General features: G+C 38.5%; 1 protein-coding gene across 1 annotated transcript; it reads left to right on the top strand.

The window, feature by feature from the left end:
- Positions 1–22,911: 22,911 nt before the first annotated feature.
- Positions 22,912–64,579, top strand: Pasd1 (PAS domain containing repressor 1). The gene is given in 20 exon segments (XM_076562292.1): positions 22,912–22,936; positions 23,609–23,653; positions 23,656–23,784; positions 25,230–25,315; positions 36,817–36,906; positions 44,225–44,273; positions 44,276–44,335; positions 45,533–45,682; positions 46,761–46,843; positions 46,845–46,892; positions 48,382–48,533; positions 52,398–52,485; positions 53,187–53,192; positions 55,487–55,538; positions 58,392–58,825; positions 59,846–59,995; positions 60,744–60,881; positions 60,969–61,057; positions 62,023–62,191; positions 63,981–64,579. Coding segments are annotated over 20 exon segments (2,151 nt in total). The 3' UTR covers positions 64,089–64,579.
- The last annotated feature ends 7,510 nt before the right edge of the window (positions 64,580–72,089 follow it).

Here is a 72,089-nt window from a genome sequence, read left to right as displayed (position 1 = left end):
AGGCCCCAAAGAGTCTTTTACAGATTTTTTACAAAGACTGGCTTCAGCAGTAAAGAGAATGGTCTCGGATTCAGAAGCTGGTAAGGCAATAATTGAATCTTTGGCCTTTGAGAATGCGAATGCAGCATGCAAAAGAATAATCAGGCCATTAAGGGCAAGATCTGCACCTATGGAAGATTGGATTAGAGAAACAATTAATGTTGAAGCTGATGAGCATGATGATACATGGGTAGGATAAGTAATTTCAAAAGGTTTGAGGAGTGTTAGATGTTTTGGATGTGGAAAGCAAGGACATTTGAAAAGGGACTGTAGACAGGTCATTTCCAGAAACAATGTTTCTTCAAGGAACAATGGCAACAGAATGCCCCTTCCTTCTGGAGTATGCAGAAGGTGTGGTAAGGGAAAACACTGGACCAACGAATGTAGATCAACAAAGGACAGACAGGGTAATCCTTTGCCTCAGTCTTCGGGAAACTCCCAGAGGGGCCTCAGGCAGGCCCCCAGTGCAAATCCAGTTCAAACCGTTCCGGCAGCCATAGAGGAAATGCCTGCTCTGGAGAGCGATTAAATAACCAAATGCCTATTGGAATAAATCATGCTGGTCAGAATGATGAAACAGAGAGAATAGAAAATTCAGGAGAAAACATAAAGAAAATTTTTTGGCAAACTTCTATTAATGAACAAAGACCAAAATTAACGATAAAAATAAATGGTGTTTTGTTGTCTGGTCTGGTAGACACAGGTGCGGACGTTACCATAATTGCACCAGAATTTTGGCATCCAACTTGGCCTCTTCAGGAGGTAAACGTTCAACTGTTAGGAATTGGGACATTATCTCAGGTGAAACAGAGTGCAAGATGGCTCGAATGTATAGGTCCAGAAGGACAGAGAGGAAAATTAAAACCATATGTGGCTAACATAAATATGAACCTGTGGGGTCGAGACTTGTTGCAACAATGGAATACTCAGATTAACATCCCTCCAATCTCAGAAACAAATCATAAACTAGCACATGTTACTGAGAGAAATATTAGAAGATATTGTTCTAATGAGTGGTCACCAGCCATCCATATTATACAAGAACAGGGCACAATAACTGATGATCTTCCAAAGACACCAACAGCTCTACCTTTAAAATGGTTAACAGACAAGCCTGTATGGGTCCAGCAATGGCCTTTAACAACAGAGAAACTCCAGGCTTTAGAAGAGCTGGTAGAAGAACAGTTAAATGCTCAGCATATTGAAGAATCAACCAGCCCTTGGAATTCTCCTGTATTTGTTATTAAAATGAAATCCGGTAAATGGAGAATGGTAACAGACCTTAGAGCAATTAACAAAGTAATTCAGCCAATGGGTTCTCTACAATCTGGGATGCCTTTGCCTACTCTGTTACCAAAAGGATGGCCTCTCATAGTTATTGATTTAAAAGACTGTTTCTTTTCAATACCCTTACAAGAAAAAGACAGAGAAAGATTTGCTTTTACAGTGCCTACTTATAATAATTCTCAACCGGTTAAAAGATTTCAATGGAGGGTCCTCCCACAGGGAATGTTGAATAGCCCAACTCTGTGCCAATATTTTGTACAACAGCCATTGGAAGTGATACGTAAAAAATTTCCTAAATCTATAATTTATCATTATATGGACGATATTTTACTAGCTGACTCAAATGCAGATACTTTAGAAATAATGTTTGAAGAAGTAAAGAAAATTTTGCCTCGCTGGGGATTACAAATTGCTCCTGAAAAGATACAAAGAGGAGATTCTATTAATTATTTAGGATATAAAATAGAGCTACAAAAAATTAGACCCCAAAAGGTGCAAATTCAGAGAGATAGACTACAGACTCTTAATGACTTTCAAAGATTATTTGGAGATATTTCTCATCTACGAACTATTGTTGGGGTAAAAAATGATGAACTGACTAATTTGTTCAAAACCTTAGAAGGTGACAAGGACTTAAATAGTCCAAGAGAATTATCACCTGAAGCTGAGAAAGAATTAGCCTTGGTAGAAAAGAAAGTGCATGAAGGACACGTGAATCGTATTGATCCAAAGCTGGATTGCATTTTGGTTATCTTACCTTCTAGGCGTTCTCCTACTGGAATATTAATGCAGAGGGAAGATATTATATTGGAATGGATATTTTTACCAAATAAACCAAATAAAAAATTAAAAACTTATGTGGAAAAAATCTCTGACTTGATTTACAAAGGAAAAATGAGACTTCGTCAATTAGCAGGCATAGACCCAGCAGAAATTGTCGTACCATTAACTAAGGAGGACATTGAAAAATTATGGACAGAAAGTGAACCTTGGCAAAGAGCTTGCAGTAATTTTTTTGGGAGAAATTAACAGCAAATATCCCAAAAGCAATAGAATTGATCTTATAAAGAGAGCTGATTGGATCTTGCCTCGAATTGTACGGCAAAAACCCATATCTGGAGTTCGTACATTTTATACAGATGCCAACAAAGAAGGAAAGGCAGGTTACAAATCAGAAAATTTAAGTAAAGTGGTTCAAAGTCTGTATAATTCAGTTCAAAAATCAGAATTGTATGCTATTCTGTTGGTATTAATGGATTTTTCAGAACCTCTCAACATAGTAACTGACTCTCAGTATGCTGAAAGAGTGGTGTTACATATTGAGACTGCAGAATTTATCCCTGATGCTTCAGAATTAACTTCACTATTTATTCAATTACAAGATACAATCAGGAAAAGGAATCATCCTTTATATATAACTCACATTCGATCCCATACTGGTCTGCCAGGCCCTCTAGCACAAGGCAATGATGAAATTGATAAATTATTGATAGGAAATGTGCTGGAGGCCTCAGAATTTCATAAAAAACATCACGTCAATAGTAAAGGTTTAAAAAAGGATTTTTCCATAACCTGGCAACAAGCCAAAGAAATAGTAAAGAAATGTCCTACTTGTTCCTTCTACAATCAGACGCCATTACCAGCAGGATGTAACCCAAAGGGTACTCAGAGAAATGAAATCTGGCAGATGGACGTGTTTCACTTTGCAGAATTTGGAAAATTGAAATATGTACACCACACTATCGATACTTATTCAGGATTTCAATGGGCAACTGCTTTGAGTTCTGAAAAAGCTGATTCTGTAATCACTCATTTGCTAGAAGTTATGGCCATCATGGGTATACCTGCACAAATCAAAACTGACAATGCTCCATCATATGTCTCTGTTAAAATGAAACAGTTTTTTGCTTATTACAATATAAAGCATATTACAGGCATACCACATAATCCTACAGGTCAAGCAGTTATAGAAAGATCAAACAGAACTCTAAAGGATATGCTAAATAAACAGAAATGGGTAACAAAAACCCCCAGAAATAGACTGCATAATGCTCTTCTAACTTTGAATTTTCTGAATGCCAATGAGAAAGGAACAACAGCTGCAGAGAGACATTGGATAATAGAAAAAACTACAGAATTAAATCAGCCTATATACTTTAAGGATGTGCTGACCTCAGAATGGAAACCAGGGTATGTATTACATTGGGGACGTGGTTTTGCTTTTGTTTCTACAGGAGAAGATAAGCTGTGGGTACCTTCAAAATTGATAAAGTTTCGATTTGAACAAGAGAGACCTCTTAATTAGAGGAGGTGATAGTTCATCAACCAGCATGAACATCCAATTTAAACTAACTTGTATCAATAAAACATGCCTTTTCATTTCATCAGATAATAACTTGCCAAAAAGGAACATCCCCAAAATTAGTCTTGGGGAAAGGTTTTTGTTTTTGTCTTTTAGGAGAATGAAGGTTAAGGAATCTGAAGAACACTGGACAAATGAGACAACTGAAGAAAAGGGACAAATCATCTATCCCAAGAAACAGAGTGAAACGGTGTATGGGTATATATTATCTAAAAAAATTTTATGTCTTCCTAAATGTTTGTTTCTGCTTTTCTCTAAAGATTTAACACTCTTGGTTTTCTAATAGTCCCAGTTCAATTAAAATTTAAAGCTGACTTTGGAGTTGGAGAATGGCTCTCTCCTTCTTTAAAATCAAGCATGTTGTTAAAAGGAAAATGCAAACTCTCTGTATCATGCCAGAATAAGAGCCATCTTCTGCTATGGTACAGGACAAAAGCAAAATTAATTAAGGGACTATTCTATTACTAATCTCAACTCTTTGATTCTATTCTGATTCTTTAAACTTTTCTCAAAGTATAAATTTTATATCAAAATTTACAAGATTAATATATATATATACATTTTAAACTTTGTTAAGATATGAATGGTCACATAGAGTACTAACTAATTCTAGAAAAAAGGCTAGCTGCATATATATGTTTTTGTGTTCGAGTCTCTTATCAGTTTTCTGCAGGAAATCATGGCCAGGCCTAACATCAACTGAAGTCTCCAGAAAGAAGATGGGGCCCCACAACAACAACAATTCCACGTGGACAATAATAATATCATTAAGCTGACAAACATCATCCATAGATCAGCTTTGAACTACAAGGTGCTCAGAGCAAATTTGAGATGACTAGCTGAGATGATCCAGTCTCAAAGACTACTTGAATAAGGACTTGAGATAAACCCTCAACTTTGGCATTATACACAGACTGGATAATGAAGGATATAGTTACCTCTCCTAGAATTTGACAATTAACCTAAAATTTTTCTTTCAGGATAAAGAAAACTTCGCCCATACCCAACAGGAAGCAATTTTAAGAATACGACGCCCACATTCCCAAAGAGGTGGTGTGGGGCAGGTGGTTTTTTGGTCTTTTAATGGGTTTTGGGTCTGGGATAATTTTCAGTATTTAGGGGGGTTGGTTACAAGTTATTGTCAAGGGTTAGGAAAAAGGCTAAGCAAAGGAGATTAGATTTAAGGTTCTTGTTTAAAAAAAAAAGAGAAAGAAAGAAAAGAAAAAGACAATTACTAGTTTTAAATACTTTACATTGGATTGAATTGTTTTATATTGTACACAAATTTGAAACTGATATTGTTAGAAAATGCTATATGTATATTTCTAATTGTATTTATTCCATCCATTTAACAATGTAATGCAAATTTCTGATCCTTGAATGTTATTATTATCAACTATTAGGATATAAAGAAATGAAAGCTAGTAGTTAGACATTATCATAGAACTTGTAGTCATATTAGATATGTTTTAAAAATTGAGCAGAGATGTTTTAGACAGGTCATCTTCAAACCCTTCAGAGATCTACAGAATATGGCATTTAAAATGTTTTAATAACTTAGAAAATTTTTCTTTTTTGAGACATGTCGGCTCCTGGCAGTACCAATCTACTTTAGAGAAAATATGGGCATTGAAGAAACTGCATATGGAGTCAACTTTCATTCTGGCAAAAGTTAGCCACTAGACAACAAAGTATCCTCGAATCAACAGGACAAAATGGACAGACAGATCACGAAACAAGGGACTACTGATTCTTGCCAAAACAAGTGTGGTTATGGCTTTATCAAAAGGCATCTTCTGAGGCCAGGACAATATGGCCCCATCCCTGAAGTGGCCTTCGCATCCGGAAAAGGTACGGTGCCCTTTTCTTCGAAGGCAGCTTAACAGGCAGAGGGCCGATGGATTCTGTTGTACAATGGAACAGCAGCTGAAAGCTCATGCCTCTCAAAAGTAGACTGGCATTTAATAGAGGGATGTGGAGAAGAAGGGGATGCTGAGATGAAGCCATATATACACAGCCAAGAAGAATGGACAGCTGAATTAAAAAACTGTCAACAATTTCCAGAATTTAAAATCCTGAATCATGACAGGACACTAGTGGAATTCAGGTGTTTCTGGTACGTGGACTGCTCTCACCCAATGTGAGGTTGAACTGTTGACCTTGTATACATCCTACATCACAAATGAGTCTGTCAGATACACTAAGCCTATAGGCTGAAGATGATGCCCCAACACTGCGGAGAAACCTCAGGTGACTGCCCAGGCAGCTGGCTGTTTCTGTCAACTCACAAAATTTTTTGGAAGTTGCTTGCATGCACTTCCTGTTTTTATTTTTGTTAGCTACTATTATTCCCTTCTTGGGTCTCTGAGGGAGTTGAAGATTAGTTAGTTATGGTTGAAGATTAGTTAGTTATAGTTGAAAATTAATTAGGATAGAAAGTGCATTAGATACATCTTGGATTTACCAAAATAGGATAGATAATGGAATTATTTTCTCTGATTTGTCAAATACCTGTTTAGGTATTTATTACTTGTATATATTGTATATAGTTATTGTACTTTTGTATATAGTTTTTCTTTTGTTAGTTATAACCTTTTGCTTTCTTTTTCTTTTTATTAAAATAGAAAAGGGGAAATGTGGTGATAATCTAATTGTACTGAATTATTATTTTGATTGTATGTTAATAAATAAAGTTGTCTGGGAGTCAGAGCTATTAGAGCCATAGCAAGAGTGTGGCGGTGGTGGCACACGCCTTTAATCCCATAGATATCTGTGTGTTCAGGGTCAGAGCTATTAGAGCCATAGCAAGAGTGTGGCGGTGGCGGCACACGCCTTTAATCCCATAAGATCTCTGTGTGTTCAGGGATACAGCCAGCATTGGAGACATATGCCTTTAAGACCTAGGGGGCTGTACATTCAGACAGTGACGAGGCAGTCATGTGTTTGGGTTTACAACCAATGAGAAGGCAGAACAACATACTTTAAAAAAACGAACCGACAGGAAGTAGGTCTCTTTTCGCGAAGCTGGGACAGCAGGAGGAAGGGTGAGATTTTAGCTCTGAGCTCTGACTTCTCGGCTTTCTCTTTTACATTGTTTCTGTGTTTCTTATTTAATAAGATGGTTGGTTACATCTACATTCTTATATTATATAATTTTCTTGACTGTTTTATATAACTTTGATTTAATCTAACTACCAAATCCTGCAAGTAATCTTTACTATTTCTCTTCTCATACCACAAATAAATAGTTTCTGTTTCATGTAAATGCATAGATTTTTATCTGTTGCTAACTGCATTCCATCACTACAGAAAGAAGCTAGTCTCTACAATAATTACAAAAAGCAATGACAGGGTATTTATAAAGGTAATGAAATTATATTATCTCCGCATTATTTCTTCAGTAACTTTGGACTACATTTAGAATGGTACAGAAAAATTGCAGCCTGCAAAGTCGAATTGAAGCTGGCCTGGATTCCTATGACTTCATATCTCTCTCATACTTACTAGTCACCTAGGCCGTCTTGCTCATGCCCCCTCCTAATCTAGCTCTTTCTTGCTCCATGCCACTTGCAAACACTTCCTTTCTTTGTATATTTACTCCTGTCTCTCACTAGTCAACTTTCAAAAGGATGCCAGCGACTAACTCTGTTTACTTCAGTAATCTGTACTTTGTTGTCCTCATTGCACGGATCTCAGTTTGTCTTATGATTGGTAAGCAGAATTTTATGTTGAATAAATAATAAACATTTTGCTAAATTCTGACATACAAAAAAAAAAAAGAAAATGGTGGCACTCATGTCTTTAATCCTAGCATTCCAAAAGCAGAGATTCATCTGGATCTCTGTGAGTTCAAAGCCATACTGAAAACAGCCAGGCATGGTGACACACACCTTTAATCCCAGGGAGTGATGGCAGGAAGCAGAAAGGAATATAAGGCGCGAGGACCAGGAACTAGGCCTTTTTAAGCTTTTAGCTTTTAGCAGCAGTTCAGCTGAGATCCATTTGGATGAGGACTCAGAGGCTTCCAGTTTAAGGAAACAAGATGAGCTGAGGAATTGGTGAGGTGAGGTTGGATGTGGCTTGTTTTGTTTCTCTGATATTTCAGTGTTCACCCCAATACCTGGCCCTCAAGTATTATATTAATAAGACTATTTAAGATTCATGCTACAGGTAGGGGGTCAATCTAAAACACTGAAAAATAGGGAACTGTAATCCTATAACCATAATACTGAGAGATTGGAAACAACAGAGGGGTGGCTATGTTCCATGTGACACTGGAAGAACCTGGGAAATAAGATGATTATGTTACCAAAAGAGATGCAGAAAATAAGTGTACCATTAGAAGGAGGGGCCCAACAGAGACTCCCTTCCCACCCTGAGGGGAAAAACCCAACCTTGACTGTCTTAGAATTTCTATTATTGTGAAAAGACACTATGACAATGGCAACTCTTTTAAATCATTTAATTGGGGCTGGCTTACAGTTCAGAGATTTAGTCCATTATTGTCAAGGTGGGAAGCATGGCAGCACGTAGGCAGAGATCATATGCCTGTGTAGTTTAGAGTCAACATCCAGACTGGCAGGCAGCAGGAAGAGAGTGATACACTGAGCCTGGCTTAAGCATCTGAAGCTTCAAAGCCTACCTCCAGGGGCATACTTCCTCAAAAAAAGCCACCCCTACTCCAACAAGGCCACACCTCCTAATAGTGCCACTCCCTATAGGTCTATTGGGGCCATTTTAATTTAAACTACCACACTGACAATTGCTCTTTCCCAATGAGATTGGCCATAAATAGTATCAGAAGTGTTACTGCCCTAGACCACATTGGTGCTAGGGCCAGGAATCCTTCTGCATTCTGTACCCTTGATAAGGTTCACCGTTTGCTTAATCATTTCCAATCAAGAATTGGTCAGCATTGCTGGTTGTTCCTGACTCCCTGACCCCCTTACTACATAGAGGTATGGATCAATCAGACCATTGGTCCACCAGCAAGTAAAAGCAACTGTAACTGGGAAGAGCCTAAGCTAATACTGGGGGATCTACAGGAAGTTGGATGTGGAAAGCAAGGGCATTTGAAAAGGGACTGTAAACAGGTCCTTCCTAGAAACAATGTTTCTTCAAGGAACAATGGCAACAGAATGCCCCATCCTTCTGGAGTATGTAGAAGGTGTGGTAAGGGAAAACACTGGACCAACGAATGTAGACCAACAAGGGACAGGCAAGGTAATACTTTGCCTTGGTCTTTGGGAAACTTCCAGAGGGACCTCAGGCAGGCCCCCACAGCAAATCCAGTTCAGACCTTTCCTGCAGTCATAGAGGAATCCCCTACTCAAAGCAATTAAATAACCAAATGCCTATTGAAATAAATTATGTTGCTCAGGGTGATGAAACAGAGAGAATAGAAAATTCAGGAGAAAACATAAAGAAATTTTTTTGGCAAACTTCTATAAATGACCAAAGACCAAAATTAACAATAAAAATTAATGATGTTTTGTTGTCTGGTCTGCTAGACACAGGTATGGATGTTACCATAATTGCACCAGAATTTTGGTATCCAACTTGGCCTCTTCAGGAGGTAAAGGTTCAACTGTTAGGAATTGGGACATTATCTCAAGAGAAACAGAGTGCAAGATGGCTCGAATGTATAGGTCCAGAAGGACAGAGAGGAAAATTAAAACCATATGTGGCTAATATAGCTATGAACCTGTAGGGTTGATACCTGTTGCAACAATGGAATACACAGATTAACATCCCTCCAACCTCAGAAACAAATCATAAACTAGCACATGTTTCTGAGAGAAATATTAGAAGATATTATTCTAATGAGTGGTCACCAGCAATCCATATTATACAAGAACAGGGCACAATAACTGATGATCTTCCAAAGACACCAACAGCTCTACCTTTAAAATGGTTAACAGACAAGCCTGTATGGGTTCAGCAATGGCCTTTAACAACAGAGAAACTCCAGGTTTTAGAAGAGATGGTAGAAGAACAGTTAAATGCTCAGCATATTGAAGAATCAAGCAGCCCTTGGAATTCTCCTGTATTTGTTATTAAAAAGAAATCTGGTAAAGGGAGAATGGTAACGGACCTTAGAGCAATTAACAAAGTAATTCAGCCAATGGGCTCTCTACAATCTGGAATTCTTTTGCCTACTCTGTTACCAAAAGGATGGCCTCTCATAGTTATTGATTTAAAAGACTGTTTCTTTTCAATACCCTTACAAGAAAAAGACAGAGAAAGATTTTGTTTCACAATGCCTACTTAAAGTAATTCTCAGCCAGTTAAAGATTTCAATGGAAGGTCCTCCCACAGGGAATGTTGAGTAGCCCAACTCTGTGCCAATATCTTGTACAACAGTCATTGGAAGTGATATGTAAAAAATTTCCTAAATCTATAATTTATCATTATATGGTTGATATTTTACTAGCTGACTCAAATGCAGATACTTTAGAAAGAATGTTTGAAGAAATAAAGAAAATTTGGCCTTGCTGGGCATTACAAATTGCTCCTGAAAAGACACAAAGAGGAGATTCTATTAATTATGTAGGATATAAAATAGAGCTAAAAAACATTAGACCCCAAAACATGCAAATTAGGAGAGATAGACTACAGACTCTTAATGACTTTCAAAGATTATTGGAGACATTTCTTATCTATGAACTATTGTTGGGGTAAAAAATGATGAACTGAAGAATATGTTCAAAACCTTAGAAGGTGACAAGGACTTAAATAGTCCAAGAGAATTATCACCTGAAGCTGAGAAAGAATTGGCCTTGGTAGAAAAGAAAGTACATGAAGGGCATGTGGATCGTATTGATCCAAAGCTGGATTGCATTTTGGTTATTTTACCTTCTAGAAATTCTCCTACTGCAATATTAATGCAGACGGAAGATATTATATTGGAATGGATATTTTTACCAAATAAACCAAATAAAAAATTGAAAACTTATGTGGAAAAAATCTCTGACTTGATTTAGAAAGGAAAATTGAGACTTTGTCAATTAGCAGGAATAGACTCAGCAGAAATTTTCGAACCTTTAACTAAGGAGGACATTGAAAAATTATGGACAGAAAGTGAACCTTGGCAAAGAGCTTGCAGTAATTTTTTGGGAGAAATTAACAGCAAATATCCCCAAAGCGATAGAATTGGTCTTATAAAAAGAGCTGATTGGATTTTGCCTCGAATTGTATGGGAAAAATCCATATCTGGAGTTCATACCTTTTATACAGATGCCAATAAACAAGGAAAGGCAGGATACAAATCAGAAAATTTAATTAAGTGATTCAAAGTCCTTATAATTCAGTTCAAAAATCAGAATTGTATGCTATTCTGTTGGTATTAATGGATTTTTCAGAACTTCTCAACATAGAAACTGACTCTCAGTATGCTGAAAGAGTGGTATACATATTGAACTGCAGAATTTAATCCCTGATGAGTCAGAATTAACTTCACTATTTATTCTATTATAAGATACAATCTAGCACAAGGCAATGATGAGATTGATAAATTATTGATAGGAAATGTGCTGGAGGCCTCAGAATTTCATAAAAAAAATTATGTCAATAGTAAAGGTTTAAAAAAGGATTTTTCCATAACCTGGCAACAAGCCAAAGAAATAGTAAAGAAATGTCCTACTTGTTCCTTCTACAAGCAAATGCCATTACCAGCAGGATGTAACCCAAACGGTACTCAGAGGAATGAAATCTGGCAGATGGACGTGTTTCACTTTGCAGAATTTGAAAAATTGAAATGTGTACACCATACCATCGATACTTATTCAGGATTTCAGTGGGAATCTGCTTTGAGTTCTGAAAAAGCTGATTCTGTAATCACTCATTTGCTAGAAGTTATGGTCATCATGGGTATACCTGCACAAATCAAAACTGACAATGCTCTATCATATGTCTCTGTTAAAATGGAACAGTTTTTTTTTTTTTTGCTTAATACAATATAAAGCATATTACAGGTATACCACATAATCCTGCAGGTCAAGCAGTTATAGAAAGATCAAACATAATTCTAAAGGATATGCTAAATAAACAGAAAGGGGTAACAAAACCCCCAGAAATAGACTGCATAATGCTCTATTAACTTTGAATCTTCTCAATGCCAATGAGAAAGGATGTGGTTGAAAACTAGATAGTTGTAATTTCCTCAGTTATGATAAAAAATAATTTAGATATAAAACCTTAAACTCACAAATATAAGATAGATAGGACATCTTCTTTAGTATTGTAACTGTAATTCTTGCTCAATAATTGTTTTGTTATATGTAATTTTACCATGTTAAAGTTAAAACCTTACTTTTTAAAAAAAAAGAAAAGGGGAAGTGCTGTGGATATCACTCTATATAAATAAAACACTGATGAAATGTTTCAAATAAGAGTAGAAATATATGTACATTATAACAAATATAGTTCTGTATTTGTATCAATATACAAATTATCTTAAACAGGAGTATAAAAATAGTTTACATTTGTATCAACATATAAGATTCTATAACAGTACAAATTACAGTGCAAATTATCTAAGGTTGCTATTTTACTAAGTTTGTTTACTAGTATATACAATGATTTACCATCATATCTTATACCTATCCGTTCTATTTCTTCTCCTCCCACCCCTATTTTTTTTACAATCCTGAGTTAATATTTTCTTCCACCCCCAACCCTATAACCGTCATCCATAACCCTGAGAATTATGAAACCTAAGGGAGAAGGGGCGTCGTTTTCTTTTTTTTTTTTTTTTTTTTTTGGTTTTTTCGAGACAGGGTTTCTCTGTGTAGCTTTGCGCCTTTCCTGGAGCTCACTTGGTAGCCCAGGCTGGCCTCGAACTCACAAAGATCCACCTGGCTCTGCCTCCCGAGTGCTGGGATTAAAGGCGTGCGCCACCACGCCTGGCTAGGGGCGTCGTTTTCTTAGAATTGCTTCCTTCCGTTTAGGGGGTGATGTTATCTCTGTTGGGTACTGTGAGAAACATGTATCCTGGTTTCTATTCTGAGGTCAGCACATCCTTAAAGTATATAGGCTGATTTAATTCTGTAGTTTTTTCTATTATCCAATGTCTTTCTGCAGCTGTTGTTCCTTTCCCCAAGACTAATTTTGGGGATGTTCCTTTTTGGCAAGTTATTATCTGATTAAATGAAAAGGAAGGTGTTACTGGTATAAGTTAGTTTAAATTGGATGTTCATGCTGGTTGATGAACTATCACCTCCTCGAATTAAAAGGTCTCTCTTGTTAAAATCAAACCTTTATCAATTTTGATGGTACCACAGCTTATCTTCTCCTGTAGAAACAAAAGCAAAACCTCGTCCTGTTGCTGGAGGGCTTCTCTCCAGGTTCCCCAAGCCCCGCAGTCCCACAATCCATTTATAAAATAATCACTCAGATGCTTATATCACTTATAAACTGTATGGCCGTGGCAGGCTTCTTGCTAACTGTTCTTTTATCTTAAATTAACCCATTTTTATAAATCTATACCTTGCCACGTGGCTGGTGGCTTACCAGAGTCTTCACATGCTGTTTGTCCTGGCGGTGGCTGCAGTGTCTCTCCCCTCAGCCTTCTGCTTCCCAGAATTTTCCTCTCTCCTTGTCCCACCTACTTCCTGCCTGGCAACCTATTTCTTGCCTGGTCACTGGCCATCAGTGTTTTGTCTTTTAGGAGAATGAAGGTTCAGGAATCTGAAGAACACAGGAAAAATGAGACAACTGAAGAAAAGGGACAAATCATCTATCCCAGGAAACAGAGTGAAATGGAATATGGGTATATATTATCTAAAAAATTTTATGTCTTCCTAAATGTTTGTTTCTGCTTTTCTCTAAAGATTTAACACTATTGGTCTTCTAATAGTCCCAGTTCAATTAAAATTTAAAGCTTACTTTGGAGTTGGAGAATGGCTCTCTCCTTCTTTAAACTCAACCATGTTGTTAAAAGGAAAATTCAAACTCCCTGTGTCATGCCATAAGAAAAGAGCCATCTTCTGCTATGGGACAGGACAAAAGCCAAATTAATTAAGGGACTATTCTATTACTAATCTCACCTCTTTGATTCTATTCTGATTCTTTAAACTTTTCTTAAAGTATGAATTTTATATCAAAATTTACAAAAATTAATATATATATATATATATATATATATATATAGAGAGAGAGAGAGAGAGAGAGAGAGTAGTAACTAATTCTAGAAAAAAGGCTTCAATTAGCTGCATATATATGTCTTTGTGTTCGAGTCTCTTATCAGTTTTCTGTAGGAAATCACGGCCAGGCCTAACATCAACTGAAGTCTCAAGGAAGAAGATGGGGCCCCACAACAACAATTCTATGTGGACAATAATAATATCACTAAGCTGACAAACATCATCTACAGATCAACTTTGAACTACAAAGTGCTCAGAGCAATTTTGAGAGGGCTAGCTGAGATGATCCAGTTTCAAAGACTACTTGAATAAAGACTTGAGATAAACCCTGAACTTTGGCATTATACACAGACTAGATAATGAAGGATATAGTTACCTTTCCTAGAATTTGATAATTAACTTAAAATTTTTCTTTTCAGGATAAAGACACTTTCACCCATACCCAGCAGGAAGCAATTTTAAGAATACGACACCTACATTCCCAAAGAGGTGGTGTGGGTAGGGTGGTTTTTTGGTCTTTTAATGGGTTTTGGGTCTGGGATAATTTTCATTGTTTAGGGGGGTTGGTTATAAGTTGTTGTCAAGGGTTAGGAAAAGGGCTAAGCAAAGGAGATTAGAATTAAGGTTCTTTTTTTTTTTTTAAAAAAAGAAAAATACAATTACTAGCTTTAAATACTTTACATTTAATTGGATTGTTTTATATTATATACAAATTATATATATTGAAATTGATATTGTTATAAAATGCTATATGTATATTTCTAATTGTACTTATACCATTCATTTAACAATGTAATGCAGTTTTCTGATCCTTTAATGTTATTATTACCAACGATTAGGATATAAAGAAATGAAAGTTAGTAGTTCAACACTATAATAGAACTTGAAGTAATATTAGCATGTTTTCAAAATTGAACATGTATATTTTAGATAGACAGGTCATCTTCAAACCCTTCAGAGATCTACAGAATATGGCATTTCAAATGTTTTAATAACTTAGAAAATTTTTCTTTTTGTTATGACTATGAGACATTCTGGCTCCTGGCAGTACCAATCTACTTCAGAGAGAATATGGGCATTGAAGAAACTGCATATGGTGTTAACTTTCATTGTGGCAAAAGTTAGCCACTGGACAATAAAGTATCCTTGAATCAACTGCTGACAACAGGACAAAATGGACAGACAGGACACAAAACAAAGGACTACTGATTCTTGCCAAAAAAGTGTGGTTATGGCTTTATCAAAAGGCATCTTCTGAGGCCAGGACAATATGGCACCATCCCTGAAGTGGCCTTTGCAATCCAGAAAAGGTACAGTGCCCTTCAAAGGCAGCTGAACAGGCAGTGGGCCGATGGCTTCTCATGTACAGTGGAACGACAGCTGAAACAGTTATTCTTTAAGAGTAAACTCACACCTCTCAATAGTAGACTGGCATTTAATAGAGGGATATGGAGAAAAACGGGATGCTGAGATGAAGCCCCCCCTCCACACACATAGCCAAGAAGAATGGACAGCCGAATTAAAAAAAAGTCAACAATTTCCAGAATTTAAAATCCTGGATCATGACAGGACACTAGTGGAATTCAGGTGTTTCTGGTACATGGACTGCCCTCACCCAATGTGAGGTCGAATTATTGACCTTGTGTACATCCTACTTCACAAATGAGTCTGTCAGATACGCTAAGCCTATAGGCTGAAGATGATGCCCCAACACTGTGGAGAAACCTCAGGTGACTGTTCAGGCACCTGGCTGTTTCTGTCAACTCACAGTTTTTTTTTTTTTTTTGGAAGCTGCTTGCACGCACTTCCTGTTTTTATTTTTTATTAGGTAATATTATTTCCTTCTTGGTTCTCTGAGGGATTTGAAGATTAGTTAGTTATAGTTGAAGATTAGTTAGTTATAGTTGAAGATTAGTTAGGATAGAAAGTGAATTAGGTACATTTTGGACTTACCAAAATAGGATAGATAGTGGAATTATTTTCTCTGAATTTGTCAAATACAAATAGACAAGACATTGTTTAGGTATTTATTACTTGTATATATGGTATATAGTTATTTTACTTTTGTATATAGTTTTTCTTATGTTAGTTATAATCTTTTCCCTTTTTCTTTTTATTAAAATAGAAAAGGGGAAATATGGTGATATTTTATTTGTACTGAAATGTGATTTTATTTGTATGTTAATAAATAAAGTTGCCTGGGGGTCAGAGCTATTAGCAAACCATAGCAGAAACTGGGTGGTGGTGCACACCTTTAATCACAGCCCGTGGTAGGCAGAGTTAGGTAGATCTCTGTGTGTTCAAGGATACAGCCAGCATGGAGACACATGCCTTTAATGTCAATACCAACCATAGAAGACCTGGAGGTCTGAACAGACAGGCAGTTACTAGGAGGTCATGTGGTTGGGTTTACAGAATCAATGAGCAGCTACAATAGGGTAGAATTAGGAATTGAAAGATTAGAGAGTGAACTTTTTTATGTAAACATTTGACTATAGAAACTATTCAAGGACAATATTCTGGTCATTGTGTCCTTGGTTGCCATGGCTTATTCTGATGATGGCAACAGCAAATGACTACAGGCACTCTTGGAGAGCTCTAGTTGGATAGAGGAGCAGGACGTTCTTGGAATCCAGCCAACAGAATGGGGATGAGAAGGGAGGCAAGGGTAGAATCAAAATCAGGATGGAATGTACTTTCAGATTCTTGCCTCCTACAAAGCCCACAGTGCAGCTGTACTTTAACCTTGACTCTGTCTAGAATCTTGAACTTCAAGGGAGTGTCACTCCTTGCTAGAGCTCAGAGATTCTCAGATATTCAAGTTCTATGTTTCTGCTGTCACTGTCAAGGGACTAGACTGTCATCATGATGGAAACTACCCCTTCATTTTTCCAACGAAAGACATTCATGTGTTTACAGACATGCTGTCAGCACATTTATGATTTTTGATGAGTTTCAAGAACATAGTCAGTTGCAGAAAGGCTATTGGACATGAATGTAACTGCTACAGGGCATCAGAATGATTTGTTGATAGGTAAGAGAACCAGAAACAAAAGAAACATGGGGTTTTTCTGCTTATTCTCAGTCTACTATAAAGGTTACAGATGGGAATTGAGGGGATGTAATGAATGTGGGTGGGAGACAGTGTAAGCGGCGCCCAGCTGGTTGCAATATCTTCCTTAGGAAGAGGGCCAATGCTAAGAGGTGAAATGATAGCCTTTGCCTTGATTAAAAGCACATGAAATGTTCTGGGGTGAATCTCAGTAGTAGAGCACTTGCCCAGCACACATGAGTGTCTAAATCTCACCCATTGCCCTCCAGAATATACCAGAGTGTCATTGATGCTGACCTTCTCCCTGAAATGAATGTAATCTGGAGGGGAAGAACAAAAGGGAGTGTTTGGATTTCTAGTCCTGAGAAAATGTTACTCTATTGAAAACTGTAGATTGCCACAAGGGTGGACATTTCCCACAGAACACTCAATTTCATAAATCATTAGAATAAGCCAAGGGAGAGGAGTGCAAGGATTGATTTGAGTTTGCAGAGGCATTAGAGATCATGAGCCATGAGCAATGTAAGTAAAATCCTTGAATTTATATTCTTCTCAATACTGAGATTGTTTCCTACTTGCATAGATTTGAATTCAGTGGTCATAGCCTTGTGTCTCTGTCACTACTCACCCATTTTCTCCCACTTGCAGCTGCCTGGAGTGGGACCCATTTTGTACTGAGCTGTAGTCCAGAGAAAGTGGAAGACTTATATTGTGTCTCATTTCAAGCTAAGTGAAGCTAGCGATTATTCTCAAGATGTGCCCACTTGAACTCTAATTAGGATCACACTTTTGGTGTCATGTAGTCCTAAAACATTTGCATTGGCAGGTGTTGACACAAGTTCTGTCTTCCACATACCCCAGATATAGCCCCTGCTGTGTGTGTCAGGAACATTAGTGATAGAAGCCCAGATGTAATCAGCAAATTGCATGTTTTAGAGGTTGATATTGTTATGGAGTCCAAGCAAAGAGACAAACTGGAGGTTAGAAACAGATTAATTTTGATGATTCTTTTGACTTTGGCCCTTATCTCAACTAAACACTCATATGCCTATGTCATTGGCATAATGGAAAGTACACAAATGTATTGCAGAAAGCCAGTAATTAATTTAAGTATATCTAGTCACCATACTGTCTAATAGTATGTCATACTATTTCTATACGCAAATATGATTAAATACAGTTTTTTTTCATTTTTTTTGTAAATATGTGTGTGTATGTTTATGTGTGTACATATGTGTGCTCATGTGGGTGGAGTCCAAAGATTACTTGTCCTAAATCATTCTTCACTTTATTTTTTTAGAAAGAATCTTTCACTTAACCTATAGCTCACTAATTGGCTAGGCTGGCCAATAAGCTTCAGGTATCTACTGGTCTGCAACACTGTCCCCAGTGCAGTGTTAGGATTAGAGCTGTAGATACTCAAACCTGGCTTTTATATATGGATGTTGGATCTTAAGTCTTCATGTTCACAGATGGCAGACACTTTACCAACTGAGCCATCTTTCCAGCTCCTATAATAAATTTTCTTTCAAAAGAGATTTTAAAGTAGGTGGGAACAAAGAGTTGAAGGTGAAATTCTGGTAGAACACTTGCCAACTATATGTAAAGCCCTGGGTTCAATTCCTAGCATTACAAAAAAAATAAATAAAGTAAATGGGAACAAACCAAACCATCTTTAAAGAGAAATATTTTCACTGTTGACCATCTTGGTGCTGGCATGTAACTTCATTGATAAGTTTGAGACCATAGATTATTGCTCAATGTTTTGGGAAAGGAGTATGCTACAGTACTATGATCTCACAGTAAATTATTTTTTATAGGAAGGCTGCTTACTCCAGGGTATAGAACAACAGTAACTATAAATTTTGTCTCTTTTTTTATGGTATAAACCTCAGAATTATGATTCTTTTTATTATAAATAAAAATTTATTTTATGTATAGATCTATTTCTGTTTTCACTTCTGTTCCCATTATATTTTACATGTCTTCATTGTTTCCCACCAGCTTGAGTACTGGAGCTTTATAATAACCCTTGATTGCTAGTAAGTAAAGACCCATTCTATTTTACACTCTTGTTCTTAAATTACTATGGGAATTAAGGGCTCTTTATTTTCCACAGCTACATGAACAGCAGAATCTTCACAAATTATTCATAAAATACTGAACTGGTGATATGACTCATTTGAGTTCCATCTCAGCCATGCAGAAATTGTATGTGGTGGCAGAGACCTCTAATCCTTGTACTTGGGAGCTGGAGATGGGAGGATCAAGAGTTTAAGGTCCTATAGTGAGTTTGGGGTTCAGCTAGCTTACACGGCATCCTTTATCAAAGCAAACAAATAAAACAAAAAATTAAAATTATCCACAGTAATATGAAGAGCAGGAAGTGACACCCTCTAGTATTAATTTCTTGTGAAAGCCTCTGATATTGAGACCCTTAGCCCTGTAGGTGTTTCAGTTCTTGTGTGGGCCTAGGAAGTAGAGAATGTTCAGTGTTCCTCTGTGGTTAGACTTGCAGCTCCAAGGCAGGCTTGGATAATGAAAGGTCTCATCCCTTAGCAGCAGCCATTTATATGTCTTATGTAGGCCTAGGAAGTAGGGGAATTTCTTAGCTATTAACACAAGCCAGCTTTAGAGCTCTTAGCCCAAGACTGGAAATACCTCTGACCTAAAGACTTGACTGCTCTATGGAACTTTTCTGGTGTCCAGGGACATTTGTTTCTTCTGTATGACACTTTAAAATATCTATCCTTATTCAGCCTCAGGTTTATTCCCTCTCCTGTTGCCTCTCTTATTCTGCCCTTCTTTCTTCCCTAGCCACTCTTGAACTATTCAGCTATTTTTTTTTCTGTAGCTGTGTAGACAGCTGCCTTGCTGTATTCATAATTCAATCTCTTGATACCTTGGCTGCCACTGCTGTTCTGCTGCCTCTTCTGGAACTATCCTGCCTCTTAGGATTTATCCCTGTGTTACTATCTTATCTCATATTATGAAGAGGAGGGAAGAAATATCACTTGAGGAGGATAAAGAAATGGTTGTGTGGTTAAGAACACTTGTTGCCCTAGCAAAGGATCCAGATTTGATTCCCAGTACCCACATAGTGGCTCTCTACTATTTGTAACTCAAGTTCTAGGAGATCCAACACATTCTTCTGACCTCTGCATATACCAGGCATGCACATGGTACACATACATACATGCAGGCAAAAAAATTACATAAAATAAAAATTTTTTATATATATATATATATATATATATATATATATATGTATACACACACAGAGAGACACACAGACACACACACACACACAGACACACACACATACACACACACATACACACACACACACACACACACACACACACACACACACACACACACATATCACTTAAGAGATATCTTTTATTTGGCCTGGTGTTACAAACCAGGAAAGGCAGTATCTTGTGAATGTCTCCTTAATTATTTGTTAAGCCCAACTGCTTTGCCTTGTAGAACCAGTCACAAGCATTGAGCCTTATATTTTAGACCAATCACAACCTTGCCACTTACCACCAATCATTTATCAAAGATTATGTTTTGAACAAATCACAATGAGACACTTAGGACCAATCATAGTCATTAAAGTTTGTATTCTTAGACCAATCACAGTCTTGTTAATAAAAACCAGAGTCATTTTAACTTGTGTTTTGTCTAATCACAGCCTTGGACCATTCACAATCAATGGGTCTTAGGTTTTCAACCAATCTCATAGGTAGTGTGTATTTGGTGGTTGCCTGGATACAGTAAACATAAAAGCGCTTGACTTCAAGTGAGTGGTGAGGTAAGGTTAAGTCAATTGGTGCTGTGCTGTAAGGGAAAAATTTTGAGTTATTTTATGTTTAATCTTGTACCTATCATCAAAACAGGGAACCTTGTACCAATCATTGAGACAGGGATGGTGAACTCACCAAGTGTAAACTGTGGATTTGATAATTTCATGTTTCAGTTATATCAGTTTTTAGTTTAGTCTGAAGTTATATAGTCAAGTATATACCTATCTGTGCTCTTTAAGCTTAGTTGTCTTACTTGCTCTTGATGAATGCCTCGCATTTTCTCAAGTAATTCTACTTATAGCACAGTTTACTATCTCTGATACCCTTATGACATACATTAGCAAATAAGACCAGACTGGCTGTATTTTTAAATACTGACAAATTTTTATCAAGAGGGTTATATGGTACAAAAACACTTAAAGGATGGTGAATGATTGATAGGTGATAAATTATTGGTCATTGATACAAAAATGATGGTAGATTATAGACAATAGATGATAAAGTATAAATAATAGAAGATGAAGAAGTAAGATAAAGAATAGATGATAAATTGAAGAGTGGGGATATAGAAGAAAGAAGATGAAAGTTGGTTAGATATATGATAGAAGATAGATAAGGGATAGATGATAGATAGATGGAAGATAAACACAGGATAGTTAGAGGATAAATACCAGATGAAAGATAGAAATAGTATAGCTAGAAGACATGATGAATGATAGTTACAGGATAGCTAGAGTAAAGGTGACAACATGGAAAACAGACAGAGGATAGCTAGAGGATATATAATATATAGATGTAAAAAAAAGTAGATGGAAGATGGGCATAGATATGCTAGAGGATTAATTACAGGTGGAAAATAGATACAGGAGAGGTTGATAAAGGAAGATTGGCACAGGATATCTTGAGGATGAATGATTGATAGATGAAAGAAAGACAAGGGAAAGCTAGAGGCTAGATAGATGGAAGACAGACACAGGATAGCTGGGGGATAGATGATCATAGATGGAAAATGATAAATGGAAAATACACAAATAACAGCTAAAAGATAGATGAAAATGCATGGAAGGAAGATGTATGGTAGGTAGAGGATACATGATTGATGTTAGACAGAATAGCTAGAGGACAGATAATCCATATATGGAAGATAGACAGGATAACTACAGGTGTACCATCAATGGAAGATAGACACAGGATAACTACGGGATAGATGAAAAGATAGACACAGGATAGTTAGAGGGTATATAGGTAGATATAGAAGAACTACAGAATAGAGATAGATGGAATATAGACACAGGATGTATGTTTGTATGATAGATTGTAGAAATTTGGGAGATAGACACAGGGTAGCTAGATGACAGATGATAGATGGATGATAGATATAGGATAGCTAGATAATAGACAGTAGTTTAAATGGAAGATAATAGATGGAACAAAGAATAGGTAGAAGATTGATGATAGATGAATGATAATAGATCTGAGGGGGATATAGTATATATAAGTAGTTCATCAATGATAGATGAAAATTAGACACTGGATAGCAAGAATATAAATGATACATTGAATGTAAGCACAGGATAGGTAGATGATAGATTAAAGATAGAGGATAATAGCTGGAAGATAGATACAGGTTAGTAAGAGGATAGATTGCTGACATAAAATAAGAGAAAACACAGGATGGTTTAAATATGGTAGATAGCCAGATGATAAGTATAAATCCATAACAGATGTTATATATAACATAAAATACAGGCAATAGAAGATAAGTAATACATACTATATAGAAGGTAGGTATCATATAGATAAATGAGAGGTACATATATGATAAATACATAGAAAATAGATGGTGGATTTATATACATATATAGACAGATGATAGAGTTTAGACAGATTTGATAGCAAGTAGATGATAGGAGATATATGATAGAAATACAGTACATGATAGAAGATAAATAATAGGTTGATAGATAATAGAAGATAGATAATGATATGTAAAAAATAAATGGTAGACAATAGATGATGGAAAGATAAATGGTAGATAGTTGAGCGAGGGCATATAGAAGATAGATTGTAGATGAGAAAAGATGGGATAAATAGAGGATAGAAAGTGGATAGATGATACATATAGCACAGGTAGATGCTATAGATTGTAGAAAGATGATTACTTGGTAAAATATAGGTCTGATTTGGTTTTAGAATCTACCTGTACCTGACTGAAAAATGGAGCGAAATCAGCAACAAAAAAATGAAGAGGTAGAAATTCATAACTGATATATATGGCAAATCTTCTGCCCTGCCCCCTGTTTGTATTTCACATCTAACCACATAGGCTTTCTCAGGGAAAGGAAGCTTGGCTCTCTCAGGAGAAATTTGGTCTCTTTCTTATGTTTTCCATTGGAACACCTAGTCAGAATTACTGTTATTAAAGCAGGTGAAAACAGATGTAAGGCAAAAACCATTACACTCATGCTAATTCAGATTTACTTTAAGTAATTGTTAAACTACAGCTCCAGGCATGGTGTTGGGTTATGCTGAGGAGACATAGAAGTAGATTGGTCTCTACTTTTAAGAGCGTCACAGTCAAGGACGATAACATTGACTTTCTTCCATTGTTTTAAATAGAAATTTGATTTATTTGTTTGCTTGTTCATTTATTATTTATTTCAAGACTAGCTCATGCTACTTATCCCAAAACTTACCTCAAATCTTCAATCCTCCTGCTTTTCCATTTGAGTATTGGGATTAAGGCCATTTGCTGACATATTCTGCTACAGTAGTTATTTTGTGTAGTGAAGACACTGGATGCTTAATTAATGCAAAGGTCTATCTTTCTGTCATCTTAGTCCTCCTATTGAGGTACCATATAATCATTTGCCTTAGCCTTACCCTTCATAAAGCTCACTCTTTACTTTTCTGTTGATTAGGGTGGCCTTTAATTGTTGTCAGAGGCAAAGACATGAGGATCTTTGCTGAAGAAACTTCAGAAAATGAATGATAAGCTTGAATATGGACACTCTATACAGAGATTCAGAGCACGACCTGCAAGATGTCAGGCAATTGTTGCCTCTGCCTCTTCGCCTTCTGATCCAAGAGGTATGATTTAGGCCCATTTCTTCCATGTGCCATTGCTGACTTGAGAGCATTACAACCCTGACCATGCTTCAAGTGTCTTAGGGAACAGAATATTGGTTGGAGGAGACCTTGAAGTACTTTTGACTACACAGTTTGTTTCTCTCCATTCACAAGATTTCGTTTTGGTTTTTTTGTTTGTTTTATGTTCAATGCATAAAATATTCCTGAGGCATAGAAACATATATGGAAAATATATGTCCATTTAGGTGGACCTGTAAGATGATACTTATATCATTGGGCATATTTAGTTAAGAACATGAGAAGATGTTATGTCCATAAGCATATTATCTAACTCTCCTAATCTTAAGTGAAACAACTATTTTCCTGATACCATTATTACTCTAGGAGTTTATCTATTTCTATGCCCTCTATGTGGCTAAACTTCCCAAAATATTTGTTAGGCCTTGTGTCCACTCCCTCACATTGCATTTCTTCTTCAACCCTCTTCAACAAGGCTATAGCTGCTACCACTCTTTAATCTACTGCACTGATGCTACACACACTATTCTCATTGCCTCTTTAGCGAGGACTTGAGGTCCTCTGCCCACCAGTATATTCTCCAAGGGCATGCTGTGAGACTCCTGCCCTAAAGTCAGAATCATCCAGCACAAGGGTTGTATATCCTGAGTCTTTCTCTTTTCCTTGTGTGTAGAGAAGCTAATTCTTATTGATGTAAAGCATTGAGATAGGAGGTTGTGTTGCTGAATTCCTTTACTGATTCAGGTCAAGGAGGAGGGGTGGTAGGGCTGTGAGGAGGAAAAGCAGAGGACAAGATCAAGTGTGCTGCTCACTGAGCAGACATGGAGATTGGGAAGCAAAATGGTGACAATTGTTGTGGCTTGAAGATTCTCCAGTGAAAGGCCTTTGTCCAGAAATGAAAAGAATTCCAGTTTTTAGCTAGGGACTTGTATTAGGGGTCTATATAGAGTTCTTTTTTAAATATTTTTATTTTATAATTAATTTAATTTTACATATCAGCCACAGATTCCCCTGCCCTCCCTTGACTTGGCATTTTATGAATCCTGAGTTTTGACAGAACCAAAAGCAAACCTATAGGTTGAGTGATTTTCAGTTCCATCATTTCTTTGTTTATGAGAATTGGTACTCCACAGTTGGAGTCTTTTCTATAATATTAATTATAACTTTGGTCTGGCAAGATGACTCAGTGGTTAAATGCACAAGGCATGCAAGCCTGATGACTTGAGTTCAATCCTCAGAACCCACATAAAAGTGGAAGGACAGAACCGACTCCTAAAAGTTTTCTTGGACCTCTGAACATGAGCTATGGAAGCCCCCCCAATACATTCACAAAATAATAAAATATTTTCCTTAATTATAAGTTTGAGAAATATAATATTGACTGCTAATTATCTTAATATAACACCTCTCCTTTCTTTTCTGAAAAGGAGTGTTAAATGTGAGAACCAACTTTGACCAAAATGAAGTTCCTGTCTTCAATACCTATGAAGAATTTCATAAGACAATTCTTTGGGTCAGGATGCTTTTGTTCATTGCTTACTTTACATCTGAATCACATACAATGCAAAATGTACTACATCAATTTCAAGGCATAGGGGAAGAGCATATGCTTTCAAAAATACAACAAGTGTTATAACATTATATGTTCTTAGATGAAAACCTAAGCCACATGGCAACATCTTATGCCCTTTCAAGTACTTTTATTAAAAAGAAATTTTGGTTTATATACTGAAATTTGTGTTGTTAAGAAGCCTCAAAATATATCATTTGAAATCTGTCAATAGTTTTTTTTTTTTTTTTGGTTTTTTTATTATTATTATTATTATTATTTTACAACACCATTCAATTCAACATAATAGCCACAGAATCCCCTGTTCTCCCCCTCTCGCCCACCCCTCCCCCCAGCCCACCCCCCATTCCCACCTCCTCCAGATCAAGGTCTCCCCCGAGGACCGGGGTTGACCTGGTAGACTCAGTCCAGGCAGGTCCATTCCCCCCTCCCAGACCGAGCCAAGTGTCCCTGCATAAGTCCCAGGATTCAAACAGCCAACTCATGCAACGAGCCCAGGACCTGGCACCAATGCACAGCTGCCTCCCAAACAGATCAAGCCAACTGACTGTCTCACCCGTTCAGGTGGCCTGATCCAGTTGGGGGCCCCTCAGCCTTTGGTTCATAGATCCTGTGCTTCCATTCATTTGGTTATTTATCCCGGTGCTTTATCCAACCTTGGCTTCAACAATTCTCGCTCATATAAATCCTCTTCATACTCACTAATTAGACTCCCAGTGCTCCACCAGGGGCCCAGCCGTGGATGTCTGCCTTCAGATTCCTCAGTCCTTGGATGGGGTTTATGGCATCACTATTTGGGTGTCTGGCCATTCCATCACCAGAGTAGGTCAGTTCCTGCCGTCTCGCGACCATTGCCAGCAGTCTTTTGAGGGGGTATCTTTGTGGATCTCCGTGGGCCTCCCTAGCTCTCTGCTTCCTCCCCTTCTCACCTTCCCATGTGGTCTTCATTTACCATGGTCTCCTATTCCTTGTTCTCCCTCTCTTTTCTTGATCCAGCTAGGATCTCCCACTCTTTCCCTCGACTGTCGCCCTTCATTGTTCCCACTCATGACCAGGCTATTCATGTAGATCTTGTCCATTTCTCCGTGTCTTTTTTGGGGTCCCGTTTTCCAGGTAGCCTCACTGGTGATGTGAGTAGCAGTCTAGTCATCCTTGTTCCACATCTAGCATCTTCCTATGAGTGAGTACATACCATATTTGTCTTTCTGAGTCTGGGTTACCTCACTCAGGATGATTTTTTCTAGATCCATCCATTTGCCTGCAAACCGTGTGATGTCGTTGTTTTTCTCTGCTGAGTAGTATTCCATTGTGTATATGTGCCACAATTTATTTATCCATTCTTCAGTTGAAGGGCATCTAGGTTGTTTCCAGGTTTTGGCTATTACAAACAATGCTGATATGAACATAGCTGAGCAAGTGCTCTTGTGGTATGATTGAGCATTTCTTGGGTATATGCCCAGGAGTGGTATAGCTGGATCTTGGGGGAGATTGATTCCCAATTTTCTAAGAAAGCGCCATATTGATTTCCAAAGTGGTTGTACAAGCTTGCATTCCCACCAGCAGTGGAGGAGAGTTCCCCTAGTTCCACATCCTCTCCAGCATAAAGTGTCTTCAGTGTTTTTGATCTTAGCCACTCTGACAGGCGTAAGGTGGTATCTCAGAGTTGTCTTGATTTGCATTTCCCTGATGATTAGGGAAGTTGAGCAATTCCTTAAATGTCTTTCAGCCATTTGGGATTCCTCTGTTGAGAATTCTCTGTTTAGTTCTAAAGCCCATTTCTCAATTGGACTGTTGGTCCTTTTGATGTCTAATTTCTTGAGTTCCTTATATATTCTGGATATCAGTCCTCTGTCAGATGTGGGGTTGGTGAAGATCTTTTCCCATTCTGTAGGCTGTCGCTTTGCCTTGTTGACCGTATCCTTTGCTCTACAAAAGCTTCTCAGTTTCAAGAGGTCCCATTGATTGATTGTTTGTCTCAGTGTCTGCGCTACTGGTGTTATATTTAGGAAGTGATCTCCTATGCCAAGGCGTTCAAGACTATTTCCTACTTTTTCTTCTAGCAGGTTCAGAGTAGCTGGATTTATGTTGAGGTCTTTGATCCACTTGGACTTAAGTTTTGTGCACGGTGACAGATATGGATCTATTTGCAGCCTTCTACACGCTGATATCCAGTTATGCCAGCACCATTTGTTGAAGATGCTTTCTTTTTTCCATTGTACACTTTTGGCTTCTTTGTCAAAAATTATATGTCCATAGGTGTGTGGGTTAATGTCAGGGTCTTCAATTCGATTCCATTGGTCCACATGTCGGTTTTTATGCCAATACCAGGCTGTTTTTATTACTGTAGCTCTATAGTAGAGCTTGAAGTCGGGGATTGTGATGCCTCCAGAAGTTGTTTTATTGTACAGGTTTCTTTTAGCTATCCTGGGTTTTTTGTTTTTCCATATGAAGTTGAGTATTGTTCTTTCCAGATCTGTGAAGAATTGTGTTGGTATTTTGATGGGGATTGCATTGAATCTGTAAATTGCTTTTGGTAAGATTGCCATTTTTACTATGTTAACCCTGCCTATCCATGAGCATGGAAGATCTTTCCATTTTCTGAGATCTTCTTCAATTTCTTTTTTCAGGGACTTAAAGTTCTTGTCATATAGGTCCTTCACTTGCTTGGTTAGTGTTACCCCAAGGTATTTTATGTCATTTTTGGCTATTGTGAAGGGTGATGTATCTCTAATTGCCTTCTCAGCTTCTTTGTCCATTGTATATAGGAGGGCTACTGATTTTTTTGAGTTGATTTTGTATCCTGCTATGTTGCTGAAGGTGTTTATAAGCTTTATCAATTCCTGGGTGGAATCTTTGGGGTCACTCAAGTATACTATCATGTCGTCTGCAAATAGGGAAAGCTTGACTTCTTCCTTTCCAATTTGAATCCCCTTAATCTCCTTATGTTGTCTTATTGCTCTGGCTAGAACTTCAAGTACTATATTGAATAAGTATGGGGAGAGTGGACAGCCTTGTCTCGTTCCTGATTTTAGTGGAATTGCTTTGAGTTTCTCTCCATTTAATTTGATGTTGGCTGTTGGTTTGCTATATATTGCCTTTATTATGTTTAGGTATGTTCCCTGTATTCCTGATCGCTCCAAGACTTTTATCATGAAGGGGTGTTGGATTTTGTCAAATGCCTTTTCTGCATCTAGTGAGATGATCATGTGGTTTTTTTCTTTGAGTTTGTTTATATGGTGTATTACATTAATGGACTTTCGTATGTTGAACCACCCTTGCATCCCTGGGATGAAGCCTACTTGATCATGGTGGATAATCGTTCTGATGTGTTCTTGGAGTCTGTTTGCCAGTATTTTATTGAGTATTTTTGCATCAATGTTCATGAGGGAGATCGGTCTGTAGTTCTCTTTCTTTGTTGCATCCTTGTTTGGTTTAGGAATCAGGGTAATTGTAGCCTCATAGAAGGAGTTTGGTAATGTTCCTTCTGTTTCTATTATGTGGAACAATTTAGAGAGTATTGGTATTAACTCTTCTTTGAAGATCTGGTAGAATTCTGCGCTGAAACCATCTGGTCCTGGGCTTTTTTTGGTTGGGAGACCTTTAATGACTGTTTCTATTTCCTTAGGGGTTATTGGACTATTTAAATAGTTTATCTGGTCTTGATTAAACTTAGGTATGTGGTATCTATCCAGAAAAATGTCCATTTCTTTTAGGTTTTCCAGTTTTGTGGAGTAGAGGTTTTTGAAATATGACCTTATAATTCTCTGGATTTCCTCAATGTCTGTTGTTATGTCCCCCTTTTCATTTCTGATTTTGTTGATTTGGATTCTCTCTCTCTGTCTTTTGGTTAGTTTGGATAAGGGCTTGTCTATCTTGTTGATTTTCTCAAAGAACCAACTCTTTGTTTCATTAATTTTTTGTATTATTCTCTTAGTTTCTAATTTATTAATTTCACCTCTCACTTTGATAATTTCCTGGCGTCTATTCTTCCTGGGAGACTTTGCTTCTTCTTGTTCTAGAGCTTTCAGATGTGCTGTTAATTCACTAGTGTGCGATTTCTCCAACTTCTTTATGTGGGCATTTAGTGCTATGAATTTCCCTCTTAGCACTGCTTTCATAGTGTCCCATAAGTTTGGGTATGTGGTGTCTTCATTTTCATTGATCTCTAGGAAGTCTTTAATTTCTTTCTTTATTTCTTCCTTAACCCATTGGTGATTCAGTTGAGCATTATTCAGTTTCCATGAGGTTGTAGGTTTTCTGTAGTTTTTGTTGTTGTTGAAATCTAGCTTTAAACCATGGTGATCTGATAGAACACAGGAGGTTATTCTGATTGTTTTGTATCTGTTGAGATTTGCTTTGTGGCCAAGTATGTGGTCGATTTTAGAGAAAGTTCCATGGGGTGCTGAGAAGAAAGTATATTCTTTCTTGTTAGGATGGAATGTTCTGTAGATATCTATTAGGTCCAATTGGGTCATGACATCAGTTAAGTCCTTTATTTCTCTGTTAAGTTTCGATTTGGGAGATCTGTCCAGTGGTGAAAGTGGGGTGTTGAGATCTCCCACTATTAATGTGTGGGGTTTTATATGTGGTTTAAGCTTTAGTAATGTTTCTTTTACATATGTGGGTGCTCTTATGTTTGGGGCATATATGTTCAGAATTGAAACTTCATCTTGGTCGATCTTTCCTGTGACGAGGATGTAATGTCCTTCTTGATCTCTTTTGATTGATTTTAGTTTGAAGTCTATTTTGTTGGATATCAGGATGGCTACCCCTGCTTGTTTCTTAAGACCATTTGATTGAAAAGTCTTTTCCCAGCCTTTTATTCTTAGGTAGTGTCTATCTTTGAATTTGAGATGTGTTTCTTGTATGCAGCAGAAGGATGGGTCCTGCTTTCGTATCCATTCTGTAAGTCTATGTCTTTTTATAGGTGAATTAAGTCCGTTGATATTAAGGGATATTAATGACCAGTGATTCTTCATCTCTGTTATTTTTGGTGGTAGTGTGTGTGTACTTCTCTTCTTTGGGGTTTACTGTTGTGGCTTTATCTATTGCCTGTGTTTTCAAGTGTGTATCTGACTTCCCTCGGTTGGAATTTTCCTTCTAGTGCTTTCTGTAGGGCTGGGTTTGTGGATAGGTATTGTTTAAATCTGGTTTTGTCTTCGAATGTCTTGTTCCTTCCGTCTATGATGATTGAAAGTTTTGCTGGGTATATTAGTCTGGGCTGACATCCATGGTTTCTTAGTGTCTGGATTACATCTGTCCAGGTCCTTCTGGCTTTCAAAGTCTCCATTGAGAAATCGGGTGTTATTCTGATGGGTTTACCTTTATAGGTCACTTGGCCTTTTTCCTTGGCTGCTCTTAATATTCTTTCTTTATTCTGTACATTTAGTTGTTTAATTATTATGTGTCGAGGGGACTTTTTTGGGGGGTCTAGTCTGTTTGGTGTTCTATAGGCTTCTTGTATCTTCATAGGCATTTCCTTCTTTAAGTTGGGAAAGTTTTCTTCTATAATTTTGTTGAATATATTTTCTGTGCCTTTGAGTTGGTATTCTTCACCTTCTTCTATCCCTATAATTCGTAAGTTTGGTCTTTTTATGGTGTCCCAGATTTCTTGGACATTTTGGTTCATGACTTTGTTGGCTTTAGTGTTTCCTTCGACTGATGGAACTATTTCTTCTACTGTATCTTCAATGCCAGAAATCCTCTCTTCCATCTCTTGCATTCTGTTGGTTATACTTGCATCCGAAGTTCCTGATCTTTTACTCAGGTTTTCTATTTCCAGCATTCCCTCTGTTTGTGTCTTTTTCATTTTTTCAATTTCCCTTTTCAGATCTTGGACTGTTTCCTTTGTTTGTTTCATTGCTTTTTCATGATTTTCTTTCAGTGCTTTATTGTTTTCTTCCAGGATTTTAATGTTTTCTTCCAGGACTTTATTGTTTCCTTGGAGGGTTTTATTGTTTTCTTCTAATTTGTTTGCCCTTTCCTCTAGTTGTTTACAGCGTTCTTCCAATTTTTTTGTCTTTTCCTCTACACACGCCTCTACCTTCTTCATGAAGTTACTCATAAGGCTACTTTCTTCTGCTTCTTCCAATTTTTGGTGTTCAGGTCTAGATGTTGGAGGCGAGCTAGGTTCTGGTGATGCTGTATTGCTCTTCATTTTGCTGTATGTACTTCTGCTTTGACGTCTGCCCATCTCCTTGTGATTCCTTCTTGGTCTTATCAGTGGACTTGTTTCACAAAGATCTGACAGACTCAGGAGGACTCTCTCTCTTGTCCAAAAGGGAGTTCTCTTGTCCAACTCTTTGGTCCAGAAGGGAAGTCAGGGGCAAGCTCTGGTCCAGAATGGCAGTCGGGGACAGGCTGGGAGCTGGGGGCCGGTCTCTAAGTCTCAGGAAGTGGGTGGGGTCTTGGGCAGATGGGCGTGGGGGCAGGGCGCGGAGATTGCAGGGGCTGCCGGGGGCTTGGAAATGGGGATCCCTCCCGGTGGGGCTAGAAGGGGAGCTGCCCGGTGGCCAGAACCCGGCGCCAAGCTGGGCAGGTCCTCCCGGGGTGGCTGGTGGCCAGGGATGGGGTCCGGGCTGGACCCAGGCACTCACCTCTGGTCCAGAAGGGAAGTTGTCGGGGGCAGGCTGGGAGCTGGGAGCCGGTCTCTAAGTCTCAGGAAGTGGGTGGGGTCTTGGGCCGAAATCTGTCAATAGTTTTATGAAACCAAATGCATGTTTGAGCATTATGCTGTGAGCTGTGAAACTGTGATAATTCTCTCCTCTACCACCTTTTAGCTTCTGACAGATGTTAATAACTTCTCTTCATTATTTTGACTCATGGAAAAAGAGTAGAGTTTTTTTAAAAAATTTCAATTGAAGCTAGTGGTGCAGTTCACTCACAACACTTTCCTAGCATATGCAGAATCCTGGATTCAATACCCTGACAACAATAAAAATAGCATAAAAGTTTTGACTAATACATAATGATTCTGGGATTGTCAGTTGTTAGCTATACGCTACAAATATCTCTTCTCATATGTCTCAAACCAGTTTCAAACCACATAAGGTAATAAGAAAGTATTTGAGACTAAAGGTTTAGTTCTTTAATGAATATGGTATGATGTAGCTAGAGTTTTCCTACCTTGCCCACAGTCAGGACAAATCCTTGTCACCTGCCAGTCCCACAGCCGCTCAGACCAAACCAAGTAAACACAGAGACTTATATTGCTTACAAACTGTACAACCATGGCAGGCTTTTTACTAACTGTTCTTAAAGCTTAAATTAATCCATTTCCATAAATCTATACCTTGCCATGTGGCTCGTGGCTTACTGGCATCTTCACATGCTTCTTGTCCTGGCGGCGGCTGGCAGTGACTCCTTCTACCTTCCTGTTCTTTCTTTTCTCCTCTCTGTTAGTCCCACCTATCCTTTCTGCCTAGCCACTGGTCAATCAGTATTTTATTTATTGACCAATCAGAGCAACACATTTGCCATACAGAACATCCCACAGCAGTATGATTCAAATTTTCTACTTTTCATGAGTCATTTTTTGGTAAATTTTATTTCCTAAGAATTTGTCTATCCCATCACTTTCAAGTTTAATGGCATAAAATTGATGACAATGTTTTCTAGTCATATTTGTTATGGCTGAAGCTTTTGTAATGATATCTACTTTTTGTTCTTAAGATTGTTTGTTGGCCCAGAGGGATAGATCAACAATTAAGAGCACTGGCTACTCTTGCAGAGGACCTGAGTTTGATTCCTAGCACCCACACAACAGCTCACAACTGTCTGTAATTCCAGTTTTAGGGGATCTGATGCTGTCTTCTGGCCTCTTTGGGCACCAGACACACAAATGGTACACAGACATACATGCAGAAACAAACCACTCATACATTGAAAACAAAATATATTTTAAAGAAGATTGTGCTTTTTACTTTGCAAATCGCTTTATCGGAGTTTTTTTCAACCAGTATTGTTTTTTTTCAAAGAATTGACTTTTTGCTTTCTTTCTTTAAAGACTCTATTGTATCTTTTTATTTTGCTCTTCAATTCCATTCTGTCTCTATAGATGTAACCAACCGTCTTATTAAATAAGAAACATAGAAACAATGCAAAAGAGAAAGCCGAGAGGTCAGAGCTCAGAGCTGAAATCTCACCCTTCCGCCTGCGGTGTCCCAGCTTCCCGAATCAGGGCCCTATTTCCTGTCTGTTAGTCTATTTAAAGAGACAGAACAAGCCACAGCTATCTCACCTCACCAGTTCCTCAGCTGGTCCTGTTTCCTCAGACTGGAAGCTTCTGTGTCCTCATCCCAATAGCTCTCAGCTGAACTGTGTTGCTCCAAAGCCTGAAAGCTTAACCAGCCAAATGCTTCTAGTTTCTGGTCCTCACGCCTTATATATCTTTTTGCTTTCTACCACCACTCCCTGGGATTAAAGCCTGCTTTCTGGGATTAAAGGCGTGTGCCACCACCACCACCACCACCACCACCACCACCACCACCACCACACTCTTGCTATGGCTCTAATAGCTCTGACCCCTGGGCAACTTTATTTATTAACATACAATCAAAATCACATTTCAGTATAATTAGATTACCACCACATGTCTCATTACAAATTTTATTATTTTAGAGATTTATTTATGTCATAAGATAGAACCTTACATTCTTCTTTTCCTGAATGGCTTATTTCACTCACTAAAATATTTATGTGATCCATTCATGTTGTACCTGGTGACAGAGCTCTCTGAAGACTGAATAATAGTCACTGACATGTTACATTACATTTTGCAGAGCCTTTTATTCATCAGTTGCTTGGAATATATGTTAATAATTCTCTGTGGCTAAATCAAATAGTTGAGTTGGAGAACTATATAAAGACGAGAAGCTTGATGTGGCATTGGTAGTATAGTGGTGAGCATAGCTGTCATCTAAGAAATGAGGCTTATTTAGCTGCAAGTTCAAAACTGTGTCCTCTTTTAATGGCCTCTTTGCTGTATCATTTGTGATATGGCTTCATGGTGGAACTGGCTTCACATGTGAGAGGGAACAAACATACTGTAAGACAAAAAGCCAGAGAGTGGGGAGGAATCAACAGTCTTCTTCTGTAATAACCACCTGTTAGGAACTAACCAGAGACTCATATTACTAATGAAGGCAGTATCCTCAGTGTCCCCCCACTAGGCCTCTCTAAAAGACTTTACCACCTCTCCCATTGTACAATGAGGACAAAGCTTCCAATATGTGAATGCTTGGAGGACTGACCATATCCAAACCATACCAGATTGTTTCCACCTTTTGGCCATTGTGAATAATGATGCTGAGAATATGGATGAACACAGCTATTTGAGGCTCTGCTTTCAACTCTTTCTTATGTATGCCCAGAAGTAGAAATACTAGAGTCTATGGTGTCCTCTAATATTTTGAGGACTGGCCATATAGTTTCCTACAGCTCCTTCGGTTTAACATCTCAGTGACAATACACAGAGATTCACATTCCTTCACAATCTTCTCAAAGCTTGTCTTCAGTTCTAGTTCCTTTCCATCTGTGTTTACTTTGATTTTTGTTACTGAGCTTGAGTACCAGGGCCTTGAGCATCTGGCAATCACTCTACCAACATAACTACATGCCCAAGCTCTCCAGTTGTGTTTTATCATGAAATTTAACCTCTACACTGATGTTTTCTTTTCCCTTATGCTGAAGATAGAACCCAGGGCCTCATACATGCTAAGGAAGTTTTGCCACAACTATAATCTCAGTTCCTGAACTGATATTTTTATAAGTACATTTGAAGACATTTTGCTTATGTTTCACATCTCTGATTAGTTTAGAGTCTCAGGCTAACTCAAAAATGTAAAACCCTTGTTATCTGTGTTCCTATATTCAGTACTCTTTTCATGTCTGAAAACTCCAGTTTTTTTATCTCATTCTGCATTTTATTGTTTCTATACACTCTTCATTTATAATAGATCGCCCTTCTTTGTGTTTGCTATTTTTTTTTTACCATGAGATCCTTTATTTGTAACTATCTGTCTGCATGAATTCTGTGAGCCTGTTTCTTAAAATAATCATTTTATTGCAGAACAGGGCTAAGGATTGCTTTGAATGACATTACATTGGAGTTGTTGAAGACCATGCAAGCAGTGTCTGGATTGTAGGTAGCTCTAAATTGAAATGAATGTGGACATCTGATTAGTACTTCCTAAGGTAGCCCAGCTTTAGCTGTCCTCTTCTTAAAATTGAAACTATGGAAGGCATACACACGTCCACATCTCCGTTAAAGACTCTTTTGGCGTTTTATATGCTCTAGATGTCAACTTTTTGGGAAACCTGGCTTCACACTATGGTTTCTGAATTCTTGTACTATCTGTTAACACACCTTTACTTTATTCCCATGCTCTAAATAATCTTTGATGGACAAGTTTCCCAAGTCTCTAACATTCCTTTATGTCCTAGTGCCTACATTCATAAGTCGTTTGTGGTATGTTGTTGCCCTTACTTTACTATGAGCTTGGTCCTACTATTGAAAGCAAGTTCATTATTTTATTAGCATGCATTGATTGCATGTAATAATCAGTTTCACTATGACATTTTCATACTTTTATATAATGTATTTTGGTCAAATTTGCATCCCATTACCCTCTCTTGTCCCTCCCCTTTTTTACTGATCCCTTTCTTCCTTCCAGCTACTCTACCCTTCTACTATCATAGCTTGAAGGAAGAGGATTTCATAACACCACACCCTTCCCTGAGAATTAATAGTTAATAGTAGCTAAGGGAGAGCAGATCATGAGTCCTCAGCTCTTCCTAAGAGTCCCTAGGCAATCAATGGTTACTAAGGGAACAAGAGACTTTTTCTTCTACCTGTAGCCACTGAAAATGTACTCAAACACCTGTATGGAACCCCTCACCCATGCTCCTGTAAGCAGCCCTAATGCAATTTATAGAATCAAGCCTGAAATTTTTTTATAGATTTAAAAACATCATATTAAGTATTATTTACAAAGAAGTATTTGTCTTCATATTAAATCCATTATACAGAAGAAAAGTGATGGCAGTAACCATCTTTATAAGTAGATAACTAGACTAAGCACAAATGAAAGTGCCCTTAAAATTCTTAGCATTTAAAAATTAAATATGTTTAATGTGTGACAGTGTAGACAGAATTGAATCTTCCTAGCTTGTATTGGAGAGTTTAGTGCTAGTTGGGTGTACATTGAAATTTGTTTGTCTAAGTGACACATTAGTTGATAAATGTCTCATGCTTAAATTTAAGTAGATTATATGTAGGAGGCAGAATAACAGATTTTTATAATTAAGTATGTTCCTACTTTATTGATATGTATGATATAGAATACATTTTCAGTGTTCTGTTATAATTATTTATGAACTTATAAATAAAGCTATCATTTTATTATTGTTACACTGTTTGATTATGTTATTATTCTCTTCGCTAGTCATTTGAAAACATTTCAATTATACTGAACATAGATGGAAAAATTGTTTTTATATCACAGAATGTGTCACCTCTTCTTGGCCATTATCCAGTAAGTTTTTCCAGCTTTTGGGGAAAAGGGTCATTTTGGTTTGCTGTTTATGAGTTATTTCTTTTAAGCTTCTTATAACTCATTGATGTCCAATTATGCCCATTTCATTATGGCATGTATTGTAGTTCTAATTTTTCTGTACCTTAATTTCTTATTTAATTTATTTAAAAAATCTTAGATATACTTTATTTTATGTTTATAAACATTTTGCCTGAAGTTATGTCTGTGCATCATATACAAGCCTGGCGACTGTGGAGGTCAGAAAAGGGCATTGGGTCCCTTAGAATTGGAATCACAGACAGTTGTGAGCTGTTATGTGGGTGCCAGGAACTGAATCCAGGTCCTATACAAGAGTAACAAGTGCTTTTAATAGTCAATCTATCTCTCCTGCCTACCTCCCTTTTTGATAAAAAAATATGGTAACTACTAAGTAGTTGTACTTACTTTTAATTTTTAACAATTTATTTTTAGTTATTTTTATTTTTTGTATGTGTAAGAGAGATTGAATGTATGCCACACATGTGAAACTGCCTTCAGAGTTCAGAAGAGGGTGTTGGGTACTATGGAGATGGAATTTCAAACAGTTGTGAGCTGTCTGATATGGGTGCTGTGAACTGAACTGGGGTCCTCTGGAAGAACGCCGAGTGCTCTTAACTTCTGAAACATCTTACCAAGACCCTTATCTGTATCTTTGTATTAGAGTAAATTATGATTAAATGATTCACTTTCCCCTTAGCTACTTCTAACTGTCTACTAATTCTCAGGGAGAGGGGTAGGGTCTCACGAGTCTCTCCCCTTAGCTACTGTTAACTACCTTTAAACCATCAGGGAGGAGCAGGGCCTTTAATTACTATTAACTACCTATAAATTCCCAAGAAGAGGTAGGGCTTCATGAGATCCCTCCAAGATGTGAATCGGAAGGGGGTAGCTGGGAGGAAGAAAAGGGTCAGTGAGAATGAGAAAGGATAAGAAAAGGTAATGGGACAATTCTCCTCAATAAAGTCTGTGTCATTTGGTGGAGTTGTTATTCATATCTGAGTAGTTTACCCTGTATATTCCACATTACACAAAGTTGCCTTCTGAACCAGAGAGCTATAGCACTTGGACTTGAAGCATGGGAATTAATAAAGTTTAACAGATATCCTATAGTTATGTTAGAAGTAGATTAGAAACTATTCCACAGTAAACTCCAATATTGTTTATATTTTTTATAATTAATTAAATGAAATTCATTTTTAACTGAGATTAGTTACTTCTTCCTACTATATTAGGATTTGTTATACTGAGAGTGCTAGTTATATTTTTTTCATTTACTTTAAGACTTTTTTTGTATTTTATAATTTAATTTAATTTTACATATCAGCCATGGATTCGGTGTTCTCCCCCCTCCCCGACACCCCCCCCCCTGCCTTCCCCCCAGTCCACCCTCCATTTCCATCTCCTCCAGGACAAAGAGTCCCCTGAGGGTATTATTCTGATTGCTTTATGTAGTTTTTCCAGAACTTTCTTTTGTTTTGTTTTGGTTTTTGATTTTTGTTTGTTTGTTTGTTTGTTTTTTTGAGACAGGGTTTCTCTGTGTAGCTTTGCACCTTTCCTGGAACTCGCTTTGTAGAACAAACTGGCCTGGAACTCACAGAGATCTGCCTGCCTCAGCCTCTGGAGTACTGGAATTAAAGGCGTGTGCATGCACAGAAATATATACATACACATACACATGCACACATATACACACATATACACACATGCACACACACATATACTCACATACGCACATACACGCACACACATGCAACATAAGGTAAAGTATCTGGGCATGCATTTTGAAGAGGAGGCCTTAAAGACTATGTACTTGATTACCTGAGGCTGACATGTATAAAAATAATAGTATAAAACTGAGGATTCAGCTTAGTTGGTACAGTGCTTGCCCACCATACACAAGGCTCTGGTTTTGATACCAGCACCACATAAACTTGGAAATGAAGGCTGGAAAGTGAGGATTTCAGTCATTTTTGTCTATGCTATGAATTTGAGATCAGTTTAAAATTCATGAGACAATGTCTAAAATACATAAATAAAAGTTTTTTTTTTTTACATAAACAGTAAAAGGGAATGAAATTATGGCATATTTATCAGACAGGGTCAAGAAAGTGTACCTGAGGCACTATTTTATTATTTTATGTGCCTTTTCACTAAATCTAATTGTTATTCATTTTTACAATCAATTAAAAGCTGAGAAGTTACATAGAGTCATTCTCCTGGGTAGTTCTTAAGCAAACAGATCTTTTCATACATAAAGTTTGTCACGGGAAGAGTTTCTCAGGCTTGAGAAGTTTAGAGAAAGGAGCTCATGGCATTGCAGAAGATTGGCCTTTGTGTCCAACCTGGGGCTCCTGCAGAGGCTCTTACCCATCCCTGGGCCTTATCTGCTTTTCTGATGTGTATTTAGCATGCAAACAAAACATGTTTCTTGCCAAAATTCTCAGCAAATAACACTGAGCAGTATAAATTCTTTTCTTCTTGTGTAATGACTGAGGCCAAACTGTCAAACAGAATGTATTTTGAAATAGATATCCTAATTTCGCTTTTGAAAACCTTCTCATTTACTTTACTGTTATTTCTTGCTTCATAAACTTTAAGTACCTTGAACTTTCTGCCTTGTGTAATAAGACTGAATGCCAGAGATAGAAAAAAATAAGATGAGACTAATCTTTGTCTCTCTCCCCTCCCTCCCTCCCTCCCTCCCTCCCTCCCTCCCTCCCTCCCTCCCTCCCTCCCTCCCTCCTTCCTTCCCTCCCTCCTTCCTTCCCTCCCTCCCTCCTTTCCTCATTGTCCTCCCTATTTTTATGTATGTGTATGCACATGCACATGGGTCAATTGCTAATGTCCACTGTTTCAGTTGGTGATTGATTATAACTCTTATTGCAGCCCAAGATGGCCTTGAACTCATGATGATCCTCCTACCTTACCTCTACAATGCTGGGGTTACAGATATTAACCAGCACATATCTAGCAGAGATGTGTGTGTGTGTGTGTGTGTGTGTGTGTGTGTGTGTGTGTGTGTGTGTGTGTGTGTGTATTACTGGCAATTGAAAGCAGGGCCTTGCCCATGCTAGGTGAGCATAACTCCTACTGAGCTAATCTCCAGCTCTCTGAATTCTATTTATGATGATATCCTCCTTCTTCTACTAATGAAAGAGTAAGTGACACCTCTTGTTGTTTTATATTTTACATCATATTTGTTGTGCATAACATTTTGAATTTTTTGATTTTTTATATAAATTTAAAAAGTTAACATACAGTCTGGTTATCCTTTGCTTTACATCTAATGTCGACTTGTGAGTGAGTACATACCATGTTTGTCCTTCTGAGTCTGGATTACCTCACTCAGGATGATATTTTCTAGTTTCATCGATTTGCCTGCAAACCTCATGATGTCATTGTTTTTCTCTGCTGGGTAGTACTCCATTGTGTATATGTGCCACATTTTCTTTATCCATTATTCAGTTGAGGGACATCTAGGTTGTTTCTAGATTCTGACTATTACAAATAATGCTGCTATAAACATAGTTGAGCAAACATCCTTGTGCTATGATTGAACATTCCTTGGGTATATGTCCAAGAGTGGTATAGCTGGGTCTTGAGGTGGATTGATTCCCAATTTTCTGAGAAACTGCCATACAGATTTCCAAAGTGGCTCTACAAGTTTGCATTCCCACAAACAGTGGAGGAGAGTTCTCCTTACTCCACATCCTCTCCAACATAAGCTGTCTTCAGTCTTTTTGATCTTAGCATTCTGACAGGTGTAAGATGGTATCTCAGTGTCATTTTGATTTGCATTTCCCTGATGACTAAGGATGTTGAGCAATTCCTTAAATGTCTTTTGTCCATCTGAGATTCTTCCATTGAGGATTCTCTGTTTAGCTCTGTAGCCCATTTTTAAATTGGATTGTTCAGTATTTTGATGTTCAGTTTCTTGAGTTCTTTCTATATTTTGGAGATCAGCCCTCTGTCAGATATGGCTTGGTGAAGATATTTTCCCATTCTGTAGGCTGCCATTTTGTCTTATTTACTGTGTCCTTTGCTTTACAGAGGCTTCTCAGTTTCAGGAGGTCCCATTTATTAATTGTTGCTCTCAATCTCTGTGCTACTGGTGTTATATTTAGAAAGTGGTCTCCTGTACCAATGCATTCAAGGCCACTTCCTATTTTCTCTTCTATCAAGTTCAGTGTAACTGGATTTATGTTGAGGTTTTTGATCCACCTGGACTTGAGTTTTGTGCATGGTAATAGATATGGATCTATTTGCAATCTTCTACATGTTGACATCCAGTTATGCCAGCACCATTTTTGAAGATACTTTTTTTTTTTCATTGTACAATTTCTGCTTCTTTGTCAAAAGTCAGGTGTTCATAGGTGTTCGGATTAATGTCAGGTTCTTGAATTCGATTCCATTGATCCACATGTCGGTTTTTATGCCAAATACCAAGCTGTTTTTATTACTATAGTTCTATATTAGAGCTTGAGGTCAGGGACGGTGATGCCTCCAGAAGTTGCTTTATTGTACATGATTGTTTTAGTTATCCTGTTTTTTTTTATATGAAGTTGAGCATTGTTTTTTCAAAGTCTGTGAAGAATTATGTTGGAATTTTGATGGAGATTACATTGAATCTGTAGATTGCTTTGGGTAAGATTGTCATTTTTATTATGTTGGTTCTACTTATCCATGAGCATGGGAGATCATTTCATTTGCTGATATCTTCTTCAATTCCTTTCTTCAGAGACTTAAAATTCTTGTCATATAGGTCTTTCACTTACTTAGTTAAAGTTAACCCAAGTTATTTTATATTATTTGTGGCTATTGTAAAGAGTGATGTTTCTCTGATTTCTTTCTTGTCCCATTTATCATTTGTATGTAGGAGAAATACTGATTTTTTTAAGCTAATCTATCCTGCCACATTACTGAAGGTAATTCTTTCCTGGTAGAGTTTCTGGTTTCACTTATGCATACTATCATATCATCTGCAAATAGCAAAAGTGTAAATTATTTCCTTCCAATTTATATCCTGTTGATCTCCTTTTGTTGTCTTATTGCTCTAGCTAGAATGTTGAGTACTATATTGAATAGATACGGGGAGAGTGGACAGCCTTGCCTCTTTCCTGATTTTAGTGGAATCACTTTGAGTTTCTCTCCATTTAATTTGATGTTGACTGCGGGCTTTCTGTAAGTTGCCTTTATTATGTTTAGGTATGTTACTTGTATTCCTGGTCTCTCCAAAACTGTATCCAGAAGGTTTCTCAGGTCCTGCTCAGCCCCACAGTCCCTCAGCTGCTTTTAAAGTAATTATTCAGAGGTGTAATATTAATTACCAGTTGCATGGCCTATGGAAGGCTTCTTGATAGCTAGCTGTTATAATTTAACCCATTTCTAGTAATCTATAAGTTGCCTCATGGCCTTGGCACTACCAGTCTGCTGACATCTTGCTTCTCCTTGGGTGACAGCGGGCATCCCCCTCTCCTTTCCTTTCTTTTCTGTGTATATCTGCTTGGATTTCCTGCCTGCCTCTAAGCTGCCTTGCCATAGTCCACTGTAGCTTTATTTACTAACACATATTCAAAGCATACAGAAAGACATCCCATAACACAAGACTTTTATCATGAAGGGGTGTTGGATTTTGTCAAAGGTTTTTTTCAGTATCTAATGAGATGGCCATGTGTTTTTTCTTTCAATTTGTTTATATGATAGATTACATTGACAGAACTTTAGACCAACAGCTGTAGTGCCTGCATGGTACTGGACTAGGCTCTATGCATAAGTGAGACAGTTGTGTAGCTTGGTCTGGCAGTGGAATCAGGATCCATCCCCAGTGCATAAGATAGCTTTTTGGAGCCCATTACCTATGGTAGGACACACCTTGAACAGCCTTGATGCAGGGGGAGTGGCTTGGTCCTACTTCAACTGAATGTACGATAATATGCTGACTCTCCATGGGAGCCCTTACCTTTTATGAGGAGGAAATAGGGGGTGAGTTGGGGGGGAAGGCTGAGGGGGAACTGGAGGATGAGATGGGGATCTGTGGTTGGTATATAAAATGAATAAAAAATTTCTTAAAGAAAAAAACATTTAACATTCAAAATAAATTGATATTGATTGCTCTCTCTGTCTCTCTGTCACTGTCTCTGTCTCTGTCTCTCTCTCTCTCTCTGTCTATCTTCTTTTTTACCAAGATAAGGTAGTATTCTACAGTTCAGGCTGCCCTGAAACTCCCTATGTAGACCAGGTTGGTTTTAAGACTCAGGGCATTCCAATTGCCTTAGTGTCCTTAGTCCTGAGATTACAAGAATGAATCTACTTCTAGCTCATTAGCACATTTTGCATGTATATGACATACTTTATTATTATTGCACTCATGGAAATTATAATTCATGTAATGTTCATCTTTGATAATATTTATTCCCTGCAAAAACATTAGCTACTTAATATGTAATGTCTATAAGTAAAAATGTTTCAGTAGCACATTTTGTAGGATGGGTAAAAGTTGGATTTGAGGCAGTTGTGGTGCAATGAAAAGAACAACAATCACAAATAAAATGGAGAGTAATTCATTTTGTAGGGAATAATGAAGGTGCACTGTGTGTAAATATTTAGACAGTGTCTGTGAGGTGATTGTTTAATCATTTGTTGGATGGGAAAATCAATGAAAGTCCAGATTAATCAGAGATAAATTAGTTTGGGTATTTGAATTGTATCTTTATAAATGAACCAATGAAAACATTTTTATTGAAAAAGTAAGTATTTTTTATGGTACTGGGAATTGAGCTTTTTCCACCAAAATGAACAATGCCAGATTAAAATGTAGATCTGAGAGTGTAAGGAAGGTACAAAAGAGAAAGGATTCACATTGAAGAATGAGAATGTGCCCAGTAAAAGAAAGGTACAGCTGTGTGGGGGCTTCCCATACTCATTCAGTTTCTGAGACAACAACCAAGATCTGAGACGACACTATGGAAGAAGAGCCGAGATTTTTCAAGGCACATAGAACAGAGGGAAAGAACACATGGTGATGATTACAGCGTCGGTGGTCTCTGAGATAGCTAGGGAAGATTTTAACTGTTTGAGGGAAATAATGTACAGGAAAACTGTATCCAGAATGGATTGTAGCATGGAGTAACTGCTGAAGGGTAATGAAAACTGACTGAAGCACAGTACCTATAGCCATAAATGGTCAAGGGCAGAGCTAAATTCACTGGTGGTAAGGAGACAGGACATACTAATAGTATTAGTATAGAAAGCAAAATCTATTCTCTCTCCTTCTCTCCAGGAAGATATTGTGGGGAAGACTTTATTAAATATTCTTCTTGATGAAGAAAAAAAGAAATATCTCAGAAGGTCGTTCTTAATCTTCCTTTGGCAAAGTCAGATATCTTTACATGCTTTTATTTTGTTTTAATTTAATTTGAGGTTTTGAGCGACAAGTAACATTCCATTGAATAATTTCTTGCTTTCTTACCCCTTAGTAATTTTTTTTTTAAAAAATTAGTCATTATAGCTGCTGATCATGTATTCATTTAAGGTTATAGCTTATAGTATCAAACACTTCATTTCTAACATTTAAAAAATTCTCTCCTGTGGGGGAGTGGGGAGGAGCTCATGGGCCCTCACCCTCAGCTGAGGAACTAGTGACAGTTGATGGATACTGGAAGAGGTAAGTGGGTTTTCTTCAAGGATGTGGCTCCTAGCAGGCTGAAAATGATCTAATACAGTGGTTCTCAACCTTCCCAATTCTGTGACACTTTAGTACAGTTGCTCATGTCATGGTGACCCCAACTATAAAATTATTTTCATTGTTAGTTCATAACTGTAATTTTGCTACTGTTATGAATTGTATTATAAATGTTTCTGTGTTTTCTGATGGTCTTAGGTGACCCTTGTGAAAGAATCTTTTGTCCCCCAAAGGAGTTGCAGCCCACAGGTTGACTAGAGAATCATCGACTAGAAGAACCACTTCTCTAGTCGATGATTCACATTCAGAAGTACATGGGCAGCACAAATTGGAATTGTGTGGCTTTTGGGGTACAAAGTTGGGAAGGAATTAGTAGGGATGTGGAGCTGTATCTAAGAAGAGCTAGGGGGAGTGGGATATGAACATGATCAAAATATATACACATGCATATATAAAATTCTTAAAGAACTAATAAAAATTCTTTATTGAAAAGTCATCCCCAGCTCTGTCTTGTTCTTTACCTAAACCCTAATTACAGCAGTATTTCTCTAATTGGAGTAGTGCTATATAAATATCAGTGTATTATATTCTGGCTAGTACCCTATTCTGAAGATGGTAGCCCTGTGAGTATCAGCATTCATGGAAAGAAATTTGTGTTCTTTAAAATGTTGTCTTGAGCCAGGTGTGGTGGCACACGCCTTTAATCCCGGTACTCAGGAGGTACAGGCATCCGGATCTCAGTGAGTTCGAGGCCAGCCTGGTCTACAGAGAGAGTTTCAGGACAGCCAGGGCTAGATGGAGAAGCTCTTCCCCAACAAAAAAAAAATGTTTTGACTAAGGAAGACTTTCATTATCTGAAATAATCCCTCTGACTATACACCTTTACTTGTTTCTTGCTCTCTTTAGCTGGCAACGTTATTGAATTTTGCTGCTATGTAAGAAAAGGAAATGCAGGCCAGGATACTCAGGATACATGTGATTACAGGGACATGTATAAAGGGAGGGACACATATGAGTATGTAAAATTCATCTTGTACCTGGAGGGTGATTATGATGGTAAGCAACCTAGCCAATGATTCTTAAATGATGTTCAGGAGTGGTGGATTCCTAATTGTTAGCATACATGTTTTTGTATTATTGGTATTTACAAAATCTTTGATACCCCTACACTGACAATTTCTGGCTACATCTATTAGACATTAAAAAAATAATAGTGAAATTTATAAATTGGGGCCATAGAGAAACATGGTGGATTACATTGGTAAAGGATGGCTGTCTCCTCTTACGAAACAAAATAAAATTTAAAACCTATTCAAAAATGTTTAATGCACTGCCAAACTTAAAGGGAACGCCATGAATACCCAAACTTCAAAATGAATTTTGTTATTTGTAAATCATACCACAGATTGGCTTAACTGGAGTCTAGAATTCTAGCATCCTATCAAAGACAAATATATACAGTAAAGTTCTGTACACTAATATGGGGTAAGAAATTTGTCATCTCTCTAAAATTTTCAATAGATAAACATTATACTATTTCCACATTTATGTCATGTGTATTATGGGGCCTGGTGTACAATTTTTGAGGAAGAGCAAGCTGATAAATCAACATACATAATTAAAATTAACTGCTTTGGAGCCATAAAACATCTGACATAATCAGAGGTAAGGCTTAGGTACTCAAATGCTTGTTAAAAGACTTCTCATGTTTCTTGGAAGTTAAAGTTGAAATATCTTTAAAAGACACTTGAGTAGATGCATATACATTTACACACACACACACACACACACACACACACACACACACACACACACACACCATATTTCTTGTAGAGACTACCACAACAATACATAGGGCAACAGGAAAAGATTGACATAAGTACAAATTCACATTTGATTTTCACTATGAGTGTCTCATATTTTGGTTGTGACTATCTGGGAAACTGGGATGGAAGGGAAGGAAGACAGGGAAAATCCCATGGCTCCCAATCTTGAAAAATGCCAGTGGGATAGTAAATAGCATTGTGATGTGGCACTTGTTTATCTAGTATAACTTTTATCTAGTATAACAAGTATATCCTTGCTTATCTAGTATAACTTTTAATTTAATTGCCATTGTGTCTATCACCCTTAGAGTCATTTGTATTTTTTGGAAACTATGGTCCAAATAGCAGAAACATTTTGTCATCAACTCCAAGGCTGCTTTGGGAGCAACAAGTACTATCTTGTGGGAACCATTTCTGTTCTTTGTAAAAAGGCTGAATCAGTGAGTATGCTGTCTGTTTCTCCCACTTTGAAGGGTGCATCATTTTCACTTTCAGCCTCTGGAATCAGTGTACAAACATTTGATACTCAGTAAAGAAAGAACAACTTGTTCTGTTAGAAAGTGAAGTTCCATGTAACAGCAGCTGTTTTTTTTTCCTCTTAGTTGATTGTAAAGGATTTTTACCTCTCAAAGGAAAAGCTAGTTTTTAGAATCCAAATGGTAGATTGAAATTCCTTTAGTTTATTCTTTCAATAACATGGGATACTTCTCATGTCCCAGATAATGTGGTAAGTTCCAGGGGGAATACACAGAGGCAGACAATAAACAAAGCATTGATGAAAATGTCATATGGGTGAGAGTTGGTAGGATAGCTGGTGATTTGTGTTTGGAATACAGGACCCCAAGGATGGTAACAAAGGCAATCTGTGCAGAGAGTGCCTTGACCCCAATTTGGAGAGTTTGAAGGGAAACAATTAGTTATGTGACTCAAATAGGGGGAAAATAGTAAGGGGATAGTGGAGGCAGGCAGGGGACAGATTGTACAGAACTTCTCTATCTGTACTAATGCATATTGGATTTATGCTAAATACACTAGAATGCAGAGGGATAGTATGATATGGACTGAAATCACCAGGCTGATTTATAGGTGGATCTTGAAGCAAAAAGAAACAAGAATGGAGCTAACCAGATGTGTGGATGGCAGGTCTGGATTGATTGTAGTCATGGGGATGAATATTCCAGGAATTGAGATGAATGGAAACACTATCAGCAGATACAGGCAGGACTAGAACATTGTAGATTGGGCCGTGTTGGTAGCCCAGATGAGGAGCTCTTTTTCATATTGTGATGGCATAGTAGATCATTCCTACATTCAATTTTAGAATAAATCACTTCTTTATATTGAAGACAGTAAGGAAAGATGTAGAGGGGAAAAAACTGAAAGAAGTTGATCTGATTTGATTGCCTCATTCATTCATTCTTCCTTTGTACTAACCCTCTGGGACCTGAATTCCATCATCTGCCATGAGAATACTATCTTCTAAAGTGTAGGACTCAGTCCCAAGATTTACTTGCTCTTCTGAGAAAACAAATCTTATTTGGTTCACCATATCCCACTAGTCTCCATCATGACACCAGGAAGTTTTTTTCTGTGATTTCCTCCAGTTTTTCTCTCTGGGCCTCTAGGATATTGTTTCTATATCAGTGGACATTTTGGAAAACATATCTTGAGAGAATGGAGGGACAGTGGTTAGAAGAGCCTTTACAGTATGATGGTATAAAATAGTGAGAACTTGAGTAGAAGTGAAATTCATCTTCTGGATCTACTAGTCTTGGGCTAAACCATTGTATGTGTATACCTTGTTTTCATACCTGTAAACCCAGTGTCTTCCTCACACTAACATGTGGATCAGTTGTAACTTGAATATGTAATGTATGTGATAAATGTCAGGTAAGTTTTACTATACAGATACATTTAATTGCCAATTAGGGTGCTGGGAGAGGGTGTAGCTCTGCTCTGTACAAGGCTATAGGTTTGACTCTCAAAAATGCCAAAATGATAACAATGGAAACCAATATGCTCATTTTTCTTCAGGAACATTCTGTTGAATCAGATGATGACAATAATGTAGAGCATCACAGGTAAGAGGTATCATTGCTGTAAGTAATTAAAACAAAAGCAATAGAAAGATCATCTAAAGATTTTAATGAATCTAAAATGACCAATTTGTTGGTCTGAACCTACCTCATCATTTACTATAATTCATAGTTTTCCCACAGAATACAGATCACTGCCTTTTTATTTATAATTTTTATAATGTTTAATTATCTTGAAAATTGTAGATTTTTCTTGCCTATCTATCTATCCATCCATCATCCGTCTATCTATCTGTCTGTCTATCTATCTATCTATCTATCTATCTATCTATCTATCTATCTATCTATTTGTGTGTGCATTTGTGTACACCACCACTTCCAGCTTCCAGATCTGTGTATTTTAATGTATGTAAGTGTTCATGTAACCAGTGTCTGTTGCATTAATTTCTAGATTGGTCCAATAATTATCCTAGAAAAATGACAGAAAAAAACACACAACATACATCTGAGGATGTGAGCCCAATTCTTGGGACCACATGGTGGAAATAGAGGCCTGATTCCTGAAACTTTTCTTCAATGCTTCACACAAGTGACATACATGAATGAACACATGCACACACACAAAATGAATATTTTTTTAAACAATAGGAATATTGAAAGCAGACACGGTAGCATTTGAGATATGGAGGAAGAGAATCAGTAGCTCAGAATTATCCTGGAACTCACTATGTAGACCAGGCTGGCCTCAAACTCACAGAGATCCACCTGCCTCTGCCTCCATACTGCTATGATTAAAGGTGTGTGCCGCTGTGTACAGCCTGCAAGACAATTTGAAGGCAAAAAGTTCCTTTAAGGTTTCAAGAAAACCCTAAGCTTACCCTTTAAGACAATTTTGTCAAGCCAAGTAAATTTAAGGTGAAAGATAGATTAACATCTGAAGTACTTGGGAGACCCAGAAGTACCAGGTTGCTTACTACCTTAAAAAAATTCACAGTTGGGAACAGATGGATAAAAAGTAGCAATATTCTGCAGCTAAGGCACGGAGTTGAGAAAAAGTCGGAGAAGACTTAAAGTTTTCAGTCTTCAGTGATTGGTTTAAAATGAGGAAGAGGAGGAGTCTGGGTCTAGTACAGTTCTCTTTCCGGCTTGCAGCCAGAAGCTCCCGAAGCCCCCGTAGCTGGCAAAGAAACCAGCCAAGACAGACTTTTGAATTCTGTTCATCCGTAAATTCACAACGGGGAACTGTACAGAGACTGAAAGTGGATTAGTGGTTGCCTCGGGCCAGGTATTGTGTGTGGATGGGGACAGAGGGGAATGATTGATAGAACAGTATAGTTTTTTTTTTCCCTAAGATATGAGGATGTACTTAAATTCTCTTTGGGTTGCGGATTTATCTTAGTGCTTTGCCTGGCAACTGCAAAGTCCTGAGTTCAGTCACCAGCATATAAATAAATACGTAAATACAAAAGGACTAAAAACCTTAAGGGAACTAAAATTATTCCAATCATTGTATGATCTGAATGTGCCAGAAATCATTGAATTAAAAGCTTTAATTTAATTGTATGAAAAGTAGATTTGATCTAAAAAAGCTCTGGGGCTGGGAATGTAGCTCAGTTGACAGAGCATAAACCTGGAGTGGTTAGTACTAAGTGCCTATATCAGACTCGAGAAGTGGGGTCACGCAGATCAGTTTTTTAAAAAAAATTATGTGTCTGGTGCTTTGCCTGCATGTATGTCTATGCACCACATGTATGCAGTACCCATGGAGGCCGGAGCAGGGTGTGAGATACCCTGGAACTGGAGTTACAGATAGTTGTGAGCTGCCATGTGGGTGCTGGGAAATGAACCCGGGCCCTCTGAAAGAGCAGCCAGTGTTCTTAACTGCTGAGTCATCCCTCCAGCCCCCAGATTACAATTGTAAGGTATTCTATGGTAACATACTAAGTTTAAGGCCAGTCTGGGATACCTTGAGATCCTGATTCCAAAAGAAAATCAACATGAGCCGGGCGGTGGTGGCGCACGCCTTTAATCCCAGCACTCGGGAGGCAGAGCCAGGCGGATCTCTGTGAGTTCGAGGCCAGCCTGGGCTACCAAGTGAGTCCCAGGAAAGGCGCAAAGCTACACAGAGAAACCCTGTCTCTAAAAAACCAAAAAAAAAAAAAAAAAAAAAAAAAGGAAAAGAAAATCAATATGAATATGTGTATATATGTACATATACACACACACACATATGTGTGTGTGTGTGTGTGCATGTTTGCTGTCTCAGAATTTTAAGTATTAGATATTGTAAATAATACCTGACTTTGTTTATATCTAAATTATTTCACACTGGAAATCAAACCAGTAAGAATAATTATTAAACATTTCATGTCCAAATCATATATGCAAATGCATGCAATAACTCATTAATTGGCCTTTTTCTGTTTTATCTCCTCTGAATGCACTCAGAATTTACAAGGTATCATTTACAGCATTTACTGTTAGGTTATTTTTGTTTTTTGTTTTTGTTTTTTAAAGTCTTATTTATTAACATAATTCAGCCTCTTACATTTTGGAGTGATGGAGTTTTCTGTTGTGTGGCCTCTCAAACAAAACCTTGTTTTTTGTGTCTGTGTGTTTTAGAATGTTAAGGAAAACCAAGCTTTTACACATATTGGCTAAGTGTTCTTCCACTGAATCACACCTCCAATGCTAAGACACAGTACATTTTAAAGTTAATCATACAAAGTAGTGGGTTTACATTATACAAAGTAGTGGGTTTACATTATGATATTTCCATACTTATCTATCATAATATAAAACAGATTTTAATATAATATTCTTATTAATTCTTTGAGAATTTCACATGATATATTTAGATAACACTCACCCCAGCTTCTTTTCCTAATTTTTCCTAGATCCATTCCCTCACATTCCACCCCTACCTCTCACAACTTCATGGCCTCTATATATATATATACATATATATATATATATATGTATATATATATATATATTCCACTGAGTCTGATTTGTGCTGGCTACATACTCATGGATTTGAGGCCATCCAGTAAAGCTTGTTCAGCCTACCAATGGTCATACTCTTAAGTAAAATTGATGCTTCCTTCCCCAGAAAACACCAACTGTCAACAGCTTCCCAAATTAGGGATAGAGGCTTATGAGTCCCTCCCCACTCCATTCTAGAATGTTGACTGACCTGATCTTACATAGATCTCATGCCGGCCATACCACTGCAGTGAATTCATGAGTGCAGTGATCCTGTCATGGTCAAGATGACACTGTTTCATCCTTGATATCTGGTTCTTACAGTCTGCTTGCCCTGCCTTCTGCAATAGTCCCGAAGCCTTGTGTGGCAGGGGATCATAGATTTACCATGTAGGACTAAACACTACAGTAACATTTATTCTCTGCACTTTGACCAGTTGTGAGTTTCTATGTTAACCACTGAATACTGCACAAAGAAACTTCTTTGATGAGTTCTGAGTGCTACACTAATCCATGGGCATAAAGATATTAATTTAGAGGGCAGTTTGATACTATGTTATTTAGCAAAATAATGGCAAGTTGATTCACCCTTGTGGCTGGTGAGCTCCTCAGCTTTGTGTCCTTGGTCAGATTTGTAGTACTAGACATGTGGTATTCTTCCTGTGGTGGATCCTTCAATCCATTCAGAAATGGGTTGTTTGTCCCCATAGCATTCATGCTACTATTGTAAACATGTGCATATCTTGCCATGCTAGTCATTATTGTTGATCACAATGTTCACAGCTGGTAAGACCATTGATGACTTTTTCCTCCATCAGCCCATATAACCCTTCCTGTACGAGGAAAGCTAGCCAGCAGAGAGGAAGCTTCCTGGCCAGTACACAAAACACATTTTGGTAATGATTTCTTTATGACTTTATTAAGGCTTCTAAAACGATGCAAGAGGAATGAAATTCAAAGAAATTGCAAGGCTAAATATTTGAATATGGAACATCCTGAATCAGTCACTGAAGTATGTACATTAACATCCATTAAGTAGAACCCTGTGCCTTTATCCCTTTAATGCTATTATTTAGTTAATATGTGTTGTCAACATAGAAAGACTTCCATTTCAGTAACTGTCTTGTGAGCATGGCAATGTCCTATACTATGCTTTTTTCTTACTGTAAGTAATAGCCATGCTTAGAATAGTCCCTGTGATAACTTAGAGAACAATCAAGCTAAGCTCCTTTTCAGACATAATTGAAAGTGTTTACTTTGTATTTTGTAAAGAAAGTTTGAAAGCTGGGCATCTTGGCTTATGCCTGTAATGCTAGATATTGGGGCAATGAGGTCAGAGGATGACTGCAAATTTCAGGACAGCTTGTGCTACATATTGCATTCCAGGAGAGCCTGGCCTGAAAAGTGAGACCTTGTCACACACACACAAAAAATTATCAAGGCATGGGGAGATGTTTGATGGGTAATAGAGCTTCTTGTGTGAGCATGAGGACCCAAATTCAAATCCCCTACACCCACATAAAAATCTAGGAGTAACTGCTCATACTTGTAACCCTTACCATGTAGAGCAGTGGTCCTCAACTTTTCTAATGTTGTGACCATTTAATACAGTTCCTCATGTTGTGGTGACCTACAACCATAAAATCATCTTCATTGCTACTTCATAACTATAATTTTGCTACTGTTATGAATTGTAATGCAAAATTTTTGGAGATAGAGGTTTGCCAAAGGGGTCATGACCCACTATTTGAGAACCACTGTTGTAGAATGTGGAGACAAGAAAACTGCTGGAGCTTGCTGAGTTCTAGCCCTAGCTCTAGGTTCAGTAAGATGTTTTGGTCAAAGGAATAAGATAGTAATAGACAAGGATACCCAGTGTCATTTAGAGGCATATGTACTTAAACACAGAGACGGGGGTGGGGGGGAGTGTAGGGGAGTCTATTGATCTGTTTGCTGCACTGGGCTCTATGAGGAAACTTCAGACTGATCCCTAATTAGCTTTGCTTGTTCCTATCCTTTCCTTAAGGCATTTCATTGTTATTATTCATTATTCATTGTTTACTGGAGTGAATCCATTAGGAATAGACATTAATAAAAATCTAAAACCTAGCCTTCCTCTTCTGATCTCTGTGGGTACCAGGCACATGCATGGTGTACGGACCACAAAATCAACACATTTGTCCATGTGAAATAAAATAAATAACTGCCCTTTTAAAAGAAGGGGCTTATATGTAAATATCATACTCCCAGCCTGAGGTTGTAGCCAAGTGTTAAGCACTGACCTAGCATACTGTACACAAGCACAACAGAGTAAGAGCTTCTGCCTCCAAAGAAGTACTTATGCTGAACCTAGCATTTTGTTCAGAAAAGTATGAAACAGAGGAAATTAGATAGAAGACGAAATAGAGATATAGAAGACAGAGAGGAGAAAAAACTCAACTTGAACTTTAAACAAAATGACACTGAGCAAGATGAATGGCAGTCTAATATTAGCTAAACAGAATATCTTTCTAAGTAATGAAAAGATTGCCATATTTCTAATATTGCATTAAGTACAAATAAGAGGGCACTTAAGCAGTCAGTTTGTTCCTGTTTCCTGAAGTTGAAATGCTTCATATGATCCAAGAAACAAGATTCTAAAAGAAAAATTGCTATAGATCTATGTCTTAAGCCAACCCTACCCAACCAAACCAACCACCTCCATGAAACCAAACTAAATGTTTAGGCAGAGATGAAGAGGATTTGATTGATGAACACATTTCATATGAAGAGCCATCCATGTGCTATTCAAAATGGATCAGGTTATGAAGGAAATAGAACTATACCACTCTTTAGGAATAAAATATGCAAAGTCCTAAATTATCAAGCAAGGTCTGGCATGATTTTTTTTTTTTTTTACTTTTTGAAGATCATCAAAATAGTGACCATGCAAGTCTGAGGAGATGGCTTAGTCCATAAAGTGCTAGCCTTGCAAAGACAATGACTTACAATTATCCTGAGAACCCACCTCAGTATGGTGTACATAATGGCATGATGCTGTGCACTTGTAATCCCAGTGCTAAAGAGGCAAGGACAGGCAGATCTCTGGTTTGTTGTCCAGCCAGACTAGCTTGGATTGAGTGAGAAACTCGACACCTATGGTTGTCATGTAGCTTCCAAATGCAGGTTCACATGTGCACAAGCACCCACACGTACACACACACACACACACACACACACACACACACACACACACACACACCACATGCACACACATGTATACATTATTTGTAGAAATCTTTTAATTTTTGATTTTAGTACATTCTAAGCTAATGGTAGGCTGTTTTATATACCATTATAATGCTGAAAAACAGGCTGTTCTGTTCACTCTTGCAATGCTGGGCTTCCACAGAGAGCAAAAACTCCCATTTGCCATATGGTCATGAACCACCATGTGGTTGGTGGGAATCAAACCCAGGTCCTCTGGAAGAGCAGCCAGTGTGGTTGAGCACTGAGAAATCTCTCCAGTCCCAATTAAATTGCATTTTAATCTTAGAGAACTTTCTATTTAAGGCTAGTTTCTTGGTAATTAGCCTGATTCCAAGTTGAGCATCCACAAGTGGTTTAAATTAGCATTTGACTAAAACACAAGCAACAAGGAAAACTGACAGCAATGGATTCCTTTTCTACAGCCAAAATACTCTTACTGATACCATCCCATTTAATCAACCTAAAACATTAATCGTCTCTTACTTGGCTTTTACTTGCTTGAAGCACACTCTGCATGTTCAGGCACTTGGGAAAAACTCACTGCCAAGTGGCTACTGTCCCTTTGGTACCGTCTTTGAAGCTTAGTAACTTACAACAATATTTTAAAGGATATATATGGGATTTTGTGTTGGCTCTTCAATTGATTGAAGTATGTTTAAAAGTATGTCTAAAGTTTGGGTTCCTGCCAGTATTTCCATTGATTTGTGTCTTTATTCTATCTGGTTAGTGAAATGTGTTATCTTCTTTTGGAAATTCCGGTTGAGATTGTAGATATTCGACCGGCCACTCGAAAAATGCCATTTGAGCCGGGCGGTGGTGGCACATGCCTTTGATCCCAGCACTCGGGAGGCAGAGGCAGGCAGAATTCTGTGAGTTCGAGGCCAGCCTGGTCTACAAAGTGGGTTCCAGGAAAGGCGCAAAGCTACACAAAGAAACCCTGTCTCAAAAAAAAAAAAAAGAAAGAAAGAGAGAGAGAGAGAGAGAGAGAGAGAGAGAGAGAGAGAGAGAGAGAGAAGAAAGAAAGAAAGAAAGAAAGAAAGAAAGAAAGAAAGAAAGAAAGAAAGAAAGAAAGAAAGAAAGAAAGAAAGAAAGAAAGAAAAGAAAAATGCCATTTGAATTAGTTCAGGTCAGGATACCATCTCAATCAAGTACATGCACAAGTGTAAGTGTAGTTATAAGCACAAGCATTGACCACAAGCATTTCATCCACAGAATTTTCAGCAGCAACATCAATTTCACCAAGTAGGTACAACCAGCTATTTGGATGTGGAATAAATAAATGGGATGATCTTTGAGATGGTTGCAAAGTTTAAAATAAAGATAGGGTGTGGGTTATAATGGTGTGAAATCACAGGTGTCAAGTCCAACTTTGCTCATTTTCTGTAATTTTTTTCAGATGATGATTTCAGAGCAATAAAGTAGGAATCTTCTCATAGATTCAAGCAATCAAAGCTCTTACACATTTTAGAAATCCTGGCAAGATATGTGCAGACTTCCCTCCTTCCTGCTAAATTAGTATTATTCACTTGCTTTTGATTTTAATACTGTAAACATTGTGATAGACCTGTCTTTGAATAAATAATGTTTTATCGTTTGTGTCCATGGAGTCTACTCTATTGCCGCAACATGCTTTTGTTGTTTTTTGAGACAAGAGTCTTGATGTATAATTCACCCTGTCCTAGAAGTCACAGCAATCGTTTTACCTCCACTCCTGAGTGCTGGGATGATAGAATTATAGGCATGTGTTTTGCTAGAAAATTTTAATGGGGGTGGGGGTGGGAATGGGTTAATTCCTCAAAAATACTGCTGTTCCTTTTATGTGTTTCAATAACAAAGTACTAATTACACAACTGTACAAAAAAACTGCAACACTTGAGAAAAGGACAGATATCCTTTTACCATGTGGATCTTATTGTAGAGATTTATATCATGAAATTTTTATGTATTGTGGTTAATCTTTTATTTTATTCTTTTTTTCTCAGTTCCAGATGTAGTTTTAATGTTTAAATAGTTTTTAGTAATAACACTTCCATTATTTCTGTAAATTTCAGAGCTCTATTCCAAACTATCCTTTGAAAACAGCACAAAGGTGTGTGTGTGTGTCTGTACGTGTGTGTGTGTGTGTGTGTGTGTGTGAGAGAGAGAGAGAGAGAGAGAGAGAGAGAGAGAGAGACTATTTCTTACGTTTATATGAGCAGTAATTGCTCTTAACCCACTTATCTGGATTTACCTTGTAAGTTTGCTCTGTGGAATTATATTCATTGCTGTTAAACCAACCGATTCCAGTCAAAAGAACACATACCAATATCTAGCAACAAATGTTGAAATTGAGAAAATTCTGGGTCCCTTGCTATGGCTTGCTGATATTTATTTGATTTTCTTCATTTGGTAACAGAAAGTTGCAAATATACTATTAAGGTTCAAAAGTGATTTGGAAGTGTTTGATAATAGAAGAGTTTAGTCAAAATTCTGAACACTGAAACTATCAAGAAACTAGAATTTCCCAAAATGACTAAAAAGGAGAATCTAAAACTAATACAATGGTTGAAGGGCAGTTTGCTTGTATCCATAGCATTGTGGTGAGGTGTGCATCCTGAAGTTTCACAGAGCAGTTGGGAGGTGCCTGGTGGGTCACTCTGCCTGATCCTGATGTTTATATTTTGTATTTTTTTTCATTTTGAAATAATTTTGGACTTAGAGAAAAATTTCAATGCAGTACTCAGAAGGTAGAGGTAGAAGGATCAGGAGTTCAAGGCCATTCTTGGCTGCACAATAAGTTCAATGCCATCCTGGGATTCATGAGACCCTGTCACACACACAAAAAAAATAAAATAATTTGACTTGAAAGAACAGTACAGAGAAAAATGAATGAAAGAGAGAAATTCTAACCATTTTATTCTGATCCCCCTGATGCCACACATTGCATAAGCAAAACACCACTGGGTTTCATGCCTATTTCTAATGTGAAGCTTTTCCATCTGGCTGTTTTCACTTAGAAATGTACAGTTAGCAACTTTCCATGTCACAAGAGGAAACAATGATCCACTTCCTTTTATTGCACTTTATGAATATACTACAGGATTTTAGTCTATCCATCAGCGGAAGGGCATCTGGGTTGCATTCAAGGTTTTGCCGATACTGAATAATGTTACTACAAACATTTTCCCAAAAGTTTTGTGTGGAACTTTAAGTTTGCTTGGGTAAATTCCTGACTGTGAGACTACTAGGTCATATAGAAAGCATGTCAAATGGATTTTCAAAATGATGCCATAATTCTTCATTATTGTCTTCCAAGTTGTTTTACTCAGCTATTAAAGCAAAGGTGTATTGCAACATCCTACAGAGTGATCTATAACTTATTTCAGCTTTATTATTTGGAGGACACCAAATATTCTGAAGTAGAGCCCAAAAAATGTTGCCATGAAAGGTTCCTAACAACTGGGCTGGATTTAAGCACCAGTGTAAACTGGGAGGTGGACAGAAATTCAGACATACTTTACTTGTCCTTTACTTTCAAATATGAATGGCTTTTAAAAATACTGTTATCCAAATGATTCCTAGTACCTGGCACATCTCATTCTTAATCATGAAATTAAACCATACTGTCTTATGTAAACCTGGCAAATTTTACAGTTATATTCATGCTCTCATCTGTGCTTCCTTCCTCAGCTTCTACATTTGGACAAGGCTCTGTGATAGATCCAAAGAAATTGCTAGAGCCCGTGGACATGGAATTTGAAGTAGCACCAAAATTTCTTATGGACGACAGCCAGGAAAAACAGGCCTCCCCAGAACAAGGAGAATGCACTGATGAGGATGTGAAGAAACCCTTGGAAGAGGCAATGGGCTCTAATCCCAAAGAGCATGTTATTGATAAAGTTCCTGGTGCTTCTTCAGATGAAGATCACTGTGTAATAGTAGATGAAATTGAAGTTAAGAAAGGCCCTAAAATCCAAAAACCCATAGTGGACCAAAGAGAAGGACATCAAAAGATAGTTGAGACAACCGCAAAGTGTCTGAGCACAGTAGTACAGCCTGTGCGCCCAGAGGCAATGGTGGAACCTAGGGTGCGCACAGATTTGCCAGCCTGTATTGTAACTGAGGTAAATCTGAATGGTGAAGAGCTTTGTATTAGTAATGTGTCTTTATATTTAGTATAGTTTATATTTTTTATTTTCTGTAATTTATTACTTATTTTTAGGTTAGTTTTTTATGTTTTTTTTTTGGTTTAGTTTGATATAGATAATTTTTATTATTATTTTAATTTTTGCTTTTTAGACAACATGTAAATTTTTATTAAAGATTTTTTTATTTTTAGTAGTTTAGAATATTGTATAGGTATAACATTTTAAACAAGAATAGAAACCAGATACTCCTTCTGCAATGCCCAAAGCAATCTTCATAAAATTAAAAGCTAAAAGACAGACATTTCAGTTTAGCCCCAGCAGTGTGACAATGGCAAGTTCCTGAGCCTTGATGTCTCTGTTTTTGAAAAGGCCTTCTTGCCTTGCAGGGATTTCTGGAATACCATGAAATTTCTTTGAACTATTTAGGAAATCCATGTGAATACATTTATCCTTTAAAAATAATGTCCTTACCAAAAAAAAAGGAAGAAAAGAAAGAAAGAAAAAGAAAAAGCCTTGTGGAGGTGGTGCACACCTTTAATCCCAGCACTTGGGAGGCAGAGCCAGGCAGATCTCTGTGAGTTCGAGGCCAGCCTGGTCTACAGAGCATATTCCAGGACAGGCACCAAAACTACACAGAGAAACCCTGTCTTGAAAAACCAAAAAAAAAAAAAAAAAAAAAAGAAAGAAAGAAAGAAAGAGAAAAAAGTCCTTATGATAAAATGTCTTGTTTTTTTTTCTTTTTTGGGTTAATACACAATTAAACTCTTAGTGCAGATATGGTTTTAAATTCCTGAAATAATCAGTTATGGTTCTGCAATCTGGCTGTGTACAGGAGCTGAGAAGAGCCCAGCCAGGTCTTAGCAGGGGCCAGTGTGGCTTCTAAATATTTGGCCTTGGGTGAACAATACTTCTCCATGTTTTCTGTGTTCTGTGCACTAAGGAAAAGCATGTACTAACAGCAATACCTATGTAATTTTTGTGTCTTTACAAATACAGCGAAGAAGACCACTTCACCTCCAGCGTCCACTTTTAGGGGAAAGGTTTGCCCAACTCTGTGGCCCATGGGTGAGAACACCAGTCTATGATTTGAGTATAAATAGATCCTTCCATGAGGAAGCACCTTCTTACAGAGAGGTTGAAGAAGAGGTATGGAAAGTTAATTTTACTTTTTATAACTGAAAGGCGATTCCATTTGCATAAGAAGTTTGATTGGCTTGGTTTACTTGTTTAGCCTACCCCATAGGCTGCAATTGAATTGCCCAGAGAATTAAAAATATCTGTACAAAGTAGAACTGAATACAGGCTCAATGACATACACATGCTTGTGCAGGTGTTCTGGATTCTCAGAAGTCTGTAACCCAGTGGCGTGTCTGTGGAGACCCACAAAGGTTTCCTAGTGAGATCTGAGCTTGCTTTACTCAGCAGGACTGCATAGGAGAATGATTGGGCCACAGGCATGGTTACCAGGTGTTTGGAAGGGTCTACACTTGGCTGTGTGGTGTGCTTTGATCTAGCAAGGGGGGGGGTCTTTTGTCCCGCCCCTTGGCACTGTTATAAAAAGCCCTTTTGAAGAAACAGAAGGGGCTGGTGGATTTTGGTCCATTCCTGAATCTATCCTGTGTTTCTTTCTGTCTCCTCTCCACTATCTTTCTATCTAAAAGTTTCTTATTCCTCTCTCCTCCTCATAGGAACCCTTTAAAAGGTGAGAGCTGGCCTCCCACACATGACTGTGACTAGTGTGCTGCTAAAGCAGCCAGTAGTCCCCATAGGCCAGTATCCACAGAGACCAGACTTCCATTATTTTGGGATTCATTTGAATGTTGTTCATTTCTGGGGGTGCTTTTTAGGCATCAAAGTATTTTTATGTTTGTTTCTGATGGATCAATACCTGCAGGAAAGGGAATGAAAACAATGTGAATATGAGTTGGCTCAACATAGTGGGATGCTTTATAATTTACCATATGAACGGACTATGACACAGCAACAAATGGGGCAAGAACAAGAAAATCAGGTATATCAACTGTGAGATCAGGTATAGGAGTAGTCAGAGCCTAAAATGTTGATAAGGGGATGAATGGCATACCTGTATCTTTTTACAATAACTGTTGGTTTTGTGCAGGTGGTAACTGTTACTAATGACCTGGCACCACTTCCCATTAATTTCTTTGGAACTGATAACTCTGAGTATCCACTAAATGAGACACAGAGGTAAGAGACAGATGGATTGGGGAAAAGGCCACTGTTCCTGCCTATATAGTGCCTATCTCAGTATCTGTTGATGAAATGGAGGGTCTTCCACACAGAAAGACTAGATAAGACAGCCTAAAGGCTAGAGATTTCACATACAAACCTTGAAATCATTTGGGCTTCATTGCTCAAGTCCATACTCTCAGCACAGGGTGTTTGCAGAGAAGTCTTTACTGACCATGGCTGAGTAACTTGTTAATTTCATGTCCATTCTTCAACTTCTCTGGAATGAAGGCATTGACGAGGAAAATCAGGGAAATAGATGTAAGATGTTTGTTACATTCTGTGAACAGGCAACATATAAAGGCCCAGTAATAATTTCTCTCATTCAAATACCAGAAAGAAAAGGCTCTTTCTAGCATATACTTAAGGTTCGATAAGTGTTTTTAAAGAAATGCTGTCTTACTGAAGCAGAGTCTCAAAAAGCTATGTGTATTTCCATCTGCCCTTACATGTGGTGACTCTGACATGTGAAGTGGATCAGTATCAAGTTTTGTAACATTTCTCATCATCAGAGCCTGCTTTAAAAAGGATTAAAATGAAGATTCAGGGTCTTTGGTAAGGCTTTGCAATCCATATCATTCTCTGAATTTCCCAAGCTTTTGGTTGTGGAAGAGCCCTGGACCTGATATTAGGAAATGTGCCTTGCAGGTATTACTCCCTGACGTAGTCTTTTTTAGTCAGATGCAATGGCATATACAAGGACACAGAGAGTACAGTCATGGTGAAACTATTTATATGACACAAAAGAAACCAGGTGAGACAAGTGACTTGACTATAATTTATCTTGGCATCAATGTTCCTTTTATCTTGGCAAGTATAAATGAAAACAAATGTGTACAAAGCACGCACTCAAAACCGGAAGAATTTCTCATGACCCATCATTCTTTGACCTATGTCATTGCTCCAGATTTCTTCTTTTACAGATTTTGGGATGATCATGCTGATCATACTCCTCCACTGCTGCATCGCCCATTGACAAGGTCACGTCAAACAACACCAGTGCCACATCAAACAGTAGCAGTGACATTTCAACCTCTGGCAGGGACAAATCACACATCTGCAAGGTCACAACACCCATCATCAAGGTCACATGTAAGTGATCCCCAATCATCTGAAAGTCGTGACTCAAACATACCTGGCCTGGGTATCTCAGAAAATTTCATGCAGCTATAGATGAAATAATAATTTTGATAATGCCATGAGCCACATTATAGAGAATTATCATTTAGTACGGGTCAACAACCCTTGGCTTTACAGACAAAGAAAATGGACATGATAGAGATATCCTATAGCTTTTTACTTTTGGATCAAGATGGATTCTGGGCCTCTTTTTCATAAGGAGGACGCCTCAGGAATATGCTCTGTGTTTGAAACACAGACTAGAAAGCATTATCAGTTTGAAGGAAGTTATACATGTGATGGTAGAACTCACTGCTGAGTAAAATCATTGTCTACTTGGGTCCTTGTATAACTGAGTTGCATGTATGGTTCATAAATACAACCTAACTTTCAGTCTTCCACAGCATAGATTACCTAATCAAAGTGATCCACACCTCATTTTTAATGCCAAACTCATTGCTGAGTCTAGATTCCTTTCTGGACTTACAGATCTTATAATCCTGCAATACAGTCTAGGTCCTACCTTGGGTATGTCTCATTATATTGAGAAAATCCCTAAAGTTCCCTTTGCTGAATGTGTTTATCATTCATCTATGAGGTTCCTTATGTTAGACAGGGCAGACATACTTGGGGACTATCTGTCGGGGCTGGGCTTGCAGTATAAAAGCTGGTCCAGATGACAACAACACAGAAGAATTAGCTCTTCATGTAAAGTCCCAGCTAGCCCTATGAGGAACAGAAATAATCAATCTAACAAATTACCAACACATAAAAAAGTGTTTTCATCCTACAACACAATTTACCATAAACAAAAATAGTAATTAAAAGAATGATTAGACATTCTAAATGTTTAGAAATTCCAAACAGCTTAATGTGTGATATTCTCAAATACATGCCTTGACCAACTGAACCATCAGTGCCACCAGAAATTGGGTCCCTATGAGGAACTGCCTAAACAGAGATCAAAATGAGCAAATGGTCTGATGGACCTATTAGCAAAGTAGACCTCAATAGTACCCCCTTTTTTGCCTTTTACCAAGACAATGACACCCTTGAATGGGACCCTAATAGTCAGAGTTATCACCAACTTGATCTGATAGTGCTGGCCAGTGAGGGTAGGGTTTCAGATAGCTTTCTCATTGGAAGAGAGGTAGAGTGGGAGCATTGAGGGCTTCAGTGTGAAGCCATACTCTGACTCAGCTCTCTGGTCATTCCTGCCCTGACTACCCTGGTCTTCAGCTTTCTGCCAAGATTGAAGCTCAACACCTCCATTTTTTCTCATTCACCTCATTTGGTTTCACTTACTAGGTCCTGTATCATTTCAAAATAGAGTCAGAAAAGAGTCCTACAACTGACATCTTGGTAACCCTGCCTTTGTGCTTGTCCTCCTCCACTCCCTGGTGGGAGCTGACATGTCTCCTTCCACTGTGTAAATGTAGAAATGAAAGTCCAAGGCTAAAGGTGGACTTTGGCTAGGCCTGGTTGCAGAAAAGTTGAGGGCTAGACACATATGTTGCTGCTTAAAGGGAAATTTTGAGGTCTCAGGACTACCGTTATGCCAAGAAGCAGCTGAAGAAAGAATGGGACAGGCCTCATGTCTTTCCCAGTTCTCTCTCTCCTGCTAGCACCCTTTAAGTCCCTTCAGCAAAGGCATTTGTCATTTGCTCCCTAGCTTGAAATAAAGGGATCCTCCCATCCCCACAAAATGGGCCAAAGAACTATAGCAAAATGTTTTACTTTTTCACCCTCCCCCTTTTTTCAGCTTGCCTCTTCTAACTACCAAAGAGAGAATGGGCCACATTTTGTTCCCCCTGGTCAAGAAAATTCTGGTTATTTTCCGGCTGAAGAGAACATCGATCCTCATCCATGAGGGGAAGATGAAGCAAAGGACAGACCACCATTGTCTGTGTGGGAAAGGGACATACAAAATGGGCAGAGTCCCTTTATGGGAGAGGGTAGGTGGGTTTTTTTTTCTCTATTCACAAATTGAGTTTGTAGTTATTTTTAAAGCATAGTCAGTTTATTGGAAATGATGCTGCAGAAGCAAACAACTTTGGGTGTGATAAGTATTCACTGGCCCCTGCTTGCCCCATGCTATTTCATGTGGCAAGCTGACTTCAATGGACAGAATTTCAGGGGAATTTTTTGCCAAAATAAAAAATGTCACAGCAGTTTGCAATATGGAAAAAGCCATTCCACCATGTCCTCTTCCCAAATTCTGGGGTCTTGATCTTGATTTATTCCTACCTCTCTTCTGTAGCCCTATAACCCTGTTACATTGGGTAACATGTGTTAAATAGGTATCCAATTGTGAGAAATTAATATCTGCTCAAAATAAGATACATCTTTGCTTAATAAACACTGTGCTTTACTCTAAGTCTTGTGTCTGTGTGGTTGACTTTGAGATCCTAGGAATATTACTGACTTGATGGACCCATGCTTATATCCTGATGAAGAACCCATGTTCTAGAGCTAAACATCTCATGTGGTGCCTGTCCCTAGCATATCAACCTATTTGCCAAACTCACAGAGGCCAGTGGCAGCTACCCTCCTGTTTGGCTATGAATATAGGCTCCTCTCTCCTGTCTACAGCTTTTTTGTTTGGTTGATTTGCCTTTGTGTGTGTGTGTGTGTGTGTGTGTGTGTGTGTGTGTGTGTGTGTGTGTGTGTTGTCTCCATCTTACTTTTTAAGACAGAGTCTACCACTGAACCTAGAGCTCACAATTAGACTAGACTGGCTGGCCAGTGTGCTCCAGGGATCATCTCCTCAGCATTGTAGCCTAAAAGCTGATCTTGCTCATTGGTCTAGCACCAAGGAGAATATATCCCCTACTGTCTTCACAGTGGTGGAAGTGGGAGGGGTCAGGGGCATGAATAATCCTGCCAGAAATCATCCCATGTCTTTTGGAAGGCAATGAACTATAATAAGAAAGCAAAGGAAACAGTGAAGTGTGCTATGACATATCTCAGGCCACATGATTTATACCAGGGTGTTATAAAAGGAAAGTTTGTGTGCTCCCTAAATTTATCAGAAGCCATAACCTCCAGTGTGATGGATTTGGAGAATAGGTCTTTCAGAGGTGATTATGGTCCTGAGGACAGTAGGAGGATGGTAGTGGCATGTGGGCTTTTGATAGTTACTCAACTGCCCTGGTGCCAATGTGACTTTGAAGTTTACTCAGTGGCTTTCTGGACAGCATTCATAGTTCTCACAATCATAGGTAAAGATCTGAATTTGGAAAGTCATTTTAGTTCTTTAGTCTTCAGCTGGAGAATAGGATGTTGGAGAACAGAGCACTTTCCTCACAGAGCTTAGGACTGCTGGATGAAGCTGTAAGATTGAACAAATCTTAGGGGGAGGCACAGAAAGCCCAGGAGTCTGGAGGCCACCTGTGCAGATGACTGCTTGACATCACTGTTTAGGATGTGGCTGTTCTTGATGGTAACCTCCTTGAGCAGCCCTGGAATGGCTGAGCACAGTGGCCTTCACACTTTTAAGTAGCTGAGTAATGCTGACACGGTAGAGTTTACTGGTTTGGCTGTTTTCCTCACTCTATATGCTCAGCCCATACCAGTTGAGGGGAAGTAGAAGCACAGAAAAGTTCTCTAGAGCTTGTGAGCACAGGATTCCATAACTGGAGCTGGCCTGACATGGTGATCCAGGAGCTCCACTGCTCTACCCGTGACACACACCACAGGAATGGCTACCAAAGCCTCTAAATTGGAGCACTGAAAAGGAAACCCCTGACCCCAGCCTTCCTTAACTCCCCACAACACAGTAGTCAGTAGCCCCAAGATTAAAAGCAGGCATCTGTGATCTGTAGCTAGAGTTTTCCTGCCTTGCCCACAGTCAGGACAAATCTTTGTCACCCGCCAGTCCCACAGCCGCTCAGACCCAACCAAGTAAACACAGAGACTTATATTGCTTATAAATTGTATGGCTGTGGCAGGCTTTTTGCTAACTTCTTATAACTTAAATTAACCCATTGCTACAAATCTATACCTTGTCACGTGGCTTGTGTCTTACCGGTATCTTTACATGCTGCTTATTCTGGCGGTGGCTGGCAGTGACTCCTTCTGCCTTCCTGTTCTTTCTTTTCTCCTCTCTGTTAGTCCCACCTATTCTTCCTGCCTAGCCACTGGCCAATCAGTATTTTATTTATTGACCAATCAGAGCAACACATTTGCCATACAGAACATCCCACAGCAGTGATTTCTTCTCATGGGCTTCTCTGCTCCTAGCAACAGTATCAATAAGATATTGGCCCTAAGATGAAGCACCTTACTATAACCCTGTGAGACCTAGGATGCTACAGTCAGTTTGAGTTTGTTTATCTTCTCAGCATGAAACCAAGTTCAATTTGCCTATCTGGGAAAGCTCAGGAGTTGCATGTCTGTGTGGCTTGTGGAGATGAAAGGAAGAAACACAGCAGAGCTTCTAGACAGTCACTGTAACCCCACATCTGTTTATTCCCATGTAGACAGGACAAGGCTTGACCTGTATGTAATGCAACATTCCATTCACAGGCTTATAGCTACATATTCAAAACATTTATAAACATTCCTATTCCCCAAATGCTTTTTACAATAAAGAAGGAAGAGTGTTATTCAAACTATCAGCCTTAGTCCATATCCTTCCTCAACTCATCACAACACACAACACAGCACCAGCTAATACCCAAAGCTATGTATTGAGCAATTTATTAAAGTGTATCTTGACAACAAAAGGGAAAGTAGCCTTGGAACATTCTAGCATGTGAGTACTGTTCACCCTGACTGAGCTGTGTACTTGTTCTGCAGTAATCACCAACCCACCTGCTGTGATCTCAAGCCATCTGAAGACTTGCACCTGAGCCCCTGGTGCACTCCAAGGGAACCCTTTACTCCCTCTACCTGCTGGGATTCTAATACTATCTAATGAATGCTTGTGCTGAGTGTTTGTGCACCCTACTGATAACTCTCACCTCAGGCTCTCTGGCACATGACTTCTGGGTAACTGAAGCAAGAGCCTGCTAGCCTGATAGATGATTCATTGGTGTGGTCAGAAGCCCCACCTTGCCCTAGCTGAACTAGGATGGTGTCTGCTACTCCAATTACACAGCACCACTGAGTGGCCCCTAGACTTTAAACCTCAAACTACACTCACCAATGATAACAGAGGGATACTGGAAGAAGGAGAGTTGGTTTTCTTGGGATCCAGCTTCTCATAGGCTGTTCACCCATGCACATACTGGCTGCACTAAACAGACTCAGTGGGTTTTTAAATGGGTACATGAAATTGGCGGAGAAGGGAAATGTGAGGAGTTTGCGGGGGTGGGGGGGTGGGGTGGAATAGGGCAGAGTGATCAAAATATATTTTATTCATTTTCAAACATCAAATTAAAAATAATTCGCAGGTTCAGAGCTAGTGTCAGATTAAATATGCCACAGGCGATGTTAAATGATTGGACTTTTCAGCATTAATGAGTAAGCAAGACACTGCTGCATGATCATCTATTCTTATTCAGTGCAATCCAAGTTCTCCTTATTGGTCCTATCATTTCCTTTCCTCTGTAGTTGTTGCATTCCTCCCATCATACACTCTGCCCTCAGCTTCAATGAACATTGGGCTTGATACAAAAATTCTGCACCTTTTTACTTTCATGCATTGCCAATATTCTAAACACCTTCCCTCCTGTTTATGCATCACCAAGCCTTGCCCACAATGCAGAACTCAGGTGGGAAGAGCCCCTGGCTCTCTTGGAGCATCCTGACTCTCTTCAGAACCTAATGTATGTGCATCATCGCCTTTACTAAACTGCCTCACAATGGGTAGAGATTGGATCAGATCTTAGGTGTGCCCCTAACTCCCATAACTCAGGGTCTTGCAGAATTTAACTGGCTTTCCACAAATATTCAAGACAAATGTCTTCATGAATTCTGTGCTTAGTCAACGCCAGAAAAATGTTTCACAAAGAAAATCAGTTGCCTGAGACATGAGCAAGTGGGAAATCAAGACTGGCTGGAACCACTGCTCAGAAGCTGAGAGGATCTGGCAAGAAAGTATTCCACCTCTACTCAGTCTATCTGGCTCAAGTGTACTTAGTCAGGAAATGGGCACCCCTTCCTCAGGCTTCCTCCTCCATCAGAGTTCTGGCCCCTGTAATAGCTACAGTCTGATGAAACCAGGGAGGTAATTGGTAGATGAGACAGTTCAACACACTACCAACAATTTGGTGGCTCCAGTTAGCTTCTGGAAATTCCTCTATGGCACACACAAGTCCTGACACTGCAGAGAGATGGGGGTGGTGAATGGGTGAGAGATTGACAATGACAATTAAATGCTAAAACATCTGAAACTTCTGGAGCCATGGATGTTTCCTGCCCAGATGGAGGTGCGACCCCAAGAGTCAAAGGGTAATTAACCACATAGTCACTTTGTTGATGAAACAAAACCCACAATCCTACAGAATCAAAACATATCAAATGCAGAGAGGCAAAGGTCAGCAGACAGGACATACAAATTGCAGTATTTAGAACAGTGAATTCAAGTGTTTGTGTAATCCAAATCCTAGCCTGTGGGGCAGATAGGTGGGAAAGAAGCTGAAGATTCATGCGAGTGGGAGTGGGGCATGACTTGATCAAGGAAATAGGCTCTAGTTTTTAGGTGAGAGCCAATATCATGGGATGATTTAAACCTGAGCCTTTGGCCATGTGGTCTGCTAGGCAAGTCTGTGTGGGTTACTTGTTCATAGCAAATTCCCCAAGACAGACAATGTGGTTTCCTGGCTTAGTTGATGCTCTTCTATTCCACCTTCCTCACCTGCCAATGGCCAGTGTCCACCAATGTCCATCTGAGATTTAGGGTAGAGAACCAAGACAATACTTTGACTTTTCACCTGAACCACCTGTGAATCCCTTTGTTGACTCATGGGATTGCAGGGGTGAGGATAACACAGTAGCTTGACAGCAGAGGCTTCATCTGTACTCTAAAGCTCTCCAGGATCCTGGAAACAAGAAATAAATGAACAAATTAGTTATCTCTAAGTAAGCCTCCTCCTGAGCACTTATGAAGGCACAGAGTAGGCACTGAGCCTGTGCAGGGGTGAGCATTTTGGAAGACTAATTCTTCCTAAGTGGTTGCATTTCCCCTCTATTTTCTTGGTCTAGTTGGGTCTTCTTTCTTGGTTCTCTCATCTAGTCACTGTACCTTCTTCTCACAGGAACAGCCCTTCCCAGCCTCTCTGTCACGAAGATAATACTCAGATATCTATCTGACTCTTCCCTTTCCTCCTAGCTATCACCTGGGACATCAGTTCTCAATCTATGGGTCATGATCCCTCTGGGGGACAAATGACCCTTTCACAGGGGTCAACTAAGATCATTGGAAAACACAGATATTTACATTGTGATTCATAGCAGTAGCAAAATTACAGTTCTGAAGTTGCAATGAAAATAATTTTATGGTTAGGGTCACTGAAATATGAGGAACTGTATTAAAGGGTCACAGCATTAGGAAGGTTAAAAAGCACTGATCAAGAACATGCCTGTTTGTCTCCTCTCCTGAGTTACATGAAGGAACAGATAAAGAATAAATGAATGAGGAGATAAAGGCAAGGGTGAGGAGTAGAGTGCAACATGAATCTTAAAAGGTCTTATTAATAAAAACAAACTCAGGGCCAGGTATTGGGGTGAATGCTGAAAGGTCAGACAGACAGAACAGGCCACAGCTAACCTCACCTCGCCAAATTCTCAGCCAATTCTGTTTGCTCAAACTGGAAGCCTCTGAGTCCTCATCCGGAATGAATCTCAACTGAACTGCTGCTGAAAGCATAAAAGCTTAACAGTTTCTAGTTCCTGGTCCTAATGTCTTAATATACTTTTCTGCTTCCTGCCATAACTTCCTGGGATTAAAGGTGTGTGTCACCATGACTGGCTGTTTCCAGTGTGGCTTTGAACTCACAGAGATCCAGATGTATCTCTGCCTTAGGAATGCTAGGATTAAAGGTGTGTGTGCCACCATTTTCTGGTCTCCATGTCTGGCTGGTGGCTGTTCTGTTCTCTGACCCCAGATAAATTTATTAGGATGCACAATATATTGGGGAACACAATATCACCACAGTAGAGTTTATATTGTCTCATCTACTCATGTTCATCTTAAGACCAGCAATAAGACATTAGGGAAGATTTGCTAGCTAATGGTTCCTGCTTTGACAGGAACACTTTTGGAAGACTCTGAACATTTGATTATAGGAGTGCCTGAGGTCTGGGCCAGCTCATGATGCTACATACCATGGTCCCAGTCTCAGGGAAAAGGTCTGATGGCTTTTTAAAGCCAGTGTACAAATTAGGTTTCTTCTTCACACCAACTTCCCACAGTGTGGGGTGCCCCCCCCAAAACTCAGTATCTGTTTTCTATGGTTTCTTTAGTGTTGGAGTCCTGCCCAAAACCCACACATGGACCAGGAGCCCAAGACAGGTGTAAATGAAGAAGGCTTTTCTTATTTCTTGAAGCTCATAGTTTCTTTTGCTATTGCCTACTGTTATGCCCAAATCACCCCCAGAGAGACTACCAAAGACCAAGGATATCCAGAATGCAACAGCAAGGTTTATTGGAGGCACACAGTACAAACTGGGCAGGGAACTTGTCCATAAGCACTTGTTGCAGCAAGGCAGTGTGGAATTCCTCTATCTTTGAGGCTAGCTTTTTAAAGGCAAAATGCACAGGCCCTTCAGGGCGGTTGGGGATTTGGCATGGGTACAACTCGGATTGGTTTTATTTTTATTTTTGGAGGTCTCTGTTCTCTTTTTCATCCTTATTTGTCTTGCTTTGTTTTGTCTAAAGTTATACAGTCCACCCTATGAGTCAGGTCATGCTGTCCCTGAGTCAGGACATCTCATGGTTTATCAATCACCACTAGATGGTCAGTCATTTTGACTCTGTGCTTTGGAATTTTCCCATAACGGGAAGGGGGGTGGTGGACTACCATCAGCTCTGGGAACGTGAAACTGGCCTGAATTTTACTGTCAAAGAGTCCTCTGAAAAACAAATATGGGGAGGGGTGATGAGGGTCTCATACTACCACAGCACACCACACCATAGCACACCACACCACACCACACCATACATCAGCCATTGTGTGGTGTCAGCAATGGCTCCAGCTTAGTAGGCATCTCCATGAACCTTGAAGTTTTCAGCATGCTTATAGGGGGCAGCAGGGCCAGAGATGCTCTAGAGGCAAGAGCCTGAAGCCAGATAGGGCATGGTCAGACTCATTCCTTGACATTTTTTGCCCCCTAGTGCATAGTGATGGTATTGCAGCTCTATAGCTGCCTCTCTTGTGACCTCTTGTTAACATTTTTTTTCTTTTTTTTTTTTAAATTTATGTTACAATACTATTCAGTTATACATAATAGCCACAGATTCCCTTGTTCTCTCCCTTCCTGCCCCCTCCCCTTCCCCCCAGCTCACTCCCCATTCCCACCTCCTCCTGATAGACTCAGTCCAGGCAGGTCCAGTCCCCTCCTCCCAGATTGAGCCAAGTGTCCCTGCATAAGTCCCAGGTTTCAAACAGCTAACTCATGCAACGAGCCTAGGACATGGTACCACTGCCTAGATGCCTCCCAAACAGATCAAGCCAATCGACTGTCTCACCTATTCAGAGGGCCTGATCCAGTTGGGGGCCCCTCAGCCTTTGGTTCATAGTTCATGTGTTTCCATTCATTTGGTTATTTGTCCCTGTGCTTTATCCAACCTTAGTTTCAACAATTCTCGCTCATATAAACCCTCCTCTTTCTTACTAATTAGACTCCCAGCACTCCACCAGGGGCCTAGCCGTGGATGTCTGCATCCAGATTCCTCAGTCCTTGGATGGGGTTTCTGGCACAACTA

Source organism: Peromyscus maniculatus, chromosome X, assembly GCF_049852395.1.
Source record: "Peromyscus maniculatus bairdii isolate BWxNUB_F1_BW_parent chromosome X, HU_Pman_BW_mat_3.1, whole genome shotgun sequence".
Lineage (NCBI taxonomy): Eukaryota > Metazoa > Chordata > Mammalia > Rodentia > Cricetidae > Peromyscus > Peromyscus maniculatus.
The sequence above is the reverse complement of the archived record's forward strand: the minus strand, read 5'-3'. Positions and strand labels throughout refer to the sequence as shown.